Source organism: Primulina eburnea, chromosome 7 (genome assembly GCF_022965805.1).
Source record: "Primulina eburnea isolate SZY01 chromosome 7, ASM2296580v1, whole genome shotgun sequence".
Lineage (NCBI taxonomy): Eukaryota > Viridiplantae > Streptophyta > Magnoliopsida > Lamiales > Gesneriaceae > Primulina > Primulina eburnea.
Genome location: NC_133107.1, coordinates 20,419,795 through 20,491,883, shown reverse-complemented (window position 1 = coordinate 20,491,883; position 72,089 = coordinate 20,419,795). Strand labels below are relative to the sequence as shown.

The 72,089-nt window shown below is 38.7% G+C and overlaps 1 long non-coding RNA gene across 1 annotated transcript; it reads right to left on the bottom strand.

Annotated features, from left to right (window-relative positions):
• Nucleotides 1-15,629: 15,629 nt before the first annotated feature.
• LOC140836180 (uncharacterized) lies at nucleotides 15,630-52,887 on the bottom strand. Its single transcript, XR_012119004.1, has 2 exons — nucleotides 52,757-52,887; nucleotides 15,630-15,868 (listed from the first exon to the last, which is right to left on the bottom strand). It is a non-coding gene; the product is annotated as an uncharacterized lncRNA (long non-coding RNA).
• Between the last annotated feature and the right edge of the window lie 19,202 nt (nucleotides 52,888-72,089).

The following is a 72,089-nucleotide window of genomic DNA, read 5'->3' as shown; positions in this document are numbered from 1 at the left end:
GGCTGTGCTCCTCATGGCTCTTCGAGTATATAAGAATATCGTCAATGAATACTATGACGAATTGATCGAGGAACGGCTGAAATACCCGATTCATGAGGTCCATGAAAATTGCTGGAGCATTGGTCAATCCAAATGGCATCACCAAGAACTCGTAATGCCCATATCTGGTCCTGAAAGCGGTCTTGTGGACATCTGCATCCTTCACTTTCAGCTGATGGTACCCTGATCGAAGATCTATCTTAGAGAACACTGTAGCTCCCTGCAATTGATCAAACAAGTCTTCGATTCTAGGCAACGGGTACTTATTCTTGATTGTTACCTTGTTCAGCTCACGGTAATCGATGCACAACCTCATGCTCCCATCTTTCTTCTTCACAAAGAGCACTGGTGCGCCCCACGGTGAGAAACTAGGGCGGATAAACCCTTTGTCGAGGAGCTCCTGAATCTGCTGTTTGAGCTCTAACATCTCAGCTGGAGCTAATCTGTATGGCGCCTTGGAGATTGGCGCTGTGCCTGGCACGAGATCGATTGCAAACTCCACCTCTCTCTCTGGTGGAAGACCGGTGACGTCATCAGGAAAGACGTCTGGAAATTCGCTGACTACTGGCACTTCTGAAATAGAAGGAGTGGACACGTCAGGTGCTGAAATAATACTAGCCAAAAAGGCCTGGCATCCCTTGGAGATCAAACTCCTCGCCTGCATGCATGAAATCATGCGAGGAAAGCTTCTCCATCTGGCTGGCTCAAAAAGAAATTGCTCCATGCCCGGCGGTCTAACTAAAACTGACCTCTTCTGAAAATCTATCAGAACTCTATTCTTAGTCAGCCAGTCCATGCCCAAGATAATGTCGAATTCTGACATCGGCAATATGATTAAATCTGCATACACGAGGTGGCCATGCAGTTCTAGGTCGATATCTCTGACCACACTGGTAGCTAACAGCTCTTCCCCTGATGGGACTACTACCGAAAAATTCACGTCTAGGCCGATGGACTTGAGGTCTAAATGATTGGCAAACGTCTCTGATATGAAGGAGTGAGTGGCTCCTGAGTCTATCAACGCGGTTGTGGATAGTCTCTTAATGAAAATGTTTCCTGAGACGCGTTAGCACAACACAAACTAACTTATATCTCAAAATTTATACCATAAACCTTAAGCACAATAGAACTCAATAACCTTAGGTACCCAAAGTATTAATAGCACGCTAATAATCCCAAGAAGAAAAATTCCACATGCAAGACAATATAATACCGAGCTTAGGTAGAAAAGTTTACCAGTCAGTAGGGTGGTGTCTGGGTCCGCCTCCTGTGCATGCATGGCAAATACTCTGCCCTGGGTTGGTTGCTTCCACTGTGGGCACTCCTTCAGCATATGATCTGTAGCTCCACACTTGAAGCACCTGCCTGATCCATACAAGCACTGTCCCGGGTGCTGACGATTGCATTTAGGACACACGGGGAAGGCAACGGGCTTCTGAGGCGCCCCTTGCTGCTGAACTGGACCCTTGCCCTTAGGCGGTCCATGATATGGCTTCTTCGCTGGCGGTCCCTGAAACGGCCTCTTAAACTGAGGCCTCTGATTCTGCTGCTGCGGTGGAGCCTGGTAGGGCCTCTTGCCCTGCCTATCTGCCTCAATATCTCGCTGGTCCTGCTCTGCCGCCAATGCTCTAGATACGGCGACTGCATAAGAAGTGGGACCAGCTACTCTCACATCGCGGCGCAGGATCGGCCGCAGTCCATTCAGAAAATGCCGCAACTTTGCTTGGGCATCGTTCGCAATGAGGGGCACGAAGTGACACCCCCTCTCAAACCTTCTCACAAACTCTGCTACGCTACTATCTCCTTGCCGCAGCGTCATGAACTCGTTGGTGAGTCGGGTTCGTACTTCCTCAGTGAAGTACTTGGAGTAGAAAACCTCTTTAAAACCATTCCAAGGCAGCACCTGTAAATTGAATGCCACTGACGCACTCTCCCACCATAGTCTGGCGTCTCCAGTTAATAAGAAAATGGCACAACGTACCCTATCAGCATCTGCCAGCTCCATAAAGTCGAAAATCACTTCGATGGACTTGATCCACCCTTCAGCTATCATCGGGTCAGTGGTACCCGCAAACTCCTTCGGACTCATCCTCCGGAACCTCTCATATACCGCCTCAGGTCTAGGCCTCTCCTCGGGGCCTACAGCAGTCTGGTTCCTCGCAAACTGCGCGAAGAACTGCGTCATGCCTGCAAGCATCTGCGCCTGCATATCTGGAGGTGGTGGTGGAGGTGGAGGATTGGCTCTTTCCTCCTCTCGGTGCTCCCTGTCCTCAGTCCTATCTTCCTGGTTAACCATACGTCTAGGAGGCATACTGTTCCAACAATTACCCAACACGTAAACCCAACATGCATGAATATAATACCAATATCATAAGATGCACAAAATTTGAACTTTAAAACATAAACATGCTGAAATCATGATCTAATGCATAGTACATAGCGTAACTCAAAACTTTAAAACTTACAGACTTGAGGTGTGACTTCGAGAGCTTCTTGCGACTGGCAGTAGGCGTAACCCTTTACAAGAACCCCGCTCTGATACCAACTGTAACGAACCGTATTCTACACTACTTAAAATTTGCGGAAGAATTAAAAATTTTCTTAAATAAAAACATTCATACGGTCGTCACTCAACATTCATAAAAATAAATCTCACCATCATCCAGTCACCAATAAAATTTTGCTAAAATAAACTGTCTTAAAACGTCTCACGTTCAAATCAAAACATCAGAGTATTTTAAAAATTTGCATCAACATAAACTTGCGGTCCTCGGGTTTAGCCTGCCACTTAGCCCAAGCCTGCCCCTTGGTCATCACCTCCTGTCTCCTCAACATAGTCACCTGCATCGATCAAGTCTAGTGAGTCTAAAGACTCAACACGTATAAACTGGAAATAACGAGTAATACGTAATAAAACCACATGCAACTTGAAAATATGACATACATACTTGGAACTTGAACTTGCATAATAAACTTGAACATACGTACATACATACTTCGACGTGCCATAACTTAAACTTTTCATAAACATGCTGCATACTTGAACATACTTTAACATACATAACTTCATCATTTTGCGTAGAGGACGTTTCAAAGCGAGTGACCCGTAACATAAATGAGCCTTATCAGACTATACCACAGTACTGGGCTGACAGGGACGTATCCGCTGCCGCATACATAAGATCCCTGTTCATAATTTAACAGGCCAGTTGATCCACGTTCATAATTTAACGCTTCACAACCACGATCTAACCCGTTCATAATTTAACGGGCGGATTGGTCCCCGTTCATAATTTAACGCTTTCAAATCCTAACATAATTTGGTCACAAGACATTTAGCATACCTCAAAAACTAAAAAAAAATGTTTTCTTGCACGTCAACATACTTACTTGGCGTTGAGGGATTCGTTGGACTTCGACTGGGGCCGTTGCTGCTACTTACTAACGTGAATTTCATACTTAACTTGCATTACTTAGACGTAGAAAACTCATGCTTACTCTCAAGCTCAATCAGACCTTAGGACCTTCTACAATTTCCCACGACACGCCCTTAATAATCTTTGCACTAACCCATAACATCTAACTTAAAATGAACTTACAAATATTTCCCAAAAAAACAAGGGTACACGGACCCCGTGCTTGGGTCCGGGAGAGGGTCCGTGTACATACTGCCTAGGGTGTGTCGGGAAACGGAAGGGGCACGGACCCCGTGCTCGGGTCCGGATGGGGGTCCGTGTAGACTCTGGAAGAAGACATTGAAAGGAAGCAAAGGCACGGACCCCGTGTCAGGGTCCGGGTAAGGGTCCGTGTAGATACTGGAAAAAGACACTAAGTGAAACCCAAAGGCACGGACCCCGTGCCCTCATCCGTGTAAGGGTCCGTGCTGTCTCGCAAAATTGACACTGAAGGAATAACAAAGGCACGGACCCCGTGCCCGGGTCCGTGTTTGGGTCCGTGTTCGCTCGTTGCTTCGAAACCTGCGAGAAAACTTATGCACCTGCCTAATCTCCTAATTGCACATCAATGGAACGAAATTTACCATCTTAGGACTCTTCTTAGAACACCATAACATTGCATCAAAACTTATACAAACACCTCACAATACGACGTCCACTATACTACACAACGCAACACCAATTATGCAATTAACCTCAATCCCTTTCCTACAACTTTAAACTCATTCAAACGCCTAACAACTTGCATCAAAATCTTAAAAATACACCAAACCTCAAAACTAGCATGCTTATACGCAGCAACGATCGCCCGTCAGTTTCCAACGAAGCCTGCAACACTGAAACTTCAAGAATTATCAAAATCATAACTTTTCTGAAACGCAGTTTGAGCAGTCCCACGAAAAATGCCATAACTCACTCAATATTTGTCCAAAAATTTTGAATCATATATCAAATCGAAGGTATCGAAAAGTTACACGTTTTTGCCGTTGAAAGTTTTCCCAAAATATGAACAGAAAAATCGCAGCTTTGACATGAACAGTAAAAAACGAGTTTTAGATCTAAAAATTTTCCTTCGAAGTTGATCCGATTCATGATCCGCTCAAACTACTATCATCATACATAACTTTTACGCATAAAAATCGACACAACGCATAATATGACTTGATCGACACAGCAAGAACAGAGTATACGTGCCTTTTTGATGATAACGTTACCGAAACACGACACCGAAGCGGAGATAGGAGCGAGGTTGATCCGGGACGAACGTGGCACCGTTACTCTTGAATAAAACTGACCGAAATCTTGCTGGAATTTGAAGGGAAGGGGGCGGCTACTCTAGGGGAATAAGAACCCTAATCTTTCTCTCAAAAAAAATAATAAAACTTGAATGAATTGTTGTGTGTGTGTTTAGGCGTGTATTACTGTGTGTAAAAGTGTGTTTGTGTGTGTGAGGCGTGTGTTTTAATTAATTAAAAGACTAACTTTTGGTTTACTAAAATAATTGTGTAACGTACCGTATTTTCATACTTAAAAATTTGCGGAAAAATTAAAAATTTTCTTAAACATAAAATAACATTCAAAGTTTGCCATAAAAATATCCCAACCAAGTCCCCCATAAGACATGGCGGTTCAAAGTACTACAATAAAATTTGCTCACAAACGTTTTGCTCAAAGTATTTCCCTCGAACCAAGAAATCAGAGTTAATTAACATTTGCGTAAAAACATAAACTTTGCGGTCCTCGGGTTTAGCCTGCCACTCAGCCCAAGCCTGCCCCTTGGTCATCACCTCCTGTCTCCTCAACATAGACACCTACATCGATCAAGTCTAGTGAGTCTAAAGACTCAACACGTATAAACTGGAATAACGAGTACTACATAATAAGATCGCATGCAACTTTAAAATAGGACATACATAATTTGAAACTTGAACTTGCGCATTAAATCTTGAACATACGTACATACATACTTCGACGTGCCATAACTTAAACTTTTCATAAACATGCTGCATACTTGAACATACTTTAACATACCTAACTTCATCATTTTGCGTAGAGGATGTTTCAAAGCAAGTGACCCATACATAATAAACGCCTGATCAGACATACCACAGTACTGGGCTGACAGGGACGTATCCACTGCCGCATACATAAGATCCCTGTTCATAATTTAACAGGCCAGTTGATCCACGTTCATAATTTAACGCTTCACAACCACGATCTAACCCGTTCATAATTTAACGGGCGGATTGGTCCCCGTTCATAATTTAACGCTTTCCAATCCTAACATAATTTGGTCACAAGACATTTAGCATACCTCAAAACTTAAAATACTTTCTTTTGCACGTCAACATACTTACTTGGCGTTGAGGGATTCGTTGGACTTCGATCGGGGCCGTTGCTGCAACATACTAACATGAACTTGCATACTTAACTGGCATAACTTAGACGTAAAAATCATACTTACTCCTAAGCTCAATCAATACTTAGGACGTTCTAAGTTTTCCCATGACTCGACCTTGAAAACATCATATTAAACCTTAGCATACAACCTCAAACCGAATCCTAAGTGATGAAAGAATGTATCCCAAAAATAGGAGGACACGGACCCCGTGCCTAGGTCCGGGCTTGGGTCCGTGTAGATACTGCATGGTGTGTGTGTGTCGAAAAGTAAAGGCACGGACCCCGTCTATAGGTCCGGGTCAGGGTCCGTGTAGATACTGTGAAGGGAACACTCGGAAAGGAGAGGGGCACGGACCCCGTGCATGGGTCCCTCAAGGGGTCCGTGTAGACTCGGGTTTTGGACACTACTGAGGAACAAGGGCACGGACCCCGTGTGGGGGTCCGGGTGAGGATCCGTGTACTCGCGGGACAAGAAAACTCACGAAAATTCTGTACATGTTTTGCTTAACATCCTAGACTCGATTACACGGACTATGAAACGACACCCCGAGACCCACCTTAGCATGCTATAACATCAACCAAATTCGTACAAACACCCAAAGCAATGAGTTCACCTTACAACACATACAATTCAAAGCATAGCAATTGACACCAATTCGTTTCCCACGACTCCTAACGCATTCGAGTGCCTATCGACACGATACGACGTATCAAATAACATCCCAACATCATACTAATCATACCTAGACGCAGCAACGATCACCCATCGATCCCCAACGAAGCCTGCAACAAAAACTCAGGAACACATATTTTCATAAAAGTCGCAGTTTGAGCAGTCCCACGAAAAACGTCATAACTCACTCAATTTTCGTCCAAAAATTTCGAATCATATATCAAATCGAAGGTATCGAAAAGTTCTACGTTTTTGCTGTTGAAAGTTTTCCCAAAATATGAACCGAAAATCGCAGTTTTGACATGAACAGTAAAAACGAGTTTTAGATCTAAAACTTTTCCTTCGAAATTGATCCGATTCATGATCCGCTCAAACTACTAGCATCATACATAACTTTTACGCATAAAAACAACGCAACGCATAATATGACTTGATCGACACAGCAAGAACAGAATATACGTGCCTTTTGATATTTAAAAATACCGTGACGACGATACCGAAGCGGAGAAGGATGCGAGGTTGATCCGGGACGAACGTGGCACTAATTTCTTGCAATGAAATAAAGAAAAGTTGCGGGAGAATTCGAAGGGGAGGGGCGGCTGCTACCATCTTGAAGAACCCTAGTTTTCTTTTTAAAATGGTGATAGGAAATTGTGTGGTGTGTGTTGTGTTATACGTGAGTGTGTGTGTGTAGGTGTGTGTGCGTGAGTCAACAAGTTAGGGAGGTAATTAGTGGGTTATTTTAGGGAAATAAATTGCTTAAATATAACTTAACCACTAATTAAAAGTAAATCAAACACTTACTCAATAATTCTTTGGAATTAAAATACACACTAATTTGAATCAAACTCTCTAATCAAAATAACACACACAAAAAAAACTAATTTTAAAAATTCTAAACTCTTAAAATTACTAAATAAATGGTTTAGGCTTAACAATGCTAAAACTCAATAAATCATTTAAAATGCACATCCTCGACTTAAAATAAAATACCACATTTAAATTGCCAAAAACATCGTCACCGGTCTTTTCCTCGATCCCGCCTCGAATAATCGCCTGAAACATGAAATTCGAAAAGTATTTTAACATGCATCAATTAAACATAAATATTTAAATAATGAAAATTCTTAAATCGTGAATTAAAACCCAAATCAATGAATTAAGCATGCATTAAAACATTTAATAAAATACATAAGGAATTTAATAACTTGCACGCACGTGGCTCATGTGGATCTCAAATTTCGGGACGTCACAATCTATCCCCCTTAATTTGAATTTCGTCCCCGAAATTCGCTTATCCTCGATAATCCAAAAGTTAGATTCTTTATTCTAGCATCCCAACGATCCACGCTACCGCTGCGCTACTCTGAATAAAATTAAGTCTTATGTTGTTCTTACGTCTCTTCAATCCTAATCAAATTGCCTACCGGAAACCTCGTTTGCTAATCGCAACTTAAAACGACTTATGGTAACTTAGCTTACTTTACTACGACCTCGAATTCGGACTTTTCTCGTTGTTCTCAATATTAGAAATGAAGGTTCAAACTTATCGTATCTTACCTTCTCTATACTATACCTGTAATGTCAATGACCTATTACATTAGCATTTATGCAGTCCAACCTAAGAGGTCTTAGCACCAACGGTTACTGATCAACTTCCATCCTCAGCAATACACTTACAAGTTAAATCTTATCTTAATCCCCATAATAATATTGGCCTACAATCCTTGAATCGAATATTTACCTTACGATACAAACTTACATAACTTAGCTATTTACAAGTACGACCCAAATATAAAATTGTTGCCAACCTTTCATTTCGAGTAACATAAATCCGTAAAACCCCAAAATATATAATATCGATCCTCTCCTTAAATAAAAACTTTCTAGCATCAATCACATGCTTAAACTATTCTCTTCACGATTACAATATAGTTAAAGCCTAAGACACTTGAACTTTCCTCATTGGAACGAATGTCCCACTTAGACGTATCCCCAATACTCAATTAATTCTAGCGTAAAAACTTAATAAGTTTCCTTTGTTAATGATGGACTAACTCTAATAAATCAACTCCTCTTAACAAATAGAATTCTAGAATCCCCATATCAAGCTTTTAGATTTCTTACTCAATAAAAATCTTAATATTCACTTATTGATAACTTATGTTGAACACCACTAATTTCCTTTGTTTTTATTTCACCCGAAAATTCCGTATGAGCAAATATCCCATAAATTTGAAATTCAACCTTACGCAGTCCAAATAGTTTTGGATAACATAATTCCAACACACATAATCACTTATTCTCAAGTTTCTTAATAACCTACAAAAATTCTCAAGACAAGATGTCTACCTCAATTCTTACATGCGTCGTCTATTAAAAAAACTAATCATCAACCATACCCAACCTTCTAGAAAAATCAAATTCCAACAAAGGTATAAGCTTAACTGTTACAATCATGACTAAAACTTATGACACATCGACTTAAGTTCCCAAAAAAAAATTCTCGCTAACTCAATGTCTACTCTTATAACTTAGCTAAACGATCAACTTTACCTCAAATCGTTATCACCCTGAATTTTAAATTTGCCGCAACATTAATTCACTAGCGCTTAATTTTTCGAGCCAAATGTCGATTCATCTTACAATCCCCTTGATTATCATTTCTTATAATATTATAACCCAGATACTTCAAGGTTCTAATGATCTCTTCGAGCTTAAATCATCGAAAATTCTTATCATTTAAATCATTCAGTTCTCACTTACTGCTAAACTAGTTCCCCAAATTCCTTAAAATTGTAGCATTAATTCATTATTTCCTCAAAATTATCCAGTTTGTCCCAAATTTCGGAAATTCCACATTTACCCATAAGTTGTTGGCGTTCCTAAATCCATCTTATAGATTTCTCGTAACACAAAGTTCAATAATTTTAGGCTTATTAAATACAAAATCAATTCCATAACCTCGAAAAGCTACTGATCTTACTCAGGTGTTCCTTAAAAGTTCGAACTAAATCCTCAAAAGTTTCAAAATTTGCAATTTGGTCCTTAAAGTTCCCACAATTTATATTTTTGGCCCTACAACTCTTTGAAATTTGCATCTTCGTACCCATAAATTTTTTCGACTTAACCTCATTAACCTTAAAATTCTTTGCACTCAAAATTGAATCCCCAAAATTTGGTAAATTTGAAAATAATCCCTTAGAGTATTGCTTTACAATTAGGTCCTTAAAATTCTCAATTCATGAAATTCAATCCTTAAATATATCTAGATAGAACATACACTTTAAATAAATTCTTCGTCTTATACTTCCAAAGATCGTCATAGCCTTCGAATCATTAATTCTTACATGAAATCTTCAAAAAATTAATTAAGCTAGCAACCACGAACCATTTGTAATTTCTTAGAAAATCTACAAGTCTCAAAAGCATTCGTAATTGTCAAATTTAACTTATGACTCACTAGTCTAACATCAGTACTACTATCCAAAAATTAATATAGAAAAATCATTTACAACTTTTTCTAACGCCCAAAAGCAAAATTCTTACTCATGTCCAATTCCACCACATCAGCGTGCAAGAAAATTAAATAGTTTTTCATTTCATGTCGTAACATGCATAAAAAAATTTAAAGATCCATTCTCAACTTATAACGACATGCAAACTCGTACTCCAAAACGTATGTAATATAAACATACAGGTGATAGAATTAAAACATGCACATGCCGAAATCATGACTTCATGCTTACTACTTAAAAGACTTTAAAACTGTAAAACATACAGACTTGAGGTGTGACTTCGAGAGCTTTGCGACGGGCAGTAGGCATAACCCTTTACAAGAACACCGCTCTGATACCAACTGTAACGTACCGTATTTTCATACTTAAAAATTTGCGGAAAAATTAAAAATTTTCTTAAACATAAAATAACATTCAAAGTTTGCCATAAAAATATCCCAACCAAGTCCCCCATAAGACATGGCGGTTCAAAGTACTACAATAAAATTTGCTCACAAACGTTTTGCTCAAAGTATTTCCCTCGAACCAAGAAATCAGAGTTAATTAACATTTGCGTAAAAACATAAACTTTGCGGTCCTCGGGTTTAGCCTGCCACTCAGCCCAAGCCTGCCCCTTGGTCATCACCTCCTGTCTCCTCAACATAGACACCTGCATCGATCAAGTCTAGTGAGTCTAAAGACTCAACACGTATAAACTGGAATAACGAGTACTACATAATAAGATCGCATGCAACTTTAAAATAGGACATACATAATTTGAAACTTGAACTTGCGCATTAAATCTTGAACATACGTACATACATACTTCGACGTGCCATAACTTAAACTTTTCATAAACATGCTGCATACTTGAACATACTTTAACATACCTAACTTCATCATTTTGCGTAGAGGATGTTTCAAAGCAAGTGACCCATACATAATAAACGCCTGATCAGACATACCACAGTACTGGGCTGACAGGGACGTATCCACTGCCGCATACATAAGATCCCTGTTCATAATTTAACAGGCCAGTTGATCCACGTTCATAATTTAACGCTTCACAACCACGATCTAACCCGTTCATAATTTAACGGGCGGATTGGTCCCCGTTCATAATTTAACGCTTTCCAATCCTAACATAATTTGGTCACAAGACATTTAGCATACCTCAAAACTTAAAATACTTTCTTTTGCACGTCAACATACTTACTTGGCGTTGAGAGATTCGTTGGACTTCGATCGGGGCCGTTGCTGCAACATACTAACATGAACTTGCATACTTAACTGGCATAACTTAGACGTAAAAATCATACTTACTCCTAAGCTCAATCAATACTTAGGACGTTCTAAGTTTTCCCATGACTCGACCTTGAAAACATCATATTAAACCTTAGCATACAACCTCAAACCGAATCCTAAGTGATGAAAGAATGTGTCCCAAAAATAGGAGGACACGGACCCCGTGCCTAGGTCCGGGCTTGGGTCCGTGTAGATACTGCATGGTGTGTGTGTGTCGAAAAGTAAAGGCACGGACCCCGTCTATAGGTCCGGGTCAGGGTCCGTGTAGATACTGTGAAGGGAACACTCGGAAAGGAGAGGGGCACGGACCCCGTGCATGGGTCCCTCAAGGGGTCCGTGTAGACTCTGGTTTTGGACACTACTGAGGAACAAGGGCACGGACCCCGTGTGGGGGTCCGGGTGAGGGTCCGTGTACTCGCGGGACAAGAAAACTCACGAAAATTCTGTACATGTTTTGCTTAACATCCTAGACTCGATTACACGGACTATGAAACGACACCCCGAGACCCACCTTAGCATGCTATAACATCAACCAAATTCGTACAAACACCCAAAGCAATGAGTTCACCTTACAACACATACAATTCAAAGCATAGCAATTGACACCAATTCGTTTCCCACGACTCCTAACGCATTCGAGTGCCTATCGACACGATACGACGTATCAAATAACATCCCAACATCATACTAATCATACCTAGACGCAGCAACGATCAGCCATCGATCCCCAACGAAGCCTGCAACAAAAACTCAGGAACACATATTTTCATAAAAGTCGCAGTTTGAGCAGTCCCACGAAAAACGTCATAACTCACTCAATTTTCGTCCAAAAATTTCGAATCATATATCAAATCGAAGGTATCGAAAAGTTCTACGTTTTTGCCGTTGAAAGTTTTCCCAAAATATGAACCGAAAATCGCAGTTTTGACATGAACAGTAAAAACGAGTTTTAGATCTAAAACTTTTCCTTCGAAATTGATCCGATTCATGATCCGCTCAAACTACTAGCATCATACATAACTTTTACGCATAAAAACAACGCAACGCATAATATGACTTGATCGACACAGCAAGAACAGAATATACGTGCCTTTTGATATTTAAAAATACCGTGACGACGATACCGAAGCGGAGAAGGATGCGAGGTTGATCCGGGACGAACGTGGCACTAATTTCTTGCAATGAAATAAAGAAAAGTTGCGGGAGAATTCGAAGGGGAGGGGCGGCTGCTACCATCTTGAAGAACCCTAGTTTTCTTTTTAAAATGGTGATAGGAAATTGTGTGGTGTGTGTTGTGTTATACGTGAGTGTGTGTGTGTAGGTGTGTGTGCGTGAGTCAACAAGTTAGGGAGGTAATTAGTGGGTTATTTTAGGGAAATAAATTGCTTAAATATAACTTAACCACTAATTAAAAGTAAATCAAACACTTACTCAATAATTCTTTGGAATTAAAATACACACTAATTTGAATCAAACTCTCTAATCAAAATAACACACACAAAAAAAACTAATTTTAAAAATTCTAAACTCTTAAAATTACTAAATAAATGGTTTAGGCTTAACAATGCTAAAACTCAATAAATCATTTAAAATGCACATCCTCGACTTAAAATAAAATACCACATTTAAATTGCCAAAAACATCGTCACCGGTCTTTTCCTCGATCCCGCCTCGAATAATCGCCTGAAACATGAAATTCGAAAAGTATTTTAACATGCATCAATTAAACATAAATATTTAAATAATGAAAATTCTTAAATCGTGAATTAAAACCCAAATCAATGAATTAAGCATGCATTAAAACATTTAATAAAATACATAAGGAATTTAATAACTTGCACGCACGTGGCTCATGTGGATCTCAAATTTCGGGACGTCACAAATTGTCTACTAATTAAAACACTAACTCACACTCAACTTTTTAAATAAAACTCTATAATTAAAATATAACACACCATATTAGACTTTAAAAGTTCTAAAATCAAAAACTCACAAAATAATTAAATTTAGGATTCAAAAATGCTAACACTCACTAAATTATTTAAAATGCCCCCAAACTCAACTTAAAATAAAATACCATATCTAAAATTGCCAAAAATCGTCACCGGGTCTTTTCCTCAATCCCGCCTCGAATGATCGCCTGAAACATGAGACTCGAAAGACATTTTAACGTGCATCACATAAACATAAATAATTTAAAACAATGCATTTAAATAAATCATGCATCGCCAAAACTCATTTAAAATTAATTTAAATGATTTAATAATTAAATGAATGCATGGGTTATACGTGTATTAAATTTGGGCACTACAAATTTTCCAATCCTCGGGAAAGACACTACGAAAGTCTCTGACAATATCAGCATCCTCTAACTTCTGACTGATAGGAGGATGTGATATATTGACACATGCTAAGAAATCTTGACACCCTCTTTTAATAAGCTTCCTTGCATATATACAAGAGATAATGTGCGGCATTTGCTTGTTCCTCGCCGCCTCGAAGACAAACGATTTCCCATTAGGCGGTCGAATAGACACTGATCTCTAACGAAAATCTATCGAAGCCCCATTCGCTGATAACCAATTCATACCGAGTATGATGTCAACTTCAGGCATAGGGAGTAAGATAAGATCTGGCTGAACCACATCTTTAAATAAACGAAGCTCTATATTCTTCAAAATACTAGTCGTGATCATTTGGTCACAGGAAGGAATAGAAACCTCAAAACCCAATCCCATATCCTCAGGAATAATATTCAGTCGCTTAACAAAAGTCTCGGATATGAAAGAGTGCGTAGCTCCCGAATCTAGCAGTGCATAGGTAGCTACTCCTAGAATGAATATCCTCCTTGCGCGAAAACGTTTTAGATTATTCGTGTTGAAGCTTAAGGAATTTGTACCGTTTATTTCCAAAATTTCATGAAGAAGATTGATTGGATCCTATTGTTCCTAGGAAAATTCATAATTTCCCCCCTTAATTTTTGATTAATTTCCATTTGACCCTTCAATTCTTCTAAATTTGCATTTTAGTCCCCAAAAATTTTTGAAAATTGCCTAGTTGACCCTTTACATTTTTTGAATTTAGACTTTTGGTCCCTCAATTTTCGAAAATTGCACTTTTTGTCTTCAAGTTTTAGGTTATTGCATTTCGATCCCTGGGCTTCTTGAAAATTGTATTTTAATCCTTAAAATTTCGGAAATTATAATTTAGCATATAGATTCCGTTTAATTGAATTTCGGTCTTCATATTTTTGAAATTTTTGTATTTTGGTCCTTAAATTTTTGAGAATTAGTATAATTGCCCCAAAATTTCAGAAATTGCATATTAGACCCTCAAAATTTTGAAACTTCAAATTTATGTCCTTGATTTTGATTCTTCTCTATTTTTGGCCATGGAACTTTTATTTGGAATTATTATATCCTTCACATAAATTAAGGCACAAAAATCTATAACAATTTCTATAGTTTCTAAAATCATTCCTTAATTTCATCTAAGGTAGAACATACAACCTAATTCCACTAGGTTATCCTTATTCCCAAATCAATTATAATAACCAACTGAACATTTTATGCAATAAAATTAATATAAAAACGTTAAATAACTAGGTTACTGGTGATAAAGGTCATGTTTGTCTCCTCTTTAGCCTCCTCGACATGCATAACATAAGCTCGCCCCGCAGTAGGTGCTCTCTTCTTTGGGCAATCAGCAGCCTTGTGGCCCTCTTCATTGCATATGAAGCACTTAGTAGTTCCCCACACACACTGTCCATAATGTAAGCGATTTCACTTCTTGCATGGTGGTTCCTCTGCAGGTTTCGGTGCACCAGGTTGCGGTGGCTTTGGTTGTCCTGGCTTCTTTACTTGACCTTGGGGCTTTGGTGGCCCTTGAGGTCTAGGAGATCCCGTGTATGGCTTTTTATTTGGCTGAGAATAATTTTGGTGTCGATGTCTCTTGCGTTGCATCTCAAAGTTGACATCCTTCAAAGAATTCTCAGATTAAAATGCATGAGTAGTAGCAGCAGCAACATAATCCAAGGGACGCATCATCATCACGTTGTGTCGCATGGTAGGTTATAGCCCATCCATGAAGTGTCTAAGCTTCTCTGCAGCATCCCTCGCAATAAGGGGTACAAAGTGGCAACCCCTATCAAATTTCCTCAAAGATTCAGCAACAGAAGTGTCTCCCTGACGGAGTGTAACGTCTACCGTTTTAAAAGTGCGGAAATAATTTATTTTTTTAAAAAAACTCTCCATTACAAAATAACATTTAAAATAATCGTCTTTATTTGACAATAAAAATCTCACAGTTTAAAATGACCAACATCAAACGTAAACGTAAAGGAGTAAAAATCGTAATATCCTCAGTGTATATAAAGTGCTCATCTCTACTCAATCTCATAAATTATAATGCGGAAAGCATGTGGTCCTCGGGTCGTGTCACCGCACCAGGTCTGCCTACTCAGAGTTCGGCACCTCCAGTCTCCTCATCATTAAGCTCACCTGCATCACACACGCCTAACGAGTCTAAGGACTCAACACACCTGTACCAGGAATAACAAGTACATATACATAGCACACAACAGTGAAAAATATCATACTCAACATATATTTCATGAACTCAAAACTATAACGTAAACGTGTTGTGTAAAATCATATCGTATCAACGCATGTCATCTCTTGTCATCATATTCGTAAACGTGTCGTGTAAAATCATATCGTATTAAAACATGTCATCTCATGTCATCATATTCGTAAAAATTTCTTTTTTAATTGAATTCAGTTCATTAGTTATGACTTTCGTATCAGCTCTATCGATGGATCCATCTATAAAACCGTGGTACCTGGCGGCAGGAGACATCAGCGACATTATTACCCGTCTACTGAGCCCGGGCCTCAGCTCATCATATCTCATGTCATCGTATACATATACATTGTCAGTCACAACCAAATCTCATCCTTCAAAAATAACACCATATTCACCTTTTAATAAAAACATAAATATACGTAACATTTTTCTTAAAACCAAGCATGCGAAGTATTCATCATAATTGCATAAAAATCGTAAACATGATGTAAACATTTAAAATATCATGAATTTGTGCTCACAGCGCTGCCAGGACCAAAATCTCGCCTCGGGTGCAAAATGACCATTTTGCCCCTCGAAACCCAAACATTACCGTTTTACCCATAGACCTCTAAAAGTAACCCAAGCTTACCAAACTCCTTAAAATGTCCCAAAATGTATTCAAAAGCATTCTTAGATGTAAACTCGATCCCAAAACCAAACTTAACCGATTCATTTTAAAACTTCGACCGGGGTTTCAGTTTAACCCGAATCGACTCAAAACTCAACCAAATTCTTCCCAAATTTTTACCAAACCTAGTAAACACTTAAAAGGCCCTAAAACCATCAAGACTCAGCCCATAAACCTTCCTGAATGGGCCTCAAAACTGCTGGACAGATTCAGCTATTCCTATCTAACCCTTCCTTGCACCACTCGACTTCTAGCACCCCTAGGCTCGCACCAGCTCGCACCAGTCACGAGCCCAACCATCTAGGACCTAGACCAGACCCTAAGGACCTACTGAACTCACGCAACAAGCCCCATGCAACCCACACGACAGCAACAAGCACTAGAACCCAAAGTCCCCACATCCGGGCCCATCTTATTCCCGCGTCCGAACCACCAACTCAGGCGGTTCCAGCTCCTGCCAAGCCCTTCCAAGCCTTGTCTCAGACCTACCAGGGTCAGGTATAAGGCTCGTCGAGGTCCCTGCGTTGCTGTAAGACCCTCGCACGCTGTTATCTCAAGAACCGAGCCAACCCTATTGCATAATACTCCCGATCCGACAGCCCCCATCATGATTTATAATCCTCCATACGACATTTTTTTCTCACATTTAGTCCCTAAACTCACAAGAACCGTAGCCCCTTGCACGAGCAGTTGTTAGAACATGAAAGAAAAGCCACCCAAAAACCTTCGATCTCGATGTTTGCGATGGATCGAACTTTTCATGTACAAAGACACATATAAAAACAGATATAAAACGCATGTGATGCAAAAATGAAAGTACGGGGCGTGCCTTGATGATTTGATGAAAAAAGCTAGACGAGGGAGACGCCGGGAGGATTTTCTCTTGAAGAAGGAGCTTGGCTGAGAGGTGCATCCATGGAGGTGCTGAAACCCACGTGAAAATCATGAAGGGGAGAGGGGTTGTCGGCTGGTGGGTATAGATTTAGGTTTAATGGGTCCTTAGGCATTTATTAAATAATTAATTAATAAATAATGGGCCCTAATTGTCATTTAAAAGTTTAAAAATGAGTTTTAGGCCCAATAAGCTTAAAAATAGGCTCATTAAATCCAAATACACTACCGAAAAATATTTCGTGTTGGAAAGTTTTTGAAATATTAGCCAAACCCTCAAAAAGTCCCCCGATTCGATAAAACTTGCGCACTGTTAAAAATTATATTCTGGCGAGTTAAAATACTCAAAAAAACCCATTTCTCGAAAAATACCTTTAAACCATCTTAAATACATTAATAAAAATTAATCATATAGTAAAAATAATTTTCCTGAAAATTCTCCGGTCTCCGTCCCTCGTTCGAGCATGAAATGCACCTAGAAACTCTAATGAATGAACTTTAAATAAACCATGACTTAAAAGCATTAATTAATAAAATAAACATACATTTAATCTTTTCAAAAAATTTAATAAAATATAAAAGAAATTTAATAACTTGCATGCAGGTGGTTCACGTGGACTTTCAAATTTTCGGGATGTTACAATCTAGCCCCCTTAAATTGAATTAGTCCCCGAAATTCGCTTATACATGATAATCGAAAAGTTTTGACTCTTAATTCTAGTATCCCAATATAATCCACGGTTCCACTGGACTACTCTGATAAAATAAATGTTAAGCTGTCCTAACGTCTTCTCAATCCTAATTATTTTGCCTACTGAAATCCTCGTTTGCGAATCACAACTTAAAACAACTTATGGTGACTTAGTTCTATTTTTTTTTATGTCCTCAAATTTCTGACTTTCTCGCAATTCCTCATACTAGAAATAGATGTCCAAACTTATTCCACCTTATTTTTCTTATACTATACCCATAATGTACATCGTCTAATTACATTAGCATTTAGCCAGTTCAACTTAGGAAACCTTAGCCTCAAAATTTAATGACTGACTCATATCATCGGTGATACACTTAAAAGTTGAACCTTATCTTAACCCCATAATAGCCTAAGATTATTGAATCAAATCTTTATCTTACGGTACGTAACTTAACTATTTACAAGTATATCCCAAGTATAAAATTGTTTCAAATCTTAAATTCGAGTAACGTTAATCCATAAAACCCAAGATAGGCAATATCGGTCTTCTACCTTAATGATAAAACCATTCTAGTATCAATTACATGCTTAAACTATTTCTTTCCTAATTACAATATAGTTGAAGCCTAAGACCTTTTGAACTTTCCTTATTTGAACGAATATCGTATTCTTAATGCTTAATTAATTCTAGCGTATAGAACTTAATAAGTTGTCCCATAGTAGCCTTAGACTAACTCTAATAAATAAACTTTGCTTATAGCCCCTAGAGTTCTAGAATCCCTATATCACGATTTTAGATTTCTTACTCGGTAAAAATCTTAACATTCGTTCCTTGGTAACCTATGTTGAACACAACTAATTCTCTTTTGTTTTTATTTCACCCAAAGTTCTTGTATGAACATATATCCCATAAATTTGAATTCAAACTTACGCAACCCAAAATAGTTTTGGCATAACATAATTCCAACACACATATTCACTTATTCCCAAGTTCCTTAATGACTTACGAAAATTCCTCAAGACAAGGTGCATACCTCAATTCTTACATGCGCCTATCAAATAACCTAACCATCAATTATCCCCAACTTTCTAAAAAAATTTAAATTCCCACAAGGTAAAATCTTAACTGTTAAGATCATGACTAAAAATTATGACACATCAAACTTAAGTTCCCAAAAATTTGCTAAGTCAATGTTTATTCTTATAACTTAACTAACCGATCAACTTTTACCTTAAATCGTCATCACTTTAAATTTTTAATTTATCACAACATTATTTCACTAACGCTTAAATTTTTCAAGCCCAAGATTGATTCATCTCACAATATCCTCGATTACCATTCATTATAACACTATAATCCAGATATCTAAATGTTCTATATTTTCTTCAAGCCTAAATCATCGAAAATTCCTATTATTTAAGCCATTCAATTCTCACTCACTGCTAAATAAGTTCTCAAATTTCTTAAAAATTGTAAAATTAATTCTTAATTTCCTCGAATAATATCCAATTTGTCCTTAATCTAAAAAATTCCACAATTACCCATAAGTTCTTGGTGTTCCTAATTTCTTTTTGTAGGTTCCCCGTGTCATAAAGTTCAATAGCCTTAAGTTTATTAAACCCAAAATTAATTTTCATAACCAGTCTTACATCTCCATAAATATTTATCATCCCAAGTGTTCCTCAGAAGTTTTAATTTAATCCTCAAAAATTTTGATATTTGCAATTTGGCCCTTATTGTTCTCGAAAATTACATTTTTGGCCGTACAACTCTTCAAAATTTTCATTTCTGGTCCCCATAAAATTTTCGATTTTTTCCTCATTAAACCTTAAAATTCTCAAAACTCAGAATTTAATCTCAAAATTCGGAAATTTGAAAATAGTGCCTTAAAATTTTATTTCTGCACTTAAGTCGTCAAATTATTGGTTATTACAATTAGATCCTTAAGATTCTCAATTCATGCAATTCAATCCTTAAATCCAACTAGGTAGAGCATGCGTCCTAAATAAATTCTACATTTTTATACTTCCAAAGATTGTCATAGTATTCCAATCATTAATCCTTACAAGGAATCCTCAAAAAAATAACTCGGCTAACAATCACGAACCATCAGTAATTTCCTAGAAAATCTACAAGTCTCAAAGGCATTTAAAATTTTCAAGTTTAACTTATGACCCACGAGTAGAACATCAACACTATTAACCGAAATTAATATAGTCAAATCATTTCCGACCTCTACTAATGCCCAATAAAAATTCTTATTCATGTCCAATTTCACCACAAAGTCAGCATGCATGAAAATCAAATAATTTCTCATTTCATGTCGTAACATGCATAAAAAATTTTAAAACATCTAATCTCAAAACTTAACGACAGATAAACATGCCTCGTAAAACGTATATCATGAAAACATGCAGGTGATACCATTAAAAACATTTAAGACCTTTAAACTTACATACCTGAGGCATGAAGACTGAGCGACAGAAGCTGGTGGTGGCACAACCCTGTACAGGACCCTTGCTCTGATACCAACTGTAACGTCTACCGTTTTAAAAGTGTGGAAATATATAATTTTTTGTTTTAAAAGCTCGTCATTACAAAATAACATTCAAAATAATCGTATTTATTTGACAATAAAAATCTCACAGATTAAAATGACTAGCATCAAATGTAAACGTAAATGAGTAAAAATCGTAATATCCTCAGCGTATATAAAATCTTCACTCCACTCAATCTCATAAATTATAATGCGGAAAGCATGTGGTCCTCGGGTTGTGTCACTGCATCAGGTCTGCCTACTCAGAGTTCGGCACCTCCAGTTTCCTCATCATTAAGCTCACCTGCATAACACACGCTAAGTGAGTTTAAGGACTCAACACACCTGCACCAGGAATAACAAGTACATATACATAGCACACAGTAGTGAAAAATATATTACTCAACATATATTTTATGAACTTAAAAGCATAACATAAACGTGTTGTGTAAAATCATATCGTGTCAAAGCATGTCATCTCATGCCATCTTTTTCGTAAACGTGTCGTGTAAAATCATATCATATGAAAGCATGTCATCATATTCGTAAACGTGTCGTGTAAAATCATATCGTATTAAAGCATGTAATCTCATGTCATCATATTCGTAAATATTTCCTTTTTAATTGAATTCAGTTCATTAGTTGTGATTTTAATATCAGTTCTATCGTATCAGCTTTATCGATGGATCCATCTATAAAACTGTGGTACCCGACGGTGGGGGACATTAGTGACAATATTACTCATCTTAACATCATATTCACCACTTAATAAAAACATGCATATACATAACAATTTTCTTAAAACCAAGCATGCAACATATTTATGATAATTGCGTAAAAATCGTAAACATGATGTAAATATTTAAAATATCGTGAATTTGTACTCAGGGCGCTGCCAAGACCAACATTCACTCGGGGTGCAAAATGACCATTTTGCCCACAGAAACCCAAAAATTACCGTTTTATCCCTAGACCTCTATAAGTGACCAGAAACTTACCAAACTCCTTAAAATGTCCCAAAATGTATTCAAAAGCATTCTTAGATGGAAACTCGAGCCCAAAACCGAACTTAACCGATTCGTTTTAAAACTTCGATCGGGGTCCCGGTTTTAACCAGAATCGACTCAAAACTCAACCAAATTCTTCCCAATTTTTTACCACACCTAGTAAACACTTAAAAGGCCCTAAAACCATCAAGACTCAGCCCATAAACCTTTCTGAATGGGCCTCAAAACTGCTGGACAGATTCAGCTATTCCTATCTGTAACGTACCGTACTTTTTACTACTTAAAATTTGCGGAAAAATTTAAAATTTTCTTAAATAAATCGTGAACCTTTAAAATTTGATAAAAACAACTGTTCATCCTAAAAAATTGTTGCAACCGAAGAATCTCAAAATAATGTCTGCCAAAAGTATTTGCTTGAACATCCAAAATAATAACATAAAATCATAGTATAACATTTCAAATATCATTAAAAACGTGGGCGGTCCTCGGGTCTAGCCTCCTGCTCAGTCCAAGCCTGCTCCTTGGTCCCCACTCCTAGTCTCCTCGAAATCATCCTCACCTGCACCGATCAAGTCTAGTGAGTCTAAAGACTCAACACGTATAAACTGGAAGTAACGAGTACTACATAATAAAATCGCATGCAGCTTTAAGATATAACTTACGTACTGGAATTTGAACTTGCATATAAAAGCTTGAAATTTTATACATAACATAGACGTGCCATAACGTGAAACTTTTCTTAAACATGCTTGCATACTTGAACATACATAAACTTCATCATTTTGCGTAGAAGCATGTTTCAAAGCAAGTGACCCATAACATAAATCGCCTGATCAGACTAAACCACAGTACTGGGCTGACAGAGAAGATCCATTGCCACATACATGAGATCCCCATTCATGCTTTAACGGGTGGATTGGTCTCTGTTCATGCTTTTAATGCTTTCCAATCATGATCTAAACCCGTTCATGATTTAACGGGGTGGATTGGTCCCGGGTCATGATTTACCGCTTTCCAATCCCATACATAGATTTGGTCACAAGACATTTGGCATACCTCAAAAACTTGAAATATTTTCTTTTGCACGTCGAACACACTTACTTGGCGTTTAGGGATTCGTTGGATTTCTCTTGGGGCCGCTGCTGCACATGCTAACATGAATTTCGACACTTAACTTGCATAACTTAGACGTAGGTATTCATGCTTACCACCGAGTCAATTAAATAGCTTATGACATTCTAGATCGCTTGGGACTTAACCTCTTTTAATCATACTAACCATGACATGAAACCCCGAAACAGACTCTAAGACGACGTGTGGACATTTCCGAACAATAAAAGACATAACTCACTACTAGGATTTGAGAAGAAGTGGAAACAAAAAAAAATTCACAGATCGGGCCGTTTTCGGAAGTACTACTCTCGGACAGAACGAGTGGCGCTCGGGTGGTATCAAATTACCGCTTGGGTGCCGCGTCTTCTGGACTCTGCGACTTAGAAGCTTATTCTCTCCAAATTCGATTACCCAGATAGTGAACAACGCCTCGAGACCCATCCAAGGATACTATGGCACTGACTCGACTCCACAAAACATCCAAACGTTTCCAAAACAACAACGCAATTCATGCAACGCAACAAGACCCAAGAACTCGAATTTTTGACACAAAAATGTTTTCCTACGACTTGTAATGCTACCAAGGCTATCGACACAAAACGGAGCGCCAAAAATCAACCCAACATCCTATTCTATACACTTAAACACAGCAGCGATAACCTGACAGTTTCCAACGAAGCCTGCAACAAAGAAACTTCAAGAACACATCACTAGCATTTATTTTTTTAGAAAACGCAGTTTGAGCAGTCCCACAAAAAACGTCATAACTCACTCAATTTTCGTCCAAATATTTCGAATTTACTGTGAAATCGAAGGTATCGAAAATTTCTACGATTTCTATGTTCAAAGTTTCTCAAAATCAAGAACGAAAAAGTGCAGTTTTTAAAAGAACAGCAAAAACGGGATTTTTAGATCCAAAAATGCTCAAAATGCGATCTAAACAATTTCTTCTCAAACTTTACACATCACACATGTATTTTTACGTATAATAAATAACACAACGCATAGTATGACGAGATCGATGCATAAAAAAAAAATATACGTGCCTTTTGATATTAAAATTACCGAACCGACGATACAGAAGTTGAGATGGAGTGAAGGTTGATCCGGTACGATCGTGCAACGATTTCTTGCAAATAAAAATCACGAAATTGCTGGAAATGATGAAGGGAATGGGGCGGATGCTCTCCCTCTCCAAGAACCCTAATATTTTCTTTAAAAAGAAATGGAGAGAAGAATAAAACGTGTATGTGTGTGGGTTGTGTGAAATGGCCGAGATGTGTGTGTGTCTGTGTGTGTGTGATTGTGGGGGTGTGTGAGTTTGGGTAGTGGGGAGGGGATTAGGGATTTTAATTAGGAAAATAAATTACTTAATTAGTAATTAACAAATAACTAAAATGCTAATCCACCTCTAACTTTAACAAAATCCTTTAATTTAAAATAAAGTGCACATGTAATAAAGTTTTAAAATTCTAAAATCACTAAATAAATAATCAAGCTATAAAATGCTAAAACTTAATAAATTATTTAAAATCCCCCATCCTTAACTTAAAATAATATACCACATTTAAAAATTGCCAAAATCGTCACCGTTCACTTTTCCTCGATCTCGCCTCGAATAATCGCCTGAAACATGAAACTCAAGAAAATATTTTAACGTATATCACATAAGCATAAATAATTTAAAATAATGCATTTAAATAATTTATGTACCACTAAGACTCATTTTAAAATTAAATACCTGCTTTAACAATCAAATAAATGCATGGGTTAAACGTGTACTGATTTTGAGCTCTACAATTCCTCCCCCACTTATATAAACTTCTTCCTCGAAATTAAATCTTACCAAACAACTCCGGATAGCGTAACCTCATATCTGCCTCGGTCTCCCAAGTGGCTTCCTCTACTGATCGATTTAGCCACCGGACTTTGACCAGCTTGGTCACCTTATTTCGAAGTCTATGCTCCTGTCTGTCTAGGATTTGGACCGGTCTCTCCTCGTATGACAGACCTGGAGCAAGCTGCAACGGCTCATAGCTCAGAACATGCGAAGGATTATCTAGATACTTCCTCAACATCTAGACATGGAACACATTGTGTACCTCGGACAAATTCGACGGAAGGGCAACACAATAAGCTAGTGTTCCAACCCTGTCAAGAATCTCAAACGGTCCAATGAACCTCGGACTTAGCTTGCCTCTCTTCCCAAATCTCATCACCTTTCATGGGTGATATATTTATAAAAGCGTGATCACCTACGGCAAACTCGAGATCTCTTATCCTCTTATCAGCATAACTCTTTTGACGACTCTGGGCGGTCTTCATTCTGTCTCGAATCTTGACCACCACATTTGCAGTCTGCTAAACAATATCTGGACCAAGTTCTGCTCTTTCACTGACTTCATCCCAATGAATCGGCGATCTGCAATTCTTTCCATACAATGCCTCGTAGGGAGCCCTACCTATAGATGCTTGGAAACTGTTGTTGTAGGTAAACTCCACTAGAGGTAGCTTTGATTCCCCAGTCTCCTAGAAATCGATCATACAGGCTCGCAATAGATCCTCCAAAATTTAAATCACTCGCTCAGACTGGCCATCTGTCTGCAGGTGAAAAGCTGTACTGAAAAGCAACTTTGTCCCTGTAGAACCCGTAATTTAGACTACGTATAAGCTATGCATAATTCTAGTATTTTAAATGATTTTATTTCACGAGGATTTAAATGATTTTCCTTAAGTTAATTATTTCATGCAGTAGTTTGATTTTTATCATTTCAGTTAATTCAGTGAGGCCGGACTGGAGTTGGAGTTTAGAGATAACATTTAAGATTCAGAAAACATTTCCAGAATTTATTTTAGCTAGCAAGTTAGTTCATTTAAGTTAAAAAGGAAGTTTGAGGATTTATTTAAGTTACTTGAGGTGAGTAGAAAATAAATTCATTTAAGTTCCATAATTAAGGGGTTAGTTCACTAAATTAATTAAAGAATAGGTAAGGCATTTAAGGGTTATAAATTTACTAATTAATCAAAAATTCCCTTCATTTTTATTGTAAAATTTTCGGCCCCCTTAGTAGATTAAGCAATACCTTGCCAACTCACCCTTTGACCCATTCTTTGTCACTCCTTAGCATGGTTATCTTTTCATCATTAATTAATTAATTAATGAGCATTATATTAGTCTAGATTAGCAAGGATTATCGGCCACCCTTTTCTAGATCCATCCAAGAAGCTATTTGATATCAAGTAATTCAAAAATTCGAAAAAAGAGTAGACTTGGTCTTGATATCTTTCCCTATATTTTGCACCCATTCTCCTCACTCTTTTAACCACTATTATCCCCTCCCTATGTAGAATAGAAAGCGCTCCACCTTCTCCGCGCCGGATCGTCTCGTTCTTTCGTTTTTCATTCAAACGAAACCAGACATGCATATATTCTCCTTGACTCTTCAGTCAAGTCCTAATATCATTTATTTTCATTACATGATCATGATTTGTTAAGCAAAAACCGAAGCATGGCAAGAAATTTCAGAAATTACATATGCAGATTTTCGGCCCCTTTTTCTTCAAGCTTCACGATTTTCTTTGGTGTTGTGGTTTCAGGTATTGGCTCGACTCCAGGCTCACTAGGCTACATCTAGACACATACTAGGGTATGTCAAGACCATGTTGGTCCATTCAAACAAGCCCCATGCATGATAGAATTCGAAAATGACAGCAACTCACCACCTTTACCATATTGAGTTTCAAAAATATGTTGTTGCTGTCCAAGGAAATGGATCTGATCATGGCTGCCCTAGGGGCCTATAGCCATTGTTAGATCACCTCCCTAGCATTTCCAAGACGTGACTAAGTCGCCCTTTTGGTGGCTTGGTCCATGGTTAATCGGTTTTTACATAAAAACTCAAGAACAGCCCCTCCCCCCACTTTTGCCCCTCTCGTTTTACAGCATGTATGGTTCGGTTTTGGTGGTTTGGTGTGGATCTTGGTTGGCCTATGGCCCTTAGCCACGGTTCATACCATACCCCAAGATGCCTAGATCGTTCCATGGTCAATCAAATGGGCACTGGAACGAGAAGAGACAACAAGCAAAGCACAACACCACACACGCATGCAAGGTGTTCTCGGTTGGAGTTTTTCTGGTTTTGCTGAATGGTGCGAATTGTGGCTGCTCTAGGGCCCATAGCCATGGTTCAAATAATTCCTTAGGATGTTAATAAGAGGTTTTGGTCGGTGGTTCAAGCCACAATGGCCATTAGCCTCGCAAACGACACAAGCAACCCAAGCGCATCTGCTGGAATTTCTGGACAGCAGCTTGCTGCGTTGGTTCGGTGGCTCGTTCGAGTTCTTGGATGGCTTTTAGCCTATGGCCTTGAACTGGACAGTGCCTCATTGAGTTGGGAAGGTCATGTTTTTGACCGTTTGTCATTCGGATCATTTTTGAGGTCGTACAAGAATTTACGGTGCGATGTGCCAAATTGACTCTCGAAAGAGCGTTTCATGTTTTGGCCTCCATTCACCTAGATTTCGGCCCTCACCATTTTAGGAGCATTATTTAATCATTTTATGCGTATTTTAATCATGACTACATGATTATTCTGTTAGAGTAGGTGCCCGTCGAGCCAAGTGTTGGCCGAGTGTTCGCAATGAAACTCTATGTATAAGCAATCTTTATTTTAATAATATTTGAAATTATTATTATGGCACATCTTTATCTGTATACCCATGCTAGTTGCATAGATAAGCCCTTGAATATACAAATAGTAGAAAGAATATGAGATGCTCATATGATGAGTATCATGAAACTCATATTTGGAATACTGTATATTCTAAACCGTTCCTAGTCGATTCAGCCGCCACTAAGAAGGATAAAGGCCGCTCGAGTTAGAGACTAGTATCTGCGATGTCAGTACCATGTTTCATTGGTAGGGGACATTGTGATGTCCGAACATGCAGATAGGTGCTCTTTGTAGAGTGCACTGAACAACCCTCCATAAAAGGACTTTTCAAGTGGTTCTCACTTATCGAGTGGAAAAGTCCTGGTTTATGGTTGTACAGAATTAGTCCTTATGACCCGAGACAACATTGAGACTCTATGTGCTAGCGTTTCACTTTGACTTGTTTACCGACTCTTATGGGGTCATCAGGTGGCAAGGTTGGGTGTTACGGCGAAACGTATAGGAGTCGATGCATTGTAGTCGGGGATTCACCGCTTACCTACGGGTATGGATATCCTATGTGTTTTTCATGTATGTGTGGATTGAAATCTCTGATCAGAGTATGGTGGTAATTATGAAAGGGGTTTCATAGATTACACCATCGATGCAACCACGACATGACACATAGTATCGATTCATTGACAACTCTCGATAGACCAATAGTTGTCGAATCGGTCGGGATATATGAGTTGAAGGGACCGTACTGTACGCTAACCATAATTGAATGGTTCTTGCAGGCACTATCATGTGATACCTAGGGAATCACGTAAGCGATGCTGCTATGCGTTTAACGTGATTGGTTGGGTACTATCAGACTTGAGTTCTGACGTTCTTATTATCAAGGAGTTGATAAGTAAGAATGGAGCAATTGGGGTATGCTCGAATAAGGACATGTTTAGTCCGAATCACATGGAGATGTGAACCCACGGCTAGTTGTATCAATGAACCATTGAGGGCCACACAAGTACTAGCTCTGTAAAATCCCGATGAGAAGTAAAATAGTTCAATGTGTTGAACGGCTTATAAATGTGTTTATAAGCGTAAAGAAAAATAGAAGTATGACTTCTATGAGAGAAATATAAATTTTAATTTATGGAAGTGTTCCTAAGATTAAAATTTGGCCAAGTAAATAATGTAGTTGAAAATTGTGATTTTCATAAACATTATTGTGGACTAAATTAAATTAATTCAAGTGTTGAATTAATTAAACACTAGTGGACCTAGTAGAGTCCAAATAATTAAATATAATTCAAGTGTTGAATTATAATATTGAGTCTTGTAGAGCTCAATTAAAATAATTATTTAACTAGTGGGACTTGAGTAAGTTCAAGTAGTATTTAATTAATCTCAAATGTGTTTGAGATAATTAAAATTTAGTCTATGGTTTTTAATGTGTTAAAAACCATATAATATATGTGAGACATGCTAGGGTTTGCATGCTTGGGAGGTGAAGAGACTTTGAATACTTTTTAATAAAATAATGCATGGCATGGGGATCAACTTTTTCCACTTTTCCCACACCCAAGTCTAGACTTCACTCCCTCATTCTTACCTCTCACCTTGGCCGAAATTTTCTTCTTTTCTCTCCCAAAATTCTTCTCTCTTTTGTTCTTTAAGTGTTGGAGAATAAAAGATTTCTCATTGAAAAATCTTCAAATATTTCTAGTGCAATATTTGAGGGGATTTGCATAGCTTGTGGTGGGCCTAATTTTGAAGGTGGAGGAGAGCTTGTAGATTGTCATCCATTTCAAGAGCTTAGTTGCTTGACAACTAAGTTGGTGCCATCATCAACCTTGTGAGGTTGATAGGTAATTTCTTAAACATCCTATGTATGGTTTGAAAAATGTAAATATTGCACAATATTCATGGTGGCCGAAAATTCTTGCTTGAATTTAAAAATTTTTGACTTCCGTTGCGCTTCCGGCCACCGTAACCGGTCCGCTTTCAAGTGGTATCCGAGCTATGGTTACGGTTTTTGTGTAATATTTGCATAATATTATGTTGAGATCAATTTCTAACCGTTTGAGATTTGTTGGTGCAACAAAATGCAAGGACCGAAATATTTTGAAAAACAAAAAAAAAAATGTTTTTCGGGGCTGCCCGAAAATTTCGGGCAGCCGAGGGGCAGCCCAAGGGGCTGCCCGAAATGCTTCATTTTTAAAATAAAAAAAAAATTTTTTTTTGTGTTGCCGGAATCCGGCGACGGTGATGACGGCTAGGGTTTCCAAAAGTGTTTTGGACAATCTTAGTGTCATGGGCCTTGAGATGTTGGGCCATTGGATGGACAACATAATTTGTGAAATTTAAATGGGCCAAAATATTTTTGGTGAAAAAATGGTTTTTGGGCCCTTAAGTTTAAATTTACAATTGTTGCACATATTTTCTCATAAAATAAATAATTGAAGTAGGACTTTAACTATTTATAGTAAATTGTGATTTACAAGAAATTCGATTATAAATAAATTAATTTGAAAGTAGACAAAGGAGTTTGTATACTTTGTTAATTTAATTTATAATTGTGGCGGTTAGTGATTGGATCAAGATATATAATATTGGATCAATTAATTATAGTGATAATTAATTGATGGTGTATGATATGTGATATTATGCATGAAGGATGATCAAAAGCCCAAGCCCAATTTGCTAGGTGTATGCTAGGATATTTGTGTTGAATGATTGTAATAATTATCAATTTAAAGTGGGCTTGGTTTATGGCCCGTTCCCACCCCCCATGAGATGTATCCCTATGTGCCATGGATATTTAATTGTAAATATTAGAATAGGTGAAGATCAAGATTGGAAGATGGTGGCCTTGGTGATTATGAAGATCGAAGACATGTAATATTGGATGCTAATGTAATAATTTAGTTGCACTGCATCCCTTGCATTTACCCTAGGATTGGACCTAGGCCCGTGTTTGGCTCACACGGGCCATTAGTTTTGGGGCGATTGATCATCCTTGTACTGTTTTCTATTTATAATATATGCATGATATGTTATAAATAATGAGTATGTGCGTTATTATTATGATAATAACAAAGTTGCATGAATCCGGCAAACATACGATCGAACATGGCGAGCTTTTAAAATAAAATTAATGATGAGACCTTTCAAAATTAAAAACCCTCATTTTGAATAAGATTCAAAATTAATATCAAGCCCGAAAAGGGGAATTATAAATTTGTTTATAATTTCCTTGTCTTCCATCGACAATGGGTGCATGATGAACGCTACCCGTACTCGGGGCTCGGCTCATATTATTGGGGGAGCTTTGGGTGCCGGAAAGCTGTGACATCCATTGACATGGTGATGTGAACTACGTGGAACTCCCATGATTTCGGCTCATATTATTGAGGGAACTCATGGCGACCGTCCATTAAGGTTCAATATCGATGGGTTAGGCTTGACACGTAAAGATGAACGACGTCTATAACGGGTCCTAATCAAACGTGAGACAAAAGTTTACGTTAAGGGTTGCATTGTGATGCAATTGGGAACTACCTTTTAGGAATTGTGATTGGCTGTATAATCGGGATCATAATTCGCTAATTGGACCTTACGTACCTACTGAGGAAAGGAGTTTCCCGTTTTCACTAGAGGGTAGTGAAAGATGTCAAAACAGTGGGAGCAAATATTTATGAAGTAAAAGTCCAAACTTCATATCTTACTAAATATTTAAAATAGTCATCAACATTTATCTGTTTTTACTTTTCAGTACAAATCGACAATGTCTTCGATGCGCAATTCGATATCTGTAATACTCGACAAACACATATTAACTGGACCTAATTACCTCACTTGGCTAAGAAATTTGAAAATAGTCTTGAATTCGGAAAGGGTAACATATACACTGACTCAGTCGCCCCCTGTTGAGGCTTCTACTGACTGCACTCCTGAGGAATTGCAGGCTTACAAGGAATGGTGTGACCATGACTTGATAGCAAGGTGTTATATGCTGACTTCTATGAATGATGAGCTGCAGAGGCGTTTTGAGGGTGCAAAGAGTGCTGCTGACATTCATTTGCACCTCAAGGAGCTCTTTGGAGAGCAAACGCGTCCTCTTAGGCATGCTACCGTCAAGGAGCTGATCACTTTGCGCATGCGAGATGGGGCCTCGGTCCATGAGCATGGCCTAAAGGTGATCGGGCTCGTGGACAAGCTCGTTGGCATGGATATGATCTTGCCTTCGGAGTTGACCACCGACGTGTTGCTGTTATCGCTGCCTAGCTCATGTGATCCTTTTGTGGTGAACTTCAACATGAACAAGATGGAACCGACCCTTGAGGAGTCGGTGAACATGCTTGTTACGTTTGAATCCACCATCAAGAAAGAGAAGTTGGTTCTTTATGTGGGTTCTTCATCTGGTACGAAGATTGATCCACATGGGAAGGGAAAGAAGAGTTCTTTCCAACGTCCCAAAAAGAACGTGCCCTTGTTGAGGCAATCTCCGAATCCTGTTGAGACAGCCAGACCAGTTAAGGCTGACAAGACTGGTGATGTTTGTCATCACTACAAGAAGCCTGGACATTGGAAGCGAAATTGCAAGGAATATCTGGCCCAGAAGTGTTCTGGAAACGGTATGTTCTAAATTTAAGTAAACATTTCAAATTAACTCTACTTCTTGGGTATTAGATACCTGTTGTGACTCACATCTCTGTAATGGGTTACAGGTGATGGGAAGAAGTAGGAAGCTTAAGGAAGGTGTGACCTTCTTGAGGATGGGCAATGGAGCAAGAGTTGCTACCAAGGCTATTAAGGATGTTTACTTATTGTTGAACAATGACTTTAAGTTAATTTTAAGAGATGTTTTGTTTGTACCTGTTTGGTGTAAAACATTGTTTCCATTTCTATTGTGATAAAAATGGATATTCTTGTTTATTTAGCAAAGGTGTTTGCAACATTTACAAGAATGAATGTTTAATTGGTACTTGAGAACTTGAAAACGATCTCTATAACTTAAAATTAAAGATATTCCACTAAATGTCCATTTAAAGGCAAACACCATATGAGATATGGATGGGTAAGCCTCCCAAATATTCTCATCTTAGAATATGGGGAGCCCTGCTTATGTGAAGCAGGTAGTGGGAAATAAATTGGATTGTTGATCCATTTTATGTTACTTTGTGGGATATCCAAGGAATTAAGTTGGATATTAATTCTATCATCCCCAAGAAACAAAGGTGTTTGTTTCTAGGAATGCAACCTTTTTGGAAAAGGATTTTCTATTGGATAGAAAAGGGGAGATGATAGAACTCGAAGAGGTTCGAGAGAAATCCGCAATTATAGAACCCACACCCAATGAGCCAAGAGAGGAGATACAAGCTCCTAGCAGGTACGAGAAAGTCTCGAGACCACCTATGAGGTATGGTCAGCTTCTTGAAGAGGGCCATGATGAGCCTAACCATGGATGTGATCCAAGGACCTTCAAGGAAGCGTTATCTGATGCCAATTCATCCAAGTGACTTGAAACAATGGAATCTGAGTTGAATTCCATGCATTCGAACCAAGTGTAGGATCTTGTGGATCCAACTGTGGGAACTGTTCCCACAGGGACTTGGGGAGGATGGGAAGGTGTTGACCTTCAAGACGCGATTGGTGGCAAAAGGATATACTCAAAGACAAGGAGTTGACTTTGAGGAAACCTTTTCCCCAGTCGCAATATTCAAGTCCATAAGGATTTTGCTAGCCATAGCTGCATGATATGACTATGAGATATGGCAGATGGATGTTAAGACAGCCTTTCTTAATAGGGATTTTAAGAAAGTGATTTACATGTCTCAACCTGAAGGGTTTACATCTGTCGGAAGTGAGCATATGGTATGCAAACTTCAGAGATCTATTTGTGGTCTAAGAAGGCATCTAGGAGTTGGAATCTCAGATTCGAGAGTATAATCAAATAGTTTGATTTACTAAGAATCCTGAGGAACCCTATGTGTATAAGAGGGTCAGTGGGAGTGTTGTGACATTCCTGGTATTGTATGTTGATGACATTCTACTCATTGGGAATGATGTAGGAATGTTGCAATCAACTAAGATATGGTTAGCGAGTAAGTTCTCGATGAAGGACTTGGGTGAAGCATCTTTTGTATTGGGAATACAGATCTATTGAGATAGATCGAAAAGATGGCTTGATTTCACCCAGTCCACATACATTGATACCATCGTGAAGCGGTTCTCGATGGATGAGTCCATGAGAGGACATCTACCAATGTGTCATGGCGTGTCCCTATCCAAGTCTGTCTCCCAAGACTGATGCAGAGATAGTGGCGATGACACGCATTCCGTATGCTTCGGCAATTGGTAGCATCATGTATGGGATGATATCTACACGTCTTGACGTGGCTTTCGCACTAAGTGTAGTGAGTAGATATCAATCGAACCCTGGTCTTTCACACTGGAAAGCTGTGAAAGACATCCTCAAGTAGTTGAGAAGGACCAATAAATTGTTCTTGGTCTATGGGGTGGAGAACTAAAATTGGAAGGCTATATCGACTCTAGCTTCCAAAGCGATATCGATGACTCGAAGTCAACCTCTGGTTTTGTATTCATGCTCTATGGTGCTGCTGTCTCTTGGAAGAGTTCCAAGCGAGACAATATTACGGATTCCAGCACAGAGGCCGAATACATTGCTGCATCAGATGCAGCAAGGGAGGGTGTTTGGATAAGGAATTTCGTCCAAGAGTTGGGCGTCATTCCTAATGGAGTCGCTCCTGTCCCGGTGTTGTGTGACAACACGGGAGCTATAAGTCAAGCAAAGGAGCCTAGGTCTCATCAGAAATCCAAACGAGTATTGAGAAAGTACCACATCCTCGGAGAGATTGTGGAAAGAGGAGAAGTGTCTTTTGACAAAGTCGGCTCCGCCGATAATGTTGTTGATCCACTAGCTAAGCCTTTACCCGGACCATTATTCGACAAGCATCGCGAATCAATGTGTTTGATGCATATGGGTAGTTGGCTCTAGTGCAAGTGGGAGATTGTTAGAGTAGGTGCCCGTCGAGCCAAGTGTTGGCCGAGTGTTCGCAATGAAACTCTATGTATAAGCAATCTTTATTTTAATAATATTTGAAATTATTATTATGGCACATCTTTATCTGTATACCCATGCTAGTTGCATAGATAAGCCCTTGAATATACAAATAGTAGAAAGAATATGAGATGCTCATATGATGAGTATCATGAAACTCATATTTGGAATACTGTATATTCTAAACCGTTCCTAGTCGATTCAGCCGCCACTAAGAAGGATAAAGGCCGCTCGAGTTAGAGACTAGTATCTGCGATGTGAGTACCATGTTTCATTGGTAGGGGACATTGTGATGTCCGAACATGCAGATAGGTGCTCTTTGTAGAGTGCACTGAACAACCCTCCATAAAAGGACTTTTCAAGTGGTTCTCACTTATCGAGTGGAAAAGTCCTGGTTTATGGTTGTACAGAATTAGTCCTTATGACCCGAGACAACATTGAGACTCTATGTGCTAGCGTTTCACTTTGACTTGTTTACCGACTCTTATGGGGTCATCAGGTGGCAAGGTTGGGTGTTACGGCGAAACGTATAGGAGTCGATGCATTGTAGTCGGGGATTCACCGCTTACCTACGGGTATGGATATCCTATGTGTTTTTCATGTATGTGTGGATTGAAATCTCTGATCAGAGTATGGTGGTAATTATGAAAGGGGTTTCATAGATTACACCATCGATGCAACCACGACATGACACATAGTATCGATTCATTGACAACTCTCGATAGACCAATAGTTGTCGAATCGGTCGGGATATATGAGTTGAAGGGACCGTACTGTACGCTAACCATAATTGAATGGTTCTTGCAGGCACTATCATGTGATACCTAGGGAATCACGTAAGCGATGCTGCTATGCGTTTAACGTGATTGGTTGGGTACTATCAGACTTGAGTTCTGACGTTCTTATTATCAAGGAGTTGATAAGTAAGAATGGAGCAATTGGGGTATGCTCGAATAAGGACATGTTTAGTCCGAATCACATGGAGATGTGAACCCACGGCTAGTTGTATCAATGAACCATTGAGGGCCACACAAGTACTAGCTCTGTAAAATCCCGATGAGAAGTAAAATAGCTCAATGTGTTGAACGGCTTATAAATGTGTTTATAAGCGTAAAGAAAAATAGAAGTATGACTTCTATGAGAGAAATATAAATTTTAATTTATGGAAGTGTTCCTAAGATTAAAATTTGGCCAAGTAAATAATGTAGTTGAAAATTGTGATTTTCATAAACATTATTGTGGACTAAATTAAATTAATTCAAGTGTTGAATTAATTAAACACTAGTGGACCTAGTAGAGTCCAAATAATTAAATATAATTCAAGTGTTGAATTATAATATTGAGTCTTGTAGAGCTCAATTAAAATAATTATTTAACTAGTGGGACTTGAGTAAGTTCAAGTAGTATTTAATTAATCTCAAATGTGTTTGAGATAATTAAAATTTAGTCTATGGTTTTTAATGTGTTAAAAACCATATAATATATGTGAGACATGCTAGGGTTTGCATGCTTGGGAGGTGAAGAGACTTTGAATACTTTTTAATAAAATAATGCATGGCATGGGGATCAACTTTTTCCACTTTTCCCACACCCAAGTCTAGACTTCACTCCCTCATTCTTACCTCTCACCTTGGCCGAAATTTTCTTCTTTTCTCTCCCAAAATTCTTCTCTCTTTTGTTCTTTAAGTGTTGGAGAATAAAAGATTTCTCATTGAAAAATCTTCAAATATTTCTAGTGCAATATTTGAGAGGATTTGCATAGCTTGTGGTGGGCCTAATTTTGAAGGTGGAGGAGAGCTTGTAGATTGTCATCCATTTCAAGAGCTTAGTTGCTTGACAACTAAGTTGGTGCCATCATCAACCTTGTGAGGTTGATAGGTAATTTCTTAAACATCCTATGTATGGTTTGAAAAATGTAAATATTGCACAATATTCATGGTGGCCGAAAATTCTTGCTTGAATTTAAAAGTTTTTGACTTCCGTTGCGCTTCCGGCCACCGTAACCGGTCCGCTTTCAGATTCAGTGTTGGTTCGGGTTGGTTCGGAGTCATGATTAAATACGAAGTCGGTACGCGTAATTATCATATTTTTGAAGGTTATTGCATAGTTTGGTCCCATAAATCTATTGCATATTTTTCATGGCATATTTAGGTTGCAGCGAACCTGGAGCGATCCAATCCAATCATTAAATGGGTACAAGATATTTAATTCAGTTATTTCATTATAATACGTGCATAAAATACAAATTTTGAGATTTTTGCGATATTGCTTGTGGTCACTTTACTATCAGTATTAAATCCGGTCCCCAGTATCGGTCCGGTCACCAGTTACCGGTTAGTTCAGTTGTTTCACCCAGTACAGTGGCAGTAGTCTGATCAGACGTAAATCTGATCCCCAGTATCGGTCTGGTCCCCAGTATCAGTCAGCTCAGTTCAGTTCAGTTCAGGGACCACTTGCGTAGACCATAATCTCATCAGAAAATTATTACAAGCTATTTCAGTACAGGGCTCTAAGGAGCAAACAGTTTCACTATGATTTTCAGTTCAGCTATGCACGTATTATAATTAATCTTGACACGATACTTTACATTATGCCTCATGACATGATATTTTTATCCCATGCAAATTTTACTATATTATTTACTTGTTATGTATGATATATGCATGTTGAGTCTTTAGACTCACTAGACTTGATTGTTGTAGGTACTGATGATGTCGGGATCGAGAGCGGGGACCAGTGAGCTAGCTTGGGTCGGCAGTAGTGGCACCCGAGGACCTCAGTTTCAGCGCTTGCCATTTTTTTATGCTCAAATATTTTATCAGTTGTTGAATACTTTAACTTGTTATTTTGGCAAGTAATAATTTCTTCCGCTGCTATTTTGAACGTTAAATATTTTATCAGTTTTTGGTATGAATGAAGCACTCCATTTATTTTTAAAAGAAAAATTTTAAATTTCCCGCAAATTTTCAAAGTAAGGATTCTTAGGCCTTTATAGATGGTATCAGAGGAATGGTTCTGTAAAGGGTTGCACTACTACTGACCGCGAGAAGCTCATGAAGTCACGTCTTCGGTCTGTAAGCTTTACATTTAAGCATTTTATTTAAAGCATGAATTATTTAACAGCATGTTTTCGTAAAATGTTTTACGTCCGGATTTATCTTAATGTCCAGTATTTAAATTTAAATAAATTATGGAATTATGCATGTTAGTTACGTATGGGTTATGTATGGAACAGCATGCCCCCTAGACGCATTCTAGAGCGCACTAGAAATTAGGAGCCTCGCCAGGAGGACAGGGAGGAGCAGAGACAGGAGAGAGATTTACCACCTCCACCCCCACCGGACTTGAGTGCCCAGATGCTGGCTGGGATGAATCAGTTCTTCGCACAGTTTGCGGGGAACAATGTTGTGGCGACCAGGCCGACAGGGCCCGAGGCTGTATAAGAGAGATTCATGAGCGTCCAAAGGAGTTTTCAGGGACATCGGACCCCATGATTGCCGAGGGTTGGATCAAGTCCCTCAAGGTTATCTTTGAATTCATGGAACTTGGGGATGCAGATCGAGTTCGTTGTGCCTCTTATCTTTTCGGAGGAGATGCCCGATTATGGTGGGAAGGAGCTTCAGTAGCCCTTGACTTGGCTACACTATCTTGGGTGCGCTTCACGGAGGTGTTCTACTCCAAATATTTTACAGAGGAGGTGCGCACCAGGTGGACCATTGAGTTCATGAGCCTGAGACAGGGAGATTCGATAGTTACGGAGTTCATCCGTAAGTTTGAGAGGGGTTGTCATTTCGTGCCCCTGATCGCGAATGATGCTAAAGCCAAGTTGATGCATTTCTTCGTGGGTCTACGGCCGATCTTGCGCCGTGATGTTAGGGTGTCTGACCCTACTTCTTATGAGGTCGCTGTCTCCAAAGCCTTAGCCGCAGATCAGGATCAGCGGGACATCGAGAGAGACAGTCAGGGCAAGCGCCCAATCCAGGTACCATACCGCCCTCCTCCTCAGCAGCATCAGCATCAGCACAAGAGGCTTTTCCACGGGCCGCCCAGAAACAGAGAAGGACCTCAGCAGCAGCAGCAGCAGCATCAGCAGCAGGGACGTGTCGTCCCGAGGACCTTTGAGTACCCAGTCTGTCCCAAGTGATCACACCGTCATCCTGGAGCATGCATGTATGGCTCAAGGAAATGTTTTAAGTGTGGCAGCACAGACCACGTGCTACGGCAGTGCCCCCGGAAGAATCTGCCTACCCAAGGCAGAGTTTTTGCTCTCCATGCTACGGAGACGAACTCGATACCATGTTGATGACAGGTACTTTACAACTTTAAGTTTACATTTGCATTCCAATGCTTTGGGAATCGAGATTAAGATTTTGAACTTAGAATTGCGATAGGATTGCATGCTCTACTCAGTATTATTTTCGGGATTTAGTTAAGAGAACTGTGACCTTTGCATGTCTATAAGCTTAGCTCTTGTGATTATTTGGGTTCAGCTTAGTGTTCCGAACTTTCAGGGAGAATTTTCATAGCTGGCTCAGCTACCAAAGCCCTGATAGATTCAGGGGCTACCCATTCATTTATTTCAGAGGTCTTTGCGAACTTTCTCAAGGTTAAGACCATCGGGCTAGATGTAGCCTATTCAGTATCATTGCCTTCCGGAGAGGAGATCACAGCCACCAATGTGATCCGAGACATAGACCTTGAGTTGCATGAAAATCTTGTTTATGCGGATCTTATCTTATTGCCGATGCCAGAGTTTGACATCATTCTGGGGATGGACTGGCTATTGCGGAACAGAGTTTTGATCAACTTTCAGCGGAGATCTATTCTAGTCCGACCGCCTGGAATGACTCAATTCTTATTCGATCCGGACAGGTACTTTCCTTTACCGTGCATTATTCCTTATGTCCAGGCTAGGAAGCTCATGCATAGAGGGTGTCGAGCATTTTTAGCCACTTTTATATCTGTCCCTGAGGCACCCAGTCAGTCAGCTTCAGATGTTCCGATTGTTAGAGACTTCTTAGAAGTTTTTCCTGAGGACGTCTCTGGTATGCCACCTGAGAGAGAAGTGGAGTTTTCTATCGAGCTTATGCCAGGTACGGTTCCGATCTCGAAAGCACCGTACCGACTTGCACCGACAGAGATGGCAGAACTTAAGAAGAAGATACAGGAACTTCTCGACAAGGAGTTCATTCGACCTAGTTTCTCACCTTGGGGCGCGTCAGTCTTGTTTGTTAAGAAGAAGGATGGCTCTATGAGACTTTGTATTGAATATCGGGAGTTGAACAGGGTTACAGTGAAGAATAAATACCCCCTTCCGAGGATTGAGGATCTGTTTGACCAGTTGCAGGGAGCTTCGATTTTCTCCAAGATTGATCTGCGTTCCGGTTATCACCAGTTGAGGGTGAGAGATGGTGATGTTTCGAAGACTGCTTTCAGGACTCTTTATGGCAACTACGAGTTCCTTGTGATGCCGTTTGGTTTGACGAATGCGCCAGCGATCTTCATGGATCTCATGAATCGCGTGTTTCAGCCGTACCTCGACCAGTTTGTAATAGTGTTCATAGATGACATTCTCGTCTACTCCAAGAATCGGGAGGATCACAGCAGGCATCTGACCACAGTGTTGCAGACATTACAGAAGCACAATTATTCGTAAAGTTCAGTAAATGCGAATTCTGGTTAGAGAATGTGGCGTTCTTAGGCCACATTGTTTCCAGCAGTGGCATTGAGGTAGACCCAGCGAAAGTTATAGCAGTCAGAGATTGGGTTGTGTCGCAGAATGCATCAGAGATCCGCAGTTTTCTTGGCTTAGCTGGATATTATCGGAAATTCATTAAAGGATTCTCCTCGATTGCAGTTCCACTCACAGCACTGACCAAGAAGAATGTGAAATTTTTTTGGAGCGAGGAGTGTCAGAAGAGCTTCGATACTTTGAAGCAAGCTCTTACCTCAGCACCAGTTTTGGCCGTGCCATCAGGGTCCGGTGAGTTTGTTCTGTATACCAATGCTTCGAAGCTCGGTCTTGGCGCAGTATTGATGCAGCATGGGAAGGTGATAGTATATGCTTCTAGACAGTTGAAGACTCACGAGAAGAACTACCCTACCCATGATCTAGAGTTAGCCGCAGTAGTTTTTGCCCTGAAGATTTGGAGGCACTATCTGTATGGGGAGAAGTGCCAGATCTTTACCGACCACAAGAGCCTCAAGTATTTCTTTATGCAGAAGGAGCTGAACATGCGTCAGAGGCGTTGGTTGGAGCTTGTGAAGGATTATGACTGTGACATTAGCTACCACCCGGGTAAAGCTAATGTAGTTGCGGATGCATTGAGTAGAAAAGTCGCAGTGATGGCTCATTTGATAGTTTTGAGACCTCTTCAGCTCGAGATGCAGATGTTTGATCTTGAGACTTATCCTCAAGGTAGAGTTCCCCGTCTATCTACCTTGACCATTCAGTCTTCCCTTTTGGACCGCATTCGCAGTGGTCAGTCATCAGATGAGCAGTTGGCCAAGTGGAAGCAGAGAGATGAGGCCAAGGACAGTGTCTTGTATTCAGTCAGTGATGATATTGTGAGGTACCGAGACAGGATATGGGTTCTTAGCAGTGAGTCTATCCGAGCAGATATTTTATGAGAGGCCCACAGGTCCCCGTACTCTATTCATCCAGGGAGTACGAAGATGTACCGAGATCTGCAGTCGTTGTATTGGGGGCCAGGGATGAAAAAGGATATCAGACGATTTGTATCCGAGTGCTTGACTTGTCAGTTAGTGAAGGCCAAGCATCAGAGACCAGCAGGTTTGCTCAAGCCTCTCCCTATTCCCGAGTGGAAGTGGGAGAATGTTACCATGGACTTTGTGACCGGATTGCCGAGGTCAGCCAGAGGATCGAATTCCATCTGGGTGATTGTTGATCGTCTTACCAAATCAGCGCATTCTTGCCTATTAAGACGACTTTCACCATGATTCAGTATGTAGAGTTGTACATCCCGGAGATTAGTCCGACTCCATGTTATTCCAGTTTCTATCGTATCTGACAGAGATCCCAGATTTACTTCCTCATTTTGGAAGAGTTTGCATTCGACTATGGGTACGAAGTTGCTGTTTAGCACAGCTTTCCATCCACAGACAGCTGGGCAGTCAGAGCGAGTCATTCAGATTTTGGAGGATCTTCTCTGTGCTTGCATCATTGATTTCTCTGGGAGTTGGGAGTCGAAATTACCATTGGTTGAGTTCACCTATAACAACAGCTTCCAGTCTTCTCTTGGTATGGCTCCGTACGAAGCACTGTATGAACGCAAGTGCAGATCTCCTGTTCATTGGGATGAAGTAGGAGAGAGAGCAGAGTTGGGTCCAGAGATTATTCAGCAGGCTGCAGATGTAGTAGTCAAGATTCGTGATAGGATGAGGACTGCTCAGAGTCGACTGAAGAGTTATGCCGATCAGCGGAGGAGAGATTTAGAGTTTGCAGTGGGCGATCATGTTTTTGTGAAGGTGGCACCTATGAAGGGTGTCATGCGATTTGGGAAGAAAGGGAAGCTCGGTCCGAGATTTATTGGACCATTTGAGATCCTTGACATAGTTGGGATGCTAGCTTATCGTGTGGCTCTTCCGCCGAATCTGGCCGGAGTACACAATGTATTTCACGTCTCTATGCTGAGGAAGTATATGGCGAATCCTTCGCATGTGCTGAACTTCGAGCCGTTGCAGCTTACTCCGAACCTATCTTATGAGGAGAGGCCAGTGCAGATCCTAGACAGGCAGGAGAAGAAGCTTCGGAACAAGCTGGTTAAGCGAGTCAAAGTCAAATGGCTCAACCACTCAGAGGAGGAAGCTACGTGGGAATCCGAGACAGAGATGAGAGATCGTTACCCCGAGTTATTCGGTGAGTTTTAATTTCGAGGACGAAATTTCTTTTAAGGGGGGAAGGATTGTAGAACCCGTAATTTAGACTACGTATAAGCCATGCATAATTCTAGTATTTATATGATTTTATTTCATAAGGATTTAAATGATTTTCCTTAAGTTAATTATTTCATGCAGCAGTTTGATTTTTATCATTTCAGTTAATTCAGTGAGGCCGGAGTGGAGTTGAAGTTTAGAGATAAAATTTAAGATTCAGAAAACATTTCCAGAATTTATTTTAGCTAGCAAGTAAGTTCATTTAAGTCAAAAAGGAAGTTTGAGGTTTATTTAAGTTACTTGAGGTGAGTAGAAAATAAATTCATTTAAGTTCCATAATTAAGGGGTTAGTTCACTAAATTAATTAAAGAATAGGTAAGGCATTTAAGGGTTATAAATTTATTAACTAATCAACATTTCCCTTCATTTTTATTGTAAAATTTTCGGCCCCCTTAGTAGGTTAAGCAATACCTTGCCAACTCACCCTTTGACCCATTCTTTGTCACTCCTTAGCATGGTTATCTTTTCATCCTTAATTAATTAATTAATGAGCATTATATTAGTCTAGATTAGCAAGGAATATCGGCCACCCCTTTCTAGATCCATCCAAGAAGCTATTTAATATCAAGTAATTCAAAAATTCAAAAAAAGAGTAGACTTGGTCTTGATATCTTTCCCTATATTTTGCACCCATTCTACTCACTCTTTTAACCACTTTTTCCCCTCCCTATGAACGAAATTCAAAGTCATTTCAGAGTAGAAAATTGTGACCCTCATAGCTAGAAAGAGGAGATAAAAATCATGAGCTAGCAAGGTAGAATAAAAAGCGCTCCACCTCCTCCGCGCCGGATCGTCTCGTTCTTTTGTTTTTCATTCAAACGAAACCAGGCATGCATATATTCTCCTTGACTCTTCAATCAAGTCCTAATATCATTTATTTTCATTACATGATCATTATTTGTTAAGCAAAAACCGAAGCATGACAAGAAATTTCAGAAATTACACATGCAGATTTTCGGCCCCTTTTTCTTCATGCTTCACGATTTTCTTTGGTGTTGTGGTTTCAGGTATTGGCTCGACTCCAGGCTCACTAGGCTACATCTAGACACATACTAGGGTGTGTCAAGACCATGTTGGTCCATTCAAACAAGCCCCATGCATGATAGAATTCGAAAATTACAGCAACTCACCACCTTTGCCATATTGAGTTTCGAAAATCTGTTGTTGCTGTCCAAGGAAATGGATTTGATCATGGCTGCCCTAAGGGCCTATAGCCATTGTTAGATCACTTCCCTAGCATGTCCAAGACGTGAATAATTCGCCATTTTGGTGGCTTGGTCCATGGTTAATCGATTTTTACATAAAAACTCAAGAACAGCCCCCCCCCCCCCACTTTCGCCGCTCTCATTTTACAGCATGTATGGTTCGGTTTTGGTGGTTTGGTGTGGATCTTGGTTGGCCTATGGCCCTTAGCCATGGTTCATACCATACCCCAAGATGTCTAGATCGTGCCATGGTCAATCAAGTGGCCATTGGAACGAGACGAGACAACAAGCGAAGCACAACACCACACACGCATGCAAGGTGTTCTCGGTTGGAGTTTTTCTGGTGTTTGCTGAATGGTGCGAATTGTGGCTGGTCTAGGGCCCATAGCCATGGTTCAAATCATTACTTAGGATGTTGGTAAAGGTTCTGGTCGGTGGTTCAAGCCCCAATGGCCATTAGCCTCCCAAACGACACAAGCAACCCAAGCGCAGCTGCTAGAATTTCTGGACAGCAGCTTGCTGCGTCGGTTCGGTGGCTCGTTCAAGTTCTCTCTTGGCTTTTAGACTATGGCCTTGAACTGGACAGTGCCTCATTGAGTTGGGAAGGTCATGTTTTTGACCGTTTGTCATTCGGATCATTTTTGAGGTCGTACGAGAATTTACGGTGCGATGTGCCAAATTGACTCTCGAAAGAGCGTTTAATGTTTTGGCCTCCATTCACCTAGATTTCGGCCCTCACCATTTTAGGAGCATTATTTTATCATTTTAGGCGTATTTTAATCATGAATAAATGATGGTTCAGTGTTGGTTCGGGTTGGTTCGGAGTCATTATTAAATACGAAGTCGGTAGGCGTAATTGTCATATTTTTGAAGGTTATTGCATAGTTTGGTACCATAAATATATTGCATATTTTTCATGGCATATTTAGGTTGTAGCGAGCCTGGGAGCGATCCAATCCAATCAATAAATGGGTACATGATATTTAATTCAGTTATTTCATTATATTACGTGCATAAAATACAAATTTTGAGATATATGCGATATTGCTTGTGGTCACTTTACTATCAGTATTAAATCCGGTCTCCAGTATCGGTCCGGTCACCAGTTACCGGTTAGTTCAGTTGTTTCACCCAGTACTGTGGCAGTAGTCTGATCAGACGTAAATCCGATCCCCAGTATCGGTCAGCTCAGTTCAGTTCAGTTCAGTTCAGGGACCACTTGAGTAGACCATAATCTCACCAGAAAATTATTACAAGCTATTTCAGTACAGGGCTCTAAGGAGCAAACAGTTTCACTATGATTTTCAGTTCATCTATGCGCGTATTATAATTAATCTTGACACGATACTTTACATTATGCCTCATGACATGATATTTTTATCCCGTGCAAATTTTACTATATTATTTACTTGTTATGTACGATATATGCATGTTGAGTCTTTAGACTCACTAGACTTGATTGTTATAGGTACTGATGATGTCGGGATCGAGGGCGGGGACCAGTGAGCTAGCTTGGGTCGGCAGTAGTGGCACCCGAGGACCTCAGTTTCAGCGCTTGCCATTTTTTTATGCTCAAATAAATTATCAGTTGTTGAATACTTTAACTTGTTATTTTGGCAAGTAATAATTTCTTCCGCTGCTATTTTGAACGTTAAACATTTTATCAGTTTTTGGTATGAATGAAGCACTCCATTTATTTTTAAAAGAAAAATTTTAACTTTCCAGTAAATTTTCAAAGTAAGGATTCTTAGGCCTTTATAGTCCCCATGGCTGCATGCAAACTCTTCCAAAAGGACAATGTAAACCTCGGGTCCTTGTCAGACACAATAGAAACTGGGATCCCATGCAACTGAACAATCTCCCTGATATAAAGTTCTGCATACTGCGTCATGGAGAAAGTCGTCTTCACTGACATGAAATGTGCTGACTTGGTGAGTTGGTCCACTATAACCCAAATGGCATTGAATCCTCTGACTGACTTTGGCAAACCAACAACGAAGTCCATGGTAACATTCTCCCATTTTCACTCGGGGATAGGGAGTGGCTAAAGCATTCCTGCTGGCCTCTGATGCTCTGCCTTCACCTGCTGACAAGTGAGGCATTCAAAAACAAATCTGCGGATGTCTCGCTTCGTCCCTGGCCACCAATACAAAATCTGCAGATCCTTGTACATTTTGGTACCTCTTGGGTGAATGATATACGGAGATGCATGGCCTCTGTCAGAATATCCTCTCTGATCGAATCAACACTAGGCACCCACATTCTACCTCTGTATCTCACAATACCATCAGACACTGTGTAAAGTACTCTACCCTTGGCTTTATCCTTCAGTCTCCATTTCTGCATCTGCTTGTCTGAAGACTGTCCTCGACGGATACGGTCTAGCAAATCAGACTTGACTGCCAGATTAGATAGCTTAGGAGCTCTGCCCTTACGGTAAACCTCTAAACCAAAACATTGAATTTCAGACTGAAGGGGTCTCTGCACTGACAACTTTGCTACAACTGCCACTTTCCTGCTCAAGGCGTCTGCGACAACATTAGCTTTTCCCGGATGGTAGCTAATTTTGCAGTCGTAGTCTTTTACCAGCTCTAACCACCGCATTTGCCTCATATTCAGTTCTTTCTGCGTGAAGAAATACTTGAGACTTTTATGATCAGTAAATATCTGATATTTATCACCATACAAGTAGTGTCTCCAAATATTCAACGCAAATAAAACAGCAGCTAACTCGGGATCGTGAGTCGGATAGTTCTTCTCATGCAACTTCAACTGCCTGGAAGCATAAGTTATAACCCAACCATGTTGCATCAACACCGCACCTAACCTGAGCTTAGATGCATCGGTGTATAGCACAAAATCTCCTTGCTCGGATGACATGGCTAACACTGGCGCTGAAATAAGAGCTTGCTTTAAAGTATCGAAGCTCTTCTAACATTCATCACTACAAATTAATTTAGCATTCTTCTTAATCAGTGAAGTGAGTGGCACTGCTATCGATGAAAATCCTGAATAAACTTACGGTAATAACCGGCTAAACCCAGAAAACTATGGATTTCTGATGCATTCTTCGGCTCAACCCATTCCTTAACTGCCGTTACCTTAGTTAGATCCACCTCGATGCCAGTACTAGATATTATATGACCCAAAAACGCTACTTTCTCCAACCAAAATTCACACTTACTGAACTTCGGAAATAAATTACGACTCTGCAATGTCTGTAAAACTGTCCTCAAATACTGGCTGTGCTCCTCATGGCTCTTTGAGTAAATAAAAATATCGTCAATGAATACTATGATGAAGTGGCCTAGGTAGGGCTGGAATACTCGATTCATGAGGTCCATGAAAATTTCTGGAGCATTTTTCAGTCCAAACGGCATCACCAAGAACTCGTAATGCCCATACCTGGTTCTAAAGGCTATCTTGTGAACATCTGCGTCTTTCACCTTCAGCTGATGATACCCCGATCGAAGATCTATTTTAGAGAACACTGAAGCTCCCTGCAACTGATCGAACAAGTCCTCGATTCTTGATAATGGGTATTTATTCTGGATCGTTACCTTGTTCAATTCTCGGTAATCGATACACAGCCTCATGCTCCCATCTTTCTTCTTTACAACGAGTACTGGTGCACCCCACGGTGAGAAACTAAGGCGAATGAATTCCTTTTCAAGAAGCTCCTGAATCTGCTGCTTGAGTTTAACATATCAGCTGGAGCTAATCGGCACGGTGCCTTAGAGATTGGCACTGTGCCTGGCCTAAGATCAATGGCGAACTCCACCTCTCTCTCTGGCGGAAGGCCGGTGACATCATTTGGAAAGACGTCAGGGAAATCTCTGACTACTGGTACTTCCGATACTGACGGAGTGGGTACGTCAGGTGCGGAAATAATGCTAGACAATAAGGCCTAACAAACCTTGTGCATAAGTTTCTACGCCTGCATGCAAGAGATCATGGGCGGGAAAATTCTCCACCTAGCTGGCTCGAAGAGAAACTGTTCCATGCCCAACGGCCTAACCAATACTGACCTTTTCTGAAAATCAATCAGAACTCCGTTCTTCGTCAGCCAGTCCATACCCAAGATAATATCGAATTCCGGCATTGGCAACACAATCAAATCTGCATACACTAGGTGGCCCTGCAGCTCGAGATCGATGTCTCTGACCACACTAGTAGCTGATAATTCTTCCCATATGGGACTGTCACTGAATAGCTCACGTCAAGTCCAATAGACTTGATGTCCAGGTTTCTAGCGAATCTCTCTGAAATAAAAGAGTGGGTGGCTCCTGAGTCTATCAGGGCCTTCGTGGATACTCTCTTTATGAAAATATTTCCTGTCAGCAGTGTCGTGTCTGGGTTCGCCTCCTGAGAATGCATGGCGAACACTCTCCCCTGGGTCAGCTGCCTCCACTGTGGGCACTCCTTCAACATGTGGTCAATTGCTCCGCATTTGAGACACTTGCCTGACCCATAGAAACACTGTCGTGGATGCTTGCGGTTGCACTTTGGGCACACCGGGTGCTCTCTCGGCCTCTGTGGCGCCTTCTGCTGTGGCATAGGACCCTTGCCCTTTGGCGGTCCCTGATAAGGCTTCTTCCTTGGCTGTCCTTGGAACGGCCTCTTAAACTGAGGTCGTTGTTGCTGCTGCTGAGGTGCCTGATAGGGCCTCTTGCCCTGCCTATCAACCTTGATATCTCTCTGGTCCTGCTCTGCCGCCAAGTCTCTAGATACTGCCACGGTATAGGTAGTCGGACCAGCAACCCTGACATCATGGCGCAAGATCGGCCGCAACCCATCCATGAAATGCCTCAGCTTCCCCTGAGAATCATTAGCTATCAGGGGCACAAAGTGACACACCCTCTCAAACTTCCTCACAAACTCCGCAACGCTGCTATTTCCTGACGCAACGTCATGAACTCCCTGGTTAGGTGAGAGCGTACTTCCTCAGTGAAGTACTTGGAGTAAAAGACCTCATTAAATCCATTTCACGTCAGTGTTTGCAAGTTAACTGACACTAATGCACTTTCCCACCACAGTCTGGCATCCTCTGCCAGAAGGAATGTGGCACACCTGAATCTATCTGCATCTGTCTGTTCCATATAATCGAAGATTACCTCGATGTACTTAATCTATCCCTCCGCTATCATCGGGTCAATGGTCCCCGAAAACTCCTTGGGGTTCATTCTGTTGAACCTTTCATAGACTGCCTCTGGTCTGGGCCTAGCCTCCGCATCAACTGCAGCCTGGTTCCCCGCAAACTGTGCGAAGAACTGAGTCATACCCGCAAGCATCTGCGTCTGCATATCTGGGGGTGGAGGAGGAGGAGCGTTTCCCCCCTCAACTCGGGTCTCTATGTCCTCATCCCTTGCTTCCTGGTTAACCAGATGTCTAGGAGGCATACTGTTCCAACAATTTACCTAACACGTAAACCCAACATGCATGAACAAGCTATCAATAACATAAGATGCACATACTTGAACTTCAAAATATGCACATGCTGAAATCAGAACTTAATGCTTACTACATAACATAAATTTAAAACCTTAAAACTTACAGACTAGAGGTGTGACTTCGTGAACTTCTTGCGACTAGCAGTAGGCATAACCCTTTACAAGAACACCGCTCTGATACCAACTGTAACGTACCGTACTTTTTACTACTTAAAATTTGCGGAAAAATTTAAAATTTTCTTAAATAAATCGTGAACCTTCAAAATTTGATAAAAACAACTGTTCATTCTCAAAAATTGTTGCAACCGAAGAATCTCAAAATTACGTCTGCCAGTATTTGCTTGAACATCCAAAATAGTAACATAAAATCAGAGTATAACATTTCAAATATCATTAAAAACGTGGGCGGTCCGCGGGTCTAATCTCCTGCTCAGTCCATGCCTGCTCCTTGGTCCCACCCCTAGTCTCCTCGAAATCATCCTCACCTGTACCGATCAAGTCTAGTGAGTCTAAAGATCCAACACGTATAAACTAGAAGTAACGAGTACTATATAATAAAATCGCATGCAGCTTTAAGACAGAACGTACGTACTGGAATTTGAACTTGCATATAAAAGCTTGAAATTTCATACATAACATAGACGTGCTATAATGTGAAACTTTTCTTAAAAATGCTTGCATACTTGTACATACTTGAACATACATAAACTTCATCATTTTGCATAGAGGCATGTTTCAAAGCAAGTGACCCATAACATAAATCGCCTGACCAGAATAAACCATAGTACTGGGCTGACAGGGATGATCCACTGACACATACATGAGATCCGCGTTCATGCTTTAACGGGTGTCCTTCATGCTTTAACGCTTTCCAATCCTGATCTAAACATGTTCATGATTTAACGGGGTGGATTGGTCCCTGGTCATGATTTACCGCTTTCCACTCCCATACATAGATTTGGTCAAAAGACGTTTAGCATACCTCAAAAACTCGAAATATTTTCTTTTGCACGTCGAACATACTTACTTGGCGTTGAGGGATTCGTTGGATTTCGCTTGGGGCCGCTGCTGCACATGCTAACATGAATTTCAACACTTAACTTGCATAACTTAGACGTAGTTATTCATGATCACCACCGAGTCAATTAAATAGCTTATGACATTCTAGATCGCTTGGGACTTGACTTCTTTTAATCATACTAACCATGACATCAAACCCCGAAACAAACTCTAAGACGATGTGTAGACATTTCCCAACAATAAAAGACATAACTCACTACTAGGATTTGAAAAGAAGTGGAAACAAAAAATACTCACGGATGGGGCCGCGCTCAGACAGAAAGGGTGGCGGTCGGGCGGTAAAAGATTAGCGCTCGGGTGCCAAGCTTACAAAATAAAACTCTCGACATGAAGAGTGGCGCTTGGGCGGTACAATGTTACTGTTCGGGCACCGAGTTTTCCAAAGAACTACTCTCGGATAGAACGAGTGACGCTCGGGCGATATCAAATTACCGCTCAGGCGCCGCGTCTTCTGGACTCCGCGACTTATAAGCTTATTCTCTCCAAATTCGATTACCCAGGTAGTGAACAACGCCTCGAGACTCATCCTAAGATACTATAGCACTGACTCGACTCCACAAAACATCCCAACATTTCCAAAACAACAACGCAATTCATGCAACGCAACAAGACCCAAGAACTCGAATTTTTGACACAAAAATGTTTTCCTACGACTTGTAATGCTACCAAGGCTATCGACACAAAACACAGCGCCAATAATCAACCCAACATCCTATTCTATACACTTAAACACAGCAGCAATCATCCGACGGTTTCCAAAGAAGCCTGCAACAAAGAAACTTCAAGAACACATCACCAGCATTTATTTTTTTAGAAAACGTAGTTTGAGCAGTCCCACGAAAAATGTCATAACTTACTCAATTTTCATCCTAATATTTCGAATTTACTGTCAAATCGAAGGTATCAAAAAGTTCTACGATTTTTATGTAATGTTTTCTCAAAATCATGACCGAAAAAGTGCAGTTTTTAAAAGAACAACAAAAACGGGATTTTTAGATCTAAAAACGCTCGAAATGCGATCTAAACTATTTCTTCTCAAACTTTACACATCACACATGTATATTTACGTATAATAAATAACACAACGCAAAATATGACGAGATCGATACATAAACAAAAGAATATACGTGCCTTTTGATATTAAAATTTACCGAATCGGCGATACCGAAGCAGAGACGGAGTGAGGGTTGATCCGGGACGATCGTGCAACGATTTCTTGCTAATAAAAATCACAAAATTGCTGGAAATGATGAAGGGAATGGGGCGGATGCTCTCCCTCTCCAAGAACCCTAATATTTTCTTTAAAAAGAAATGGAGGGAAGAATGAAACGTGTATGTGTGTGGGTTGTGTGAAATGGCCGAGATGTGTGTGTGTGTGATTGTGGGTGTGTGCGTGAGTTTGGGTAGTGGGGAGGGGATTAGGAATGTTAATTTAACAAAATCCCTTAATTTAAAATAAAGTGCACATGTAATAAATCTTTAAAAGTTTTAAAATTATAAAATCACTAAATAATTAGGCTTTAAAATGCTAAAACTTAATAAATTATTTAAAATGTCCAATCCTTAACTTAAAATAATATACCACATTTAAAAATTGCCAAAATCGTTACCGGTCTCTTTTCTTCGATCTCGTCTCGAATAATCGCATAAAACATGAAACTCAAGAAAATATTTTAACGTACATCACATAAACATAAATAATTTAAAATAATGCATTTAAATAATTTATGCACCACTAAGACTCATTTTAAAATTAAATATCTGCTTTAACAATTAAATAAATGCATGGCTTAAACGTGTACTGATTTTGGGCTCTACACTATCTCTAACCCTTCCTTGCCCCACTCAACTTCTAGCATCCCTAGGCTCGCACCAGCTCGCAGCAGTCACGAGCCCAACCATCTAGGACCTAGACCAGACCCTAAGGGACCTATTGAACTCACGCAACAAGCCCCATGCAACCCACACGACAACAACGGGCACTAGAACCCAAAGTTCCCACATCCGAGCCCATCTTCTTCTCTCATGCGAACCACCAACTCAGGCGGTTCCAGCTCCTGCCAAGTCCTTCCAAGCCTTAGGTCTGACCCTGGTTTCTGAGACCCACCAAGGTAAGGCCTAAGGCTCGTCGAGGTCCCTGCATTGCTGGAAGACCCTCGCACACTGCTATCTCAAGACCGAGCCACCCCTATTGCATCATACTCCAGACCCGACAGTCCCCAACATGATTTCTAATCCTCCATACAACATTTTTTCCTCACATTCAGTCCCTAAACTCACAAGAACCGCAGCCCCTTGCACAACACACGGTAAAACGTAATTAGTTGTTAGAACATGAAAGAAAAGCCACCCAAAAACCTTCGATCTTCATGCTATGCGATGGATCAAAATTTTCATGTACAACGACACATATAACAATAGATATACAATGCATTTGATGCAAAAATAAAAGTACGGGGCGTGCCTTGATGATTTGATGAACAAAAAAGAGACAAGGGAGTCGGCGGGAGGATTTTCTCTTGAAGAAGGAGCTTGACCGAGAGGTGCATCCATGGAGGTGCTGAAATCCACATGAAAATGATGAAAGGGAGAGGGGTTGTCGGCTGGTGGGTATAGATTTAGGTTTAATGGGTCCTTAGGCAATTATTAAATAATTATTAATAGATAATGGGCCCTAATTGTCATTTAAAAGTTTAAAAATGAGTTTTAGTCCCAATAAGCTTAAAAATAGGCCCATTACATCCAAACACACTCCCAAAAAATATTTGGGGTTGGAAAGTTTTTGAAAATGTTAGCCAAACCCTCAAAAAGTCCTCTGATTCGATAAAATTTGGGCATTGTTAAAAATTATGCTTTGGTGGGTACAAATACCCAACAAAACCCATTTCTCATAAAATACCGTTAAAAAATCTTAAATACATTAATAAAATTTAATCATGTAGTAAAAATAATTTTCCTGAAATTCTCCGGTCTCCGTCCGTCGTTCGAGCGTATATGCATCTAGAAACTCTAATATATGAACTTTAAATAAACCATGACTTAAAAACACTAATTAACGAAATAAACATGCATTTAATGTTGTAAAACAATTTAATAAAATACAAAAGAAATTTATTAACTTGCATGCACGTGGTTCACATGGACTTTCAAATTTTCGGGATGTTACACGGAGAGTCATAAATTCCCTCTTCAATCGCCCTAGCACATCAGCAGTAAAATACTTCTCATAGAAAATCTCCTTGAATTGAGCCCAAGTAACTGTAGCAAGATTAATACCATGCTCAGCTCCTTCCCACCACAAGGAAGTGTCATCCCTAGACATGTAAGTAGCACACCTCACACGATCAGCATCCCCCATGTTCCAATAGAAAAAATGCACCTCAAGTGCTCGTATCCATGCCTCCGCAGCAAAGGGGTCTGTGGTTCCAGAAAATTACTTCGGCACTAGCCTCTGGAACTGATCATAAATATCATGTTGTAGCCTAGGAGCTTGCTGTAAGCCTGCTCGAAGAAACGAGCCATACCCTCCAATGAACGAGTAGCAACATCCCCATTAGGATGCGGTGGTGCATTAACATGACGATCCTTGGTAGTCTCAGTCTGCCTATCAGTACTAGGTGTTCGTCTAGGAGGCATTATATCTGTACGTTTTTCAAATTCTAACGTACCAACATGCATTTAAATCTAAGTTATACATCGTATCCTAATTCACTTTAGCAATTTTAAGCATAGAAAACATGCATTCTCGTAAAGCTAGCTATTAAACATGCGACATAGACATATAATTCATATAATCATGCATGCAACATCATAAAAATCATATAAAGCATGTAAACTTACAAATTTAAGGCTTGACGACTGAGCTTTCCGAAACTGATGGTGGCACAACCCTTTACAAGAACATTGCTATGATACCAACTGAAACGTACACTACTCGTTTTCTTAAAAAGTACTAGAATTTTTTTTATATAACCTCATAATTTCGGCCAAATACTTATATATATATATATATATATATATATATATATATATATATATATATATATATATATATAATATTCTTGGATCATTTTAAAAATATAAAACAACTAACTAATATTTAAAAATCCAAAGTAAATAGTTTCAACATAAAATCGTCATTCTATTGCATACCCTAACTTAGTAAAATTGCTAAAACTAACAACCTCTCAAAAACCACTCAAAACATTAAAAAGTTCTTAAATATATCTTTAACCTCAACTTAAAAACATAAATTATAAAAAATTGTCTAGTGCGGAAAACTAGCGCTGGACCACAGGTTATGTACACCTTCTGTCAAGGCCCGTATTTTGTATTAATAAATTTGCGGAATTATTAAACATTTTCTAAATAAATAATTATTTTGTCTCATTTAATTAAAATAAACATGTAAATAATTTTTAACTTTAAAATAACAGCGAAAGCAAATATTGTTTTCAACCAACAATTTTAAAATAATCCAACGTAAACATCAATTTAAAAATAATCCAACAAATTAAAATTGAATTTGAATAATAAAAGGTGCATAAACTAAATCATGAGGTCCTCGGGTTTACTACTGCTGTCCCAAGATCGCTCATTGGTCTCCGCCCACGGTCTCGACCTCATCAATACCTACAACAATCAAGTCTAGTGAGTCTAAAGACTCAACATGTATATATCGTGAATATAAAGTAAATATATCATAAAATCGCATGCATCATAAAAATAAAGTATCGTAGAGCGTACGGTGAAAATCGTATCATGAATAATTATAACTGCGTGCATATCTGAAAATTCATATGTAAAAGCTTTGCTCAATAGAGCTCTGTCATAACATATCATAATTTTTCTGGTAGAGATAATGTTTCTAAGCAAGTGGCCCATAACATAGCGTAAGCGCTTAATCAGACTAAACCACAATATACTGGGCTGTAGAGATCAATCACAGCCCTTGGACTGGATGTCCGTACCCATACATAATCATAAACCGGTCGTAAGTCACCGGGCGTAGAGGTCCTCGGTTGCGCCTACCGACTTCCAAACCCATAAGCATAAGGTGGCCACAAGACATATAGCATATATCTCAAAAATAAACATTTTATATTTTTATGCACGTAATATAATTATAACCATATTTTTTTACCGGATGAGTTGGATCGTTCCCAGGCTTGCTTCGACTTACTACTAATATGTGACACATGCAACAAATCTTAACTTGACAAAATTTTGACAATAAAAGCAAAAACGAGACGATTTGGACCAACAACTTGATTTTTAACCATGGCTTCGTACCAACCCGAACCAACATTAAACCGACATTTAACCATGATTAAAAATACCCCAAACATACTGAAAAATATGCATAATAACTGTAAAACACGAAAATAGGTGAAAGGAATCCAAAAACATAAAACACTCTTTCGAGAGTCATTTTGGCACCTTTCACCGTAAATTCTCGTACGACCTCTAAACTCGACCAAATCATGAACGGCCAAAAACATGACTTTCCTAACTCATTGAGGTACTGTCCAGTCCAAGGCCATAGGCTAAAAGCCAACCAAGAACTCAAACCAACCTCAAAACCGAACAGCAAGTTGCTGTCAAATTACAATAGGAGCAGCTTTTGTATTTTAGGTGTAACTCTGAAATTTAATGACCAAGGGCTTGAACCACCACCCAAAAACTCTTAACAACATCCTAAGGCATGGCTTGGACCATGGCTAAGGGCTAGAAGCCTACCACAAACCAAACCACACCCCAAAACCAAAAACACACTAGCATAGGAAAGGGAAAATTCGAATTATGCACTTGTGTTGTTGTTTAAAAATTTTGAGGGAACCATGAACCAAACCTTGAAAGGACACCTTGGTCACGTCCTAGACATGGTAAGTGAGGGTTCTAACCGTGGATTCAGTCCTTAGGACAGCCATGATTTGAACTCTCACCTTAAACCACCAAATGATAAAACATTGGACTCAAATTCTGCACTTAAGTAAAAGTTGCTGTCATTACTTTGTTTGTGCGTGTATGGATGTAAGCTAATGAACCAATAACACTCTAACACACTCTAATTCATGCCTAGTAGCAGCCATGTGTGCCTCGAACCGAGCAACTCTCTGTAAGCAACCAAAAACACACCAAACCGTGAAGTGGAAAACAAGAGAGCCAAGAAATTCTGTGCAGATTTTTGCTTGGATGTTGCTGTCATTTTCGTTTTTGCCACATGAATCTTGAACATATAATGTTTAAAAATATTTATAGGACTTAATTGAAGAGCAAAGAAACAACATATACATGCCTGGAAATTTGTTTTGAAGAAAACAAATCAATACGACGAATACGAGCGGAGGAGTCGGAGTTGTGTTTGCTTTGTTTCCTATTTTATTTCTGCTGCTACGCACGATTTTCAGCTGTGTTTCTTCTGATAATTTCGAGCATATTAGTGTAGATGATGTTAGGGATGAAGGTGAATGATATAGGAGGTGTTAAGGGGTCATAATATGCATTTAGGTGGGGAGTTACAAGTGCAAGAAGTTGAATAGTTTGAAATTCTCCTCCTTCCTTGTTGCCGATGGATTCTTGCATTTGTTTTTGTTGCATTACACGTGAGTTTGCTTGTAACTTGTTGAGGAAGGATTAAGGTTAATTATGGTGTTTGAATTACCCATAACTATGGAGCTTAAAGGTAGAAAGTGAATGCATCATAAAACCATTTAGTGTTAACTTTTAATGAGGTCTACTACAAATTTTTGAATTGTCTTAACCAAATATTATTACTACTTCTTGCATGGTATAATAGAGTTTTAAATCTTGCATTTTAAATTCTTAAGGTTTAATACACTTATTATATATATTTTTAATGAATTACAATTTAATTTAGAATATAACATTGCATGGCATGCTTGACTTAAAATTTATGTATTTAAATGTTATGTTTAAATTTCTTGACTATTTTATACCTAGCTTAATTCATCCTCCATTTATTTACATATTTTCTTTTTTTAAGCTTTAATTAAATATTAATCAAAAGAACTTATTTACCAACTTAACTCTAATTAATTTATTAAATCCCAAGGACATTCTTTTTCTTTAAATTAAATTACTCTCTGACTTAAATTAAATTGAGGAATATTTTTCTTATTATTAATCTAATCTCTAATCTCCAAACTCCGGTCCGGCCTCGTGTATTTATCCTGAAAAGATAAATCTAAACATCTACTTTTAAAATAAATGATCATGACTTAAAATTATTGATATATTTATAAAAATTCATTTTTTTTATTTAAATAGTAGCAATTATGCACGGCTTATACGTAATTTGATTTTTCGGGTTCTACACCTTCAGTCTAGTCAAATCAACCATCAAGACCTCCATTATCATTAGTATCATAATCACCTACATCAATCACATCTAGTGAGTCTAAAGACTCAACAAACCATAGTTTCGATAACAAATAATACATTTATAGATCACATGCAACAGTGAAAATACTTTTACGTAATGATCATGCATAAACTTAAACATAAATATTTTCATAAACATTTTCATATCATCATAAACATATTCATATTCATCATATTCATATATGTATTCCATTTTCATTTCGTTGAATTCAGGTCGTTAATTGTGACTTCCGTATTCGTATTTGTATCGGGGTGATGGATCCATATACGTGTAACCATATTATTGGGCGTCGAGTAAATCAGCGGCACTCTCACCCGTCAACTGAGCATTGCCTACGTATTAACATATCATTGTATCATCATATCAACGTATTAGTCACATTTACTTCACTTCCTTTAACATTTCGTATTTTCATCACTTATAAATATTAAACACCCATATAACGTTTTTCTTTTAAACAAGCATGCAACATGTCTTTTAACGTTATCGTTCATCATAAAAGTCCATAAACATGCAAAATAATTATATTAACATATAAAACAGCATTCAGGACACTACCATGACATTTACTAATTTCTAGGAATAAAATGATTGTTTTACCCCTAGACGTAAAATTTCACATTTTTGACATTTTCTTAATTCTATTGACTCTGGACCATCCCAAATAATTATTTAAGCTTACATTAATTTTCTCATATTTTTATTTAGCTTAATCGATAACTTTAAATTTATTCTGTAATTATCACTTATAAATGCGTTTTAATACCAAATTAAATCAAACTTTAATATAAAATTTTCAAATTAAAAAATTGGACTTTTAATATTTATTTAGCCCTCGTGAACCATGACTCACCACCATTGAGCCATGTTTCAAACTTTAAACCAAAGAAAAACTCTAATTAGAATAAAGCTACTAACCCTCGAGCCATAATCGTTTTTCACCGAGCCACACCCGAACCACCCTGAGCCAACTTCAAAACAGCCCCTATATGGGCCTTACTGGGCCCTTAGAACCCTTAGAACTCGAACCAAAGCTCAAAATCGAAGCCACAAATCAGAAACAACAACCGCCGAGAACCATGTTGCACTCGGACTCTACGTTTTCATGCCTAGGACTCTAGCCACTGGACCAGCACCGAGCCCAGACCCTTGTGCACTCTCTTGGGACCTTAAGGACCTAACCTATCCCATCCCGAAGGCCCCATTATGAGCTTGTCTTCCCTGCACGGCTGCTGCATGAGCGCCTCCTACGCGTTGGCTCTTGGGTGGAGACCTAGCTTGCTAGGAATCCTCCCCAGCTACTTGTCTCGAGTCCTAGTGTGGCTAGGGCTCCTTCCCTGAATCAGGCCATGACCCAGCCATGGCCCAAGGCAAGCCATGCAAAGCCCATCCCTTAAACTGAGCCCTTGATCACCAACCAAGAGATTGGTTCCAAATTTTTGTTTTATTCTCGTGTGCAGTTTTCATGCTTCCTAGAACCCTTTAAAACATGTAAAAACAACACAAGTTCAACCCCTAATCATGGAAGCCCCTTATGTACATAAAAATCATGATTTTTGGATCAACAACATGGATTAAAAATTCATGTTTGATGCATAAACGAGAACAAATAAAAGCATAACTTGTTTTCCATACAAAACATAATTAAATACATATTATGGTTTGATGATGATTAAAATAAAGAATATGGCGTGCCTTTGCGTAATTTACGTACGAATAAACATTGACGATTGCGAAGTGTTGGAAACTAAATTTCGGTTGTTTGACAAACTAAGTGCTTAAATCGATTGGACTAACTGATCAAGAAGTTTGAAAGTAACTGAAAAAATACGCAAAATGACAGTTTCCTATAACTGAAAATTAATGCGGAGATTAATAAAGGCAACTGAACCAGGTAACTGAACCTTCGAAAACAACTGACTGATCAGTTGCTACATTCAGTTTTGAGCTTATCATCTATTGCTTATCAGCTGATACTTCAGCTGTACATGTCATTTATTAACGAAAAGGACATTCAACCGACAATAGCACAAAGAAGACTTCAACTAATAATGAGAACGCCGCATTTCAGAAAAGCTACAAAGTACGAATGTCAGAAAAATTTTGACGTGGCAAACAACGGATATAAATATTCAAATTACATTGATTATTACCATTTAACAGAAGCCTATAAATAGCAGAGAAGAGCAGATGAAAAACAACGATTCACTATTCTATCAATTTTGCTGTTACTCTACTGAAATTCTCGATCATATTAAAAAATCAGAAGCTCACACTTATCACATATATTTGTAGCATTCTAGGCTACTTTTCGAGCTAACTAGCACAAATTATTTTGTTGTAAATTCGATCTTCAAAAGAGATCAGTTGTGCTAAGTCCAGTTGAGTATTGTGAAACATATTGTAAAGTAAGAGTTTCAGTTTTGGCACTGTTATGTCCAAACTGAAGTGGGTCTGTACAAGTGTTTGTATCAATCAAAGTCTTTTAGTGGATGTACTATCCTTGTGATAGAAGGGGTGACGTAGGAGTGAAATCTCAGAACATCCATAAAATCTCGTGTGCTATTATTTCAGTTTTTATTCTATCTATCAGTCAATTTATTTCCACACTTTATTGTTAACTGATTGATATCGACTGACAAGATTCCGAGTTTCAGTTTGTCACTAAACTGACTCAACATTAGAGAAGATTGTGAAAATCGTGAGTTTTTACTCAACCCCCCTTCTATACACTCTTTCACCAGTTAATCGATCCTATCAAGTGGTATCAGAGCAGTTGAATCTTGTCCCAGAATATTCTTATCCCCAAACTGATCACCATATCTTTATTCAATAAAATACCAATGTTTTCCAGAGAAGGTTTAGATGACTGGAAATTCAAAATGCAAGCTCATTTAGCTGCACAAGACGACGACATGTGGTATGTCATTTACTGAAGGTCCCATGAAAATATTAAAAGCAAATACAGCAGTTGTAATAACTGATGGGGAACCTCATCGCATTGAGAAGCCCAGAGAGGAATGGACAACTGAGGATAAAAGGAAAGCCAACCTTGACAATGTGGCTAAGGACATCTTATATAAAATGCTGTATAAATTCACTTTCAGCAAAATCAAAATATGCAAAACTGCTAAAGAGATATGGGAGAAACTGATTCAGCTTTGTGAAGGAAACGAGCAAACCAAGGAGAACTAGCTATCTGTTCAGAAATTTGGCAATATCAAGATGAAAGTTAGAGAATCCATGCCTGAATATGATGAGATGGTTAGTGGTATTATAAACGAGCTGAATGCACTTGGAAAGGTGAATTCTAACAAAGAAATAGCACTTAAGGTGGTTAGAGGTCTTCCCAAAGAGTGGGACGTTAAGACCATGGCTATGCGTGAATCAAAGGACCTTAACAAGGTGGAACTTCATAATTTGTTTGCTGATCTAAAGGCATATGAGTTTGAACTACAAACTGGAGAAGTGGAACCTTCTACATCAAATGTCACAACTGCTTTAACTGCTGTCAAGCTGGAACCAACTGGTTCAGTTGACAAATCTGTTGATCAGCTGAGCAATGACGTAATGTCATTGTTTGTCAAGAATTTTGGAAGGTTTATGAGGAGAAATCAAGGAAACTTCAAGAAAAAATATCATAAAAATCACTCCAAAGAAGAACCTTATACTTGCTACAACTGTGGCAAGACTGGCCATTTCATTGCTGATTGTCCCAAGCCAAAGAAGGTCAGTCGAGGATCAACTGAAAAGAGAAAGAAGGCCTATGAGCACAGAAGAAGAACCAAGGATGACAAGAAATCTCTCAGAAATAAATATGAGGTGCATCTAGCTGAGGAGAGTAAGTCAAAGTAGGCAGAAACTGACAGTGAGGAGTCAAAATCTGAAAGCCCAATCAGTTCAAGGGATGATGAAGAAGAAGTCAAGTGCTTAATGGCAGATGATACTGAACTGGAGTCAACAAGTGAACAGGTATTTGACTTCGGCTCTAGTGATTTCACTCGTGAGGAACTCATTGCCACATTGCATGACATGGTAAATGAGTATCACAAACTTACTCGATCATTTGAGAAGGTCAGAGATGAGCAAAATGATCCCAATTATAACAAAACTGAAACTGATGAGTCAGTTAAAGTGTTGAGTTTAAAAAGGGATATGCAAAGCAAAATGCTGAAATGATTGAGAACCAAGCTTTTATATATCAGTTAAAAACAGAAATTTCAAAACATACTGAACTGATTCAAGTTTGGAACAAGTCTTTAGTTGCATTGACTGAAATGCATAATTCACAAAAATCAGTTGATGATAAAACTGTTTTTGGCTTTAACAGTCATGTTGAAAATTCTGCAAGTGATACACAACCAAGGTTGAATGAAAACAAAGGAACACGTTATCTTTGTAAAATCAACTTTGGTAAATGAATTTTCAGAACCAAGTAAACCAACTGTTCAAACAACTGAAACTAAGAACAGAGCCAAACGGTATGGAATTGGATATAGCTCTGAGAGTTCAACTGATTCAAGAAACTGGTAACCTAAACGATTCAATTACAAAAATCAGTACTCAAGGAATGACTATTACAATTACTACAACAGTAAGCTAGTTCAGAAACGGTAACAAAAGAAGAGTCAGTTGAAAAATGGTACAAATCAAACTGTTTCTTCCTCACACCACACACTTAATACCCAAAATTCGAGAAAAACCATTTGGAACACAACAACTGGAAAGTCAGTTAGACTGGTCCAAGTCTGGGTTCCTAAAGGACTAATCAGTTTAGATCCCAAATGAATATGGGTACCAAGATCATATGCTGTGTGATTGTAGGTGACAGGTACAAACAAGGAATCCACCTAGTATCTAGACAGTGGATGCTCACGGCATATGACAGGGGATGCAAGTCTGCTAACTCAACTGATCAAATATATTGGACCAAATATCAGTTTTGGAGACAACTCCAAAGGTAAAACTGTGGGTAAGGGTAAGCTTATTCATGATAACTTTACTGTCAAAGATGTTTTACTAGTTCAAAATTTGAAGTATAACCTGATTAGTATCAGTCAGTTATGCGACAATAATTTCCCAGTTCAGTTCGACAAACACACTTGTTAAATTAGATACTCAATTGATGAGGTCATCCTAACTGGAAATCATTGTGGAAATACATACAAAGTCAGTTGGAGTGATCAACCTTATACACCAGTTTGTTTCATTGCTTCCAATTCTTCTAAAAACTGGTTGTGGCATAAGAGGTTGAACCACTTAAACCTTAAATCCATTGTCTATCTGAGTAACCATGATCTTGTAACTTGTTTGCCCAAAATAGATTTTTCAAAAGATAAAATTTATTCAGCATATCAGTTTCGTAAGCAAGTAAGATCTTCATTCAAAAACAGAGGTTGTAAATCATCCTCCCGATGCTTAGAACTGTTACATATAAATCTTTTTGGTCCAATACCATTCATGAGTTTAGGGGGAATGAAATACACATTATTAGCTGTGGATGCTTTTTCAATATTTACTTGGGTTATCTTTCTCAAATCCAAAGACCAAACTGCTGCACAACTGATTAAGCTCTTCAAAAGATTGTTAAATGAAAAATCAGTTAGGATTGATCGAATAAGGTCTGATAAAGGGACTGAATTCATCAATCAAATTTTTCAACATTTTTAGAAAATACTGGGATCAAGCATGAGCTCTCAGCAGCTAGAACTCCTTAGCAAAATGGTGTAGTTGAGAGAAGAAATCGGACCCTTAAAGAAGCTGCTAGAACAATTCTTGTTGATTCTGGTATTTCTCAAAAGTTTTGGGCAGAAGCACTAAAAACTGCATGTTACACTCAGAACAGATCAATAATTAATAAGAATCATTTGAAAACACCTTATGAGTCCGGCATGGACAAAAAAGTGTGGTTTCCCACTTCAAAATATTCGGCTGTAGATGTTTTATTCTTGATAATGGCAAAAATCATTTAAAAGCTTTTTATGTAAATCTTCAGAGGAAATATTTCTTGGATATTCTTCAGTTAGTAAACCTTATAGAGTTTTTAATAAAAGCTCTTTAAATATTGAAGAATCAATACATGTTGTATTTGATGAATTTGTGCTAACTGATAAGCCAACTGAAGAAAACATTCAGTTGCCAACTGAAACAGTTGCTGATATGGACACAACAAATACTGAGCTCAGATGGAAGAAATCACATCCTCCAGAATTAGTGATAGGTGATCCATATGATCCGGTAAGAACTAAAAATCAAATGCTTAATTTATTTATTTACTCAGCTTTCGTTTCACAACTGATCCTAACTGGATAAATTCCATGCAAGAAGAGCTAAACCAGTTTACCCATAACAATGTCTGGAACTTAGTTCTAATACCATTTTCTAAAACTTTTATAGATACAAAATGGGTATTCAGAAACAAACTGAACGAAGATGGTTCAGTTGTACGCAACAAAGCAAGACTTGTAGCTCAAGGATACAGGCAAGAAGAAGGAATTGACTACGATGAAACTTATGCACCCATTGCAAGACTAGAAGCAATCATAATGTTCCTTGCCTATGCATCATTCAAGAAGTTTAGAGTCTACCATATGGATGTGAAGAGTGCCTTTCTGAATGGTTAGTTACAGGAAGAAGTTTATGTCGAACAACCACCAGGTTTTATCAATCATTCTTTTTCTGATCATGTCTATCATCTGAACAAAGTTTTATATGGTCTTAAACAAGCTCCAAGAGCTTGGTATGAAACACTTTCAAAATTTCTAACTGATCATGATTATACTGTTGGATCAGTTGATAAGACTTTGTTCGAATTCTTTAAGAATGATCACATTTTACTTGAGCAAATTTATGTTAATGATATTATATTTGAGTCAACTAACCCTAAATTATGTGAGAAGTTTTCCAAGTTAATGCAGGACAAATTTGAGATGAGTATGATGGGTGAACTGACATTTTTCCTTGGTCTGCTAGTGAAGCATCTGGAAACTGGAATTTTTATCAGTCATACCAAATATACAAATGAATTGCTCAAGAAATTTGGCATTGAAACATGTTCAGCTGCAGGCACTCTGATTATTTTTCAGTCAAACTAGACAATGATCAAGAGGGAATATTAGTTGAGACGACATTCTACAGAGGTTTAATAGGTTCATTATTGTACCTAACTGCTAGTCTTCCTGATATTGTATTTGATGTTTGTATGTGTGCTAGATTTCAGGCAAATCCTAAGCAATCGCATTTTTCAGCTGCAAAACGATTTTAAAATATATTAAAGGCACACAAAATGTGGGATTATGGTATGCTAAAGAATATTCTTTCAATTTAGTTGGTTATTCAGATGCAGATTATGCAGGATGTAAGCTAGATCATAAAAGCACCAGTGGATCTTGTCAATTTCTAGGAGACAGACTGATCTCATGGTTCAGCAAGAAGCAAACATCCATAGGTACTTCCACAATTGAAGCAGAATATCTAGCTGCTGGAAGCTCCTGTGCCCAACTGCTCTGGATTCAGCAACAACTGAAATATTATGGAGTCAATGCAAAAGAATCTCTAATATTTTGTGACAATACAAGAACAATTGTGATCACATAAAATCCAGTTTTTCACTCAAGGACCAAACACATTGATGTCAGGCATCATTTCATCAGAGATCATGCTCTGAAGAAAACAATCAGACTGGAATATGTGCCAACTGAACAACAAGCTGCTGACATCTTCACCAAACCTTTACCAGAGACTAAGTTTTATCACTTTTGCAATATTCTTGGTTTAATTGACTTGTATTAATTATATCAGTTTTATTGTTGATATGTCAGTTGCTGTTCATTTAGTAAGTTATTTATCAGTTACCTTATTCAGTTAAATCTCTGTTTGTCAACTGATGCCAGTTAGTTTTGCAGATAAGAAAAGAAACAACAACAATGAATCGTAACAAAATTTTTATTGCTGATAAAATCAAAACCAAGTTACACAATCCATTTGGTCCCCAGCGGCATCTTGCCAAACAGTCAACTAGTTAGTCAAATCATGACCGTTGATATTCCTGAAGGCTTCTGTAGTAGAAATACTTTCAAGCAAATACCACTCATTCTTGAGCATCTGATTCAATTCTTGAGCATCAGATGAATCATTACATCATCTTTAACAAGCTCGGAAATATGATCGACTTCAGCAAGTCTCTTATACTTCCTTGCAATTGATCTCTGCTTAGCAGTAGCAGGAAATTCACCACTATGAATTGATTGGATATCATGAGCTGTGTTCCAAACGGACATAACTTCTAAAAAGACGTACTTCTCAAGAGCCTTCTTCAATCTTTCAAAATGATAAGGTGTCCATTAAGGATGAGGGACGTTGGAACTGCTTGAACAATTATCAGTGTTTAGATGTTATTATCGAATAACAATTGTCTTATTTATAGACAACTATTGAAGAGATAGGAGGAAGACGAAGAGTCATCAGCTACCAAAATAGACTAAGTTTCTCTTACCCTTCTTTTAATTTTTATGCATTTGTTGAGGGGAATATCAAATATAAATGGTTAACTGAAAAGACAATAGTTAGTTGGTCCTTAACTGAAATGATTCAGCTCATAACTGGTCACTCAGTTGCTGACTTAACTGATCTTCTCCAATAAGTTAACTGATTAATCGAATAATATTCCATATTAAGTAATGTGACTGATTGATTACGCATTTAATTGTTGTCTTTCAAAGAATAGTATTTTGAAACATGGACCCACGTGATCCATTTATGTTCTACACACATTTCATCACACGTACACACGCTTTTATTCAAATTTTCTTGGACTGACACGTGTCCAAAATTTGAACCATCACATACATATGTACCTTACCCCGCTCCTATTCAGTTTTTCTTTACGCTTATTTCGATTTATAGAGCAAATCCAAACTCAAAGCATTCTTTCTCGCAGAAAATCACTTCATCAAATGGAAAATCAAGTCCCAGCTCACTTTCTAAATGCTATGGAAATCAATTTTGCCTCAGTTATGTCTGTTCCTGATGAAGCTGTGAAGAACATCTTTAACAAACTGGAAGCAGTTGGACTCAAACCGTTTTTGGGATTATCTTCCCAGGAAATAAATTATAAAAAGATTCAAGATCTTTACGCAAATGGCTATGTCACTACTACATGCAATCTCGAAACTACTGTCAATGGTCAGATGCTGATCATTTATGAGGACTCCTTCAGAAAACTATTTCAGCAGTCTACTAATGGGCTAGCTGACATTTCTGAGATCAAAGCTGCTGATGTAGAGGAGATGCAAATTGCTCTTTCTGCTGATGGATGGAAAATCAAGTTTCCGATCCGAAGAGGGACCTAAAGCCAGAACTTCAATTGCTGGATGATATTGTAGCCAAGGGGCTATTAGCCAAGGCGGGATCCTTTGCAGCACTCACACTGGAGAAATTTCAAGCTATGTCTGCTATCATGGCTGGCAGGAGACTGAACTGGAAGAATATCACATTCAACAATTTGAAGAACATGTTTTAGTCATCCAAGCAATCAAAGGGATATGCAGTGTAGCTCAACTATTTGCTGAAAGTCAAGGGGTTGGTGGGTGATGATTCTGAAAGATTATCCAAGCTCAAAATCTTCAATGCCAAGAATGTCGAGCCGCCAAAGCCCAAACTGGACATGTCTCCTGAGCAATTTTTGAAGGTGAAGAAAGAAATTGAGACGCAGGAGGCCCCCAAATCTACTCAGAAAACCAAGTAGACAGTTCAGAAGAATCCACTCAAGGGAAAAATGATTGTCAGCGAGTCTGATTATGAGAAGACTCCTTCAACAAAAATCACCAAGAGACCAAGGACTCTGAAGACCAAACCTGCTGCAGTTGGAACCATCCCAACTGAAAGACTGATTCAGTCAGGAGCTCAACAGCCTATTAAGGCTACACCTCTGAGAGTTGTACCAACTGAATCATCAACTGAGGTTTAGTTACCTCTTTCTGATGACCAATCGAAGAAGATCACTGAATCTGATGATAAGGAGAAATCGACTGGAGTCAAGGATCCATTAATCACTATTTCTAACTTCACCACTCTACCTTTTGCCAGACCCAAAGGGGTAGTGATTAAAGAAAGAATTGATGCAACCACATCAGGACTAAGTCTCCTTCATGTCCTAACTGATCCTAAAGGAAAGGGGAAGTTGCAAGAAATACCCCGACCGACCAACACAAATTAGACTCACATGATCTTATCTGGAAAGAGATCAATGTCTTTTCCTCGGACAAGCTCAAAGTTTACAAGGAATGGGTCAGAATCAAAACTTAAGTTTTTTCCAAGCAACTTCAGAAGAAATCAGTTCTGAAGAAATTTGTTTACCTTGAAAAGGTTGTGCTGAAGGTGGCCAAAGCTGCTTCGGTTGTACAGGCTTTGCAATGAGAGAAGTATTTCTTCGATCAAATACGAGCCAAGAGGTTATCAAAATGGTTGATTAGTTACACTTGAATTATGACCCTACCAGTCCAACTGCCTACAATGACAGAGATGTCTTTAACCAACTGGAAATGGATCTTATCGGGCATTGGATATTAAACACTGGGAACTGGAACAAGAACTAATTATTCCGACAGGTTCCCAAGATTCTTTATCCGAAGAGCAAACTGAACAATCAGTTCAAGAGCCAACCAAAGACCCAGTTGCTGAATCTTGTTAGCAAGAAACTTCTCCTTCTACAACTGATGCACAACCATCATCGTCTACACCTCCATCCGCAACTACTGAACTTAAACATTACTCTGATACTAAGCTATCACTGACAAATCTTGATGAGGTTATCAAATCAGTAAACACTGATATTCAGTTGGATACAACTAGAGCAATTGAAGAAATTTTTGCAGATGAAGAACCAGTCATTCAGAGTGAAGAACTAGCCGAACATGCTATTTTTGAAGAAACTGAAGAGCCAGTTTAGTCAGCTTCCATGACTAAACAAGCAGCTTTTGAAGAAACTGAAGAGGCTTAGCTGCATTCAGTTGAAACTGAAGAAGTTCCAGCTGAAGAGCTAGTCTAAGCTTCAGCCGCTCAACTAAATGAAGAACCAGTTTGTTAATCAGCTGCGCAAAAAACTGAACAACCGTCTACGGTTTCAGCTCATCAACATTCTGAAGAGCCGTCAAGTACTTTTGTCCATCCGAATCCTTCCACAACTTCAACAGGAAGTCTTACATGAAGATGTTTCAGAAATGGTGATGCTTGAAACTGATACAACTGACAGATCTTTAATAATCTTTAATCAAGAAGAAAGGGAGCAGATACTAGAAACATCCGGAGCCATATCTCCTCGTATGTCAATGGATAATGAATCCATGTTCGACAAACTCCAATCTGTTCAGAACAACCTCATCAGTATGATGAATGTCATTTCAAACATCCAGTCAACCCAGCTTGCGCATACCTTGAAGCTCAACTCTTTAAATGAGTTTACTACGGGAAGACTACAACACATCCAAGAGAATGTGACTTCACTATTTCTCCAAATGGAAGAAATCAAAAAGGACAGAGTCGACTGAGGCTCACTTCCAAACTCAAGCCTTAGTCGGGAGACGCTTTGATTTTCTGGAAAAGACTGTCACTAAAAGTATAGATTTGTTACAAGATATTGTGATGAATGTTGTGTCAGACATCGCCTTGGATGTTCGTATATTATCCAGAAAGGTTGATGTGTTTGACAAAAAGGGCGAAAAGAAGAAGAAATATTTCAAAAAGGATAAGACAAAGGAAAAAGGAAAAGATGAAGATCAACAGAAGTAATCAACAGATTTCAGCTAGAGGTTGAAGATTATGGCAGATTTTTGAAAATTCTTGAAGATTATTTCATTCTTTTATTCTTTGTATGAATCTGTACATTGGAAGAATTATTTTATCTACAAAGAGTTTGAATTTTATTTTAGTTCAGTTGCAGTTGATCAATTCATATATTCCAAGTTTTGTCAAACACCAATAAGGGGGGAAATTTTTGGAAATTAAATTTTGGTTTTTTGACAAACTAAGTGGTTAAATCGATTGGACTAACTGATCAAGAAGTTTGAAAGTAACTGAAAAAATACTCAAACTGACAGTTTCTTATAACTTACTATTAATGCGCTGATTAATAAAGGCAACTGAACCAGCTTAACTGAACCTTCGCAGACAACTGACTGATCAGTTGCTACATTCAGTTGTGAGCTTATCAGCTGATCCTTCAGATGTACATGTCACAAGTTAACGAAAAGGACATTCAACCGACAATAGTACAAAGAAGACTGCAACTAATAGTGGGAACGCCGCATTTCAGAAAAGCTGCAGAGTACGAATGTTAGAAAAATATTGACGTGGAAAACGTATATAAAGATTCAAATTACATTGATTATTACAGTTGAAGAGAAGCCTATAAATAGCATAGAAGAGCAGTTGAAAAACAACGATTCATTATTATATCAATCTTGTTGTTACTCTGCTGAAATTCTCGCTCATATTCAAAAATCAAATCAGATATATTCATAGCATTCTAGGCTACTTTTCGAGCTCAATAGCACAAATTATTTTGTTGTAAATTCGATTTTTAAAAGAGATTAGTTGTGCTAAGTCCAGTTGAGTATTGTGAAACATATTGTAAACTAATAGTTTCAGTTTTGGCATTATTAAGTCCAAACTGAAGTGGGTCTGCACAAGTATTTGTATTGATCAAAGTCTTTTAGTGGATAGCCTATCCTTGTGATAGAAAGGATGACGTAGGAGTGTTTGAAATCTCCGAACATCCATAAAATCTTGTGTGTTATTATTTCAGTTTTTATTCTATCTATCAGTAAATTTATTTCCACACTTTATTGTTAACTGATTGATATCGACTGACAAGATTCCAAGTTTCGATTTGTCACTAAAATGACTCAACATTCAAAAAGATTGTGAAAATTGTGAATGTTTATTCAATCCTCCTTCTATACACTCTTTCACCAGTTAATAGATCTTATCACGAAGAACGACGACAAACGAACTTGGTTTGAATTTCTTGACAAAACCGAAGCTTTCCTCTCCTAGTAATTGTGTGTGATGTGTGTTTCTTGAGGGGTGGGTTAAGGAGAGTGAGGCGTGTGAATTGTTTGTTATGGGGGTGGAAATACCAATAAAAACACTAGTCATAGCTTAGGCCCATTAATAATGTTATTTAGGCCCAATAAGTCCATTAGTACTTAATAAAATTATTTTGTTTAAAAAAGTTTGTGAAATTAATAGCCGGGTTGTCGAAACGTTCGTATTTTTGTTGAAAATCTAACATCGATAAAAATTACGTCCCGACGTGTAAAATCACATCAAAACTCCTTATTTTCAAAATTAAGAAAAAGAATCAACCATATTTTAAATAATTAAAAACAATTATTTAATAAAATTATTTTCTATTTTTCAGTCATCGGTTCGATCGCAACTCGAATAACCCTTAAAATACATTTTAATGTATTTAAGTTGAAAAACTACTAAAACATCATATAAACATATCACATAATCAATTTAGCAATTAAAATCAATTAATTAGCTATTTTTCATATTCCCTAGATTTGCATGCAGTTGGATTACATCGTCTTAATTTTGGACCTTACATCCTCACTTGTTGAGTACACAAGAATGTCGTCTATGAATACTACCATGAACTTATCAAGGTATGGCTTGAATACTCTGTTCATGGTATACATAAATGCTGCAGGAGCATTTGTTGGACCAAAAGACATCACCATAATGTCAATAGCTTGTCCTAAAAGTTGTTTTAGGGATATCCTCTACTTTGACCTTGCTGATCTTGGATAAATTTTTGAAAGGATCTTGGCTCCTTTTAACTGATCGAAAAGATCATCTATTCTTGGGAGAGGGTAGTTATATTTTATCATGATCTTGTTTAACTCTTTGTAGTCAATGTATTGTCTCATACTTCCATCTTTTTTCTTCACAATTAATACTGGAGCTCACCACGGGGATGCACTAGGTCAGATTTTTTCTTATCCAATAACTCTTGAAGTTGTTCTTTTAAATCCTTTAATTTTTTTGGAGCCATTCGGTATGGTGTCTTTAAAATTGGTGCAGCACCAGGAACCAAATTAATTTCAAAATCCACTTCTCTATCGGGTATATCACCAGACAGTTCCTCGGTAAAGACGTCTAGAAATTCTCAAACGACTGTAATATCTTCTAACATTGGGGTAACTTCCTCTCTGAACTCGCTGATCATTGCAAGGTGAATTTCTTCACCGCCTTTTATGGCCTTCCATGTTTGTCAAGCAGATAGAAGAGATTTTTGTTTTTTGGACTTTCCATGATACATGATTTTGTTCTGATTTGGAGCCCAAAGTTTGACATTTTTCTTTTGACAGTCTACCCAGGCATGATG